The 72,089-nt window shown below is 30.0% G+C and overlaps 2 protein-coding genes and 5 pseudogenes across 10 annotated transcripts; 2 read left to right on the forward strand and 5 right to left on the reverse strand.

The window, feature by feature from the left end:
* The first annotated feature begins 10,672 nt into the window (after window positions 1-10,672).
* On the forward strand, window positions 10,673-15,635 carry LOC111281234 (uncharacterized; annotated as a pseudogene). The gene is made up of 6 exons (XR_016329176.1): window positions 10,673-11,143; window positions 11,701-11,823; window positions 11,939-12,033; window positions 12,230-12,351; window positions 13,625-13,803; window positions 14,138-15,635. The product of XR_016329176.1 is annotated as an uncharacterized LOC111281234 (transcript).
* A 270-nt stretch (window positions 15,636-15,905) lies between these two features.
* LOC111281223 (uncharacterized) lies at window positions 15,906-19,697 on the reverse strand. 3 transcript variants are annotated; one of them, XR_002689100.2, is made up of 8 exons: window positions 19,547-19,697; window positions 18,599-18,786; window positions 18,303-18,443; window positions 17,828-17,936; window positions 17,630-17,691; window positions 17,107-17,210; window positions 16,769-16,940; window positions 15,906-16,303 (listed from the first exon to the last, which is right to left on the reverse strand). XR_002689100.2 is itself a non-coding variant. In XM_022868895.2 (7 exons), the coding sequence occupies exons 2-7, from the start codon at window positions 18,689-18,691 to the stop codon at window positions 16,838-16,840; spliced, it is 612 nt and encodes a 203-aa protein (XP_022724630.2). In that variant the 5' UTR covers window positions 18,692-18,786; window positions 19,547-19,697; the 3' UTR covers window positions 16,569-16,837. The 3 variants fall into 3 exon arrangements, 2 of the variants coding, with proteins under 2 accessions (XP_022724630.2, XP_089602531.1); XM_022868895.2 differs by lacking the exon at window positions 15,906-16,303 and having other exon boundaries at window positions 16,569-16,940; XM_089746405.1 differs by lacking the exons at window positions 15,906-16,303; window positions 19,547-19,697 and adding an exon at window positions 19,368-19,484 and having other exon boundaries at window positions 16,569-16,940.
* Window positions 19,698-21,567: 1,870 nt separating this feature from the next.
* Window positions 21,568-25,274, forward strand: LOC111281278 (protein phosphatase inhibitor 2-like). 5 transcript variants are annotated; one of them, XM_022868998.2, is made up of 5 exons: window positions 21,602-21,716; window positions 22,789-22,834; window positions 23,668-23,780; window positions 23,968-24,144; window positions 24,816-25,274. In XM_022868998.2, the coding sequence occupies exons 2-5, from the start codon at window positions 22,830-22,832 to the stop codon at window positions 25,037-25,039; spliced, it is 519 nt and encodes a 172-aa protein (XP_022724733.2). In that variant the 5' UTR covers window positions 21,602-21,716; window positions 22,789-22,829; the 3' UTR covers window positions 25,040-25,274. The 5 variants fall into 5 exon arrangements, with proteins under 5 accessions (XP_022724755.2, XP_022724733.2, XP_022724747.2 ...); XM_022869012.2 differs by having other exon boundaries at window positions 21,610-21,716; window positions 23,671-23,780; XM_022869004.2 differs by having other exon boundaries at window positions 21,653-21,716; window positions 22,781-22,834.
* A 2,228-nt stretch (window positions 25,275-27,502) lies between these two features.
* Window positions 27,503-29,609, reverse strand: LOC111281272 (tetrahydroberberine oxidase pseudogene; annotated as a pseudogene).
* A 7,367-nt stretch (window positions 29,610-36,976) lies between these two features.
* On the reverse strand, window positions 36,977-43,767 carry LOC111274380 (serine/threonine-protein kinase RUNKEL pseudogene; annotated as a pseudogene).
* A 6,458-nt stretch (window positions 43,768-50,225) lies between these two features.
* On the reverse strand, window positions 50,226-52,117 carry LOC111288178 (tetrahydroberberine oxidase pseudogene; annotated as a pseudogene).
* A 4,222-nt stretch (window positions 52,118-56,339) lies between these two features.
* On the reverse strand, window positions 56,340-58,231 carry LOC149514005 (tetrahydroberberine oxidase pseudogene; annotated as a pseudogene). The gene has a single exon (XR_016328962.1). The product of XR_016328962.1 is annotated as a tetrahydroberberine oxidase pseudogene (transcript).
* Window positions 58,232-72,089: the final 13,858 nt, after the last annotated feature.

Genomic DNA, 72,089 nt, shown 5'->3' on the forward strand with positions numbered 1-72,089 from the left:
AAAGAAAGTAAATCAGTAGATTTTTGGGATTTTGAGCGGGAATCAAACGAAAAAAAAAACGTTTCTAAAGGATTTGATGCACAAACGAGAAATTGAAATCGCACAATCATTTACTACAATCAACCGTGATAAAATCCTAGGATTTAAGCCTAAAATAAATCTATTTAAACACTAAAATAATTACTAAAACAGGCTATAAATTGAACGTGAAATCACATAAAAAAGGGAAGCATAGAGGGTTTTGGGTTTTCTTTTTTTTTTTTTTACGAATTTGGGTTTTTTTATTGGCCTTTTGAATTATGTTTTTGGAGTATGATTAATTAATCTTTTAGAGGTTTTTGAAAACTTTCAAGTATTTTTTGAAAACACTAAATATGTTTTCAAGTATCGTATTTAAAACTTTCAAGTATTTTTTGAAAACCTCCAGATATTATCTTTAAAAACCTTCAAGTATCATTTTTAAAACTTTCTAGTATCTTTTTGAAAACCTCCAGGTATCATCTTTAAAAACCTTTGGGTATCATTTTTAAAACCTTTGAGTATTATCTTTTAAACTTTCGAGTATTTTTTTCAAAAACCTTTGGGTATTATCTTTCATAACTTTCAAATATCTTTTTTTGAAAACCTTTAGGTATATTTTAAAAATCTTTGAGTATCTTTTTTTCAAAACTTTTGGATATTTCTTTCAAAACCTCAAAATACATGTTCAAAGCTTTTGAGTATCTCTTTTCAAAACCTTAAAGCATTATTTCCAACACCTTATGGTACATTTTCAAAACCACTAGATATTCCTTACAAATCATCCTCAACTCATTTTTCAAATCCTCTAGGTAACAAATTTTAACGTTTTTTCAATTAAGATTATCAAAGTTTCAAAGCCTTTGTTAAAAAGGAGCTTTTTGAAAATTAGAACAATCCTTAATACCTTTAGGCATGATTAATAAGACCTTTAGGTATAATCTTTTAAAACTTCCTTACGAAATCATCCTCAAATTGTTTTTCAAATCCTCTAGGTAATGAATTTTAAAGTTTTTTCAATTAAGATTATCAAAGTTTCAAAGCCTCTATTAAAAAAAAGCTTTTTGAAAATTAGAACAATCCTTATGACCTTTAGGTATAATTAGTAAACCTTTGGGTATAATCTTTTAAAACTTTCGAGTATCATCTTTAAAACCTTTAGGTATCTCTTTTCAAAAACCTCCAGGTGTCTCATCTTTAAAATCTCCAAGTACATTTTTAGGTGTATTGTCAAAACCTTAAGCTGTAATTTGTGAAAGATCTCCAAATTGATTTTCAAAGCTTTTTCGATTAAGATTTTCAAAGTTTCAAAACCTCTATTAAAGAGGAACATTTTAGATTTTTCTTAACCCAAATAAAGTGGATTTTTTTGTCTTTATACAACTTTTCTTTCATAAAAAATTGTAAAAAAAGATAATTGTAGATACCCAAATTTGTCTAAGATCCTTTGGATATTATTAGGTCTCGAATTACATTTTGATATTAGGTTTTAAAAGTCATTTTTTAAGCCTAATTTTAATAGGCCCCAAAGTGTTCTTTTATTTTTATTTATGATAAAAAAAAACATAAATTTTGATTTTTTTTTAAAGATTATGATTTTATTTAGATTTAAAATTTAAAGGTTGATTTTGATTTTGGTAATTCTTAGGAGTCAAGTTTCTATAGTAAAAGAAAATAAATTTTGACAGAATCTTAATAGATTTAATTAAAATTAAATTTTTTTAAATTGAGAAAGGATTCAATCCCTATATAAATAGCTCAATTCCAAGCTTAGGAAAAAAAAACAAAAACAAAAAGTAGCACAATCTATAATCATCAATCAATACAAAGTTTTGAGTTTTAAAGAAGAAGTTCTTAGTCAGAGGGAGAGGGAAAAGTCAATAAGCAACTAGAGGTTGAGATCACAAGAACAATTGGCAATTTAGCAAGGCAACAAGTAATTGAGTAATCAACAACAATTAAAAAGAATCATAAAGAAAAAAAGCCATACACATAATATTAAAACAAACAGAGTTAAGCAAAATTTTTCTTAACAGAAGACTTTAGTTCCGATTGGTCTATGAGCATTGGTTATTTACATTTTTTTTTTATTTATTATGATGTTATATTTATTTATTGTCTAATGTGGCTTGGATAAAATTTGTGATAATAATTGTTTTATGAAATTATTTTATTTTGCTATTTTTTTACTTATTCATTTATTTCTATATTTATTTATTTATTATTTGTTTTTTATTTTGATTTTATTTTTTAACTTATTGATTAATTTATTTAATTGATGAAAATAAAATTTTAATTGAATTTTTAGAAAAGTGTAAATATATTATTTTATGATTAAAAGTTGTAAATATATTTATACCTTTATTTGTAATTAATATTTGTAAATAAATAAAAGTGAATAATTTGGTTTCTTTGTCATAAGATATATAATAAATTCAACAATAGAGACTCTTCAAGTAAACAACGAGTTTATCTTGAATACTCTTAAGTGAAGATAATTTCTTTTTTGGCAAAAGTCTAAAAATTATTTTCAATATTTAAATATCAAAATTAATAAAAATAAGTAATAAAAACCATATTTGATTATGGCTTAGATAAGATAACATACGATTAATTTGGCTTCAATTTTGGGCATTGTGAAGGTGTTAAAACCCTTCTTACATGTAACCGATTTTTTAGCTTAGTTCAATTGATGTAAACCAAAATCTATTCTTTTTAGGGACCCTTAGTTAAACTTAGAATAACCTTAAAAATGATAAATTTATATAGGTGACCAATCACATCTAAATAAAAAATATTGGTAAAAGCTCTATATTTTGTATTTAATGGATTAGTTCTTAGACTTAAATGTTATGATATTTACTACTAGTGTATTTTACAAAATGGTTCAAATAGAAACCAAAAAATGGGAAAGCTAAATAAAACTACGATACACAACAAGACAATTTTTTAAGCATAAAAATGTCAATGAAATGAATAAAAGACAACCTAAACTCGAAACATTTAGAGATGTCAATTTTACCCATACTTAATGGAGAATCTTACTTTTTATTCAAATGAGATCGGGATGGGTATTACATTATGGACATAGAAATGGGTATAATTTTAAACTTTTATTAAATATGGGAATGGAGACGGGTAATATCGTATCCATTCTGTATCTGTATCCTACATATATATCATATATATTTAGTAAATATATTTTTATTAAATAATATAAATTATTATTTTCATTAATTAAAACTAATATATATTTTTTGAATTATGTATATTAATATATACTTATAAAAATATTTAAATATATAAAATAAAAATAAAAAACTAAAAAAATAAAGTTTTACATTTTTAAAACATTATAGGTATGGAGATTAATTATACTCATTAAATATCTGCAGAGATAAAGATAAATTTAAAATACCCATTAAATATGGATATGATAATGAATATAATATAAAAATCTAAAATGAAAATAAAAATATGCTCTACTTTCTTTATACCCTATCCAATGATATTCCTAAAATCACTCAAGCATAGATATGACTTTGATCGTATTTGATAATTACATGCTTAAAGTAAAAGTAGAGGCTGGCAAAAGTTAATTTGAAATTGTTTAACACACTCAAAGCGAGAAGGAATCAAACCAAAATTTATTTTTTAACAATAGTTGTTAATTTCATTTTGGTATTAGCCGTACCAATTGATACCCTCCAGTTATACCAAAATACAATATATCTAAAAATAATTTTTTGTACTAAATTTGATATCGGGTAATCCCGGTTGTTTTCGTTAATTTCAGTTAATTTTGGTGAATATCAGTGGATTAGCATATTTCAACTAATACGTGAATGTAAAGTATATTTTGTAATTTTTAACTTGTCTTTTGTTGTTTAACTATTTTTAACCTAATTAAAATAAAATTAATTGACAAAATAACTCTTGAAAGTTGTGTTTTTTAATTTTTTATTGTAATTTGTTTTCTTTTATACTTAATTTTTCAAACCAAAATTTATGAGTATTTCAATCACTTTTAAAAAAGCAATTATACTCTCTTTATAAAGTTTAACAATCATAAACATTGATTAATTTTTTGTCTTTTTGTTTTTATTTTAATATTTACATAAAAAAATACTTATTTAAATATCATATGATCATATTATGTGTTTAAAAATATTATTCAAAATTTATGATATTATTTCTTATATTTTTAAACTTATTTATTTGATTTTTGAAAGATATTGTATATTTATTTTGTAGATTATTAATAGTATTATAACATACAAATTCATGCATGTTTATAAATATATTTATATTAAATCAAAAAATTTGAAATAATATATATAAATAACTGATATCGGTATATAACATATTTTATAGAAAATCAAAATATTATCTAATATAACATTAACTATCTTGATCGTATCTATTGTTATTTATCTTATTATGGTTAATATTATTAACAGTTGTTTATTAGTGGATCTATTATAAAGTTTTAGTATAAATATGGAGTATTATTTTGTTTAAAGTTTGGAAGAGGATAAGAGATTGAGACTGAGAAAAGTACTGAGTGTGGCTTTATATAAGGTTTTGAGTGTAGTTAAAAAAAGCTTGTTAAATTCAATTGAGATAAATAAAAAATTATGTTTGTGTGGCTATATGTGTCAGAATATGAAATTTGTTGGTGTTGACTTTTTTTCATGAGTGAATTAATTCTTTGATAGCTCAGAGCACGTGAAAAATGCGTTTGGAAAATAAAAAAATGGACCAATTGCATATGTGAAAATTAAGATCCAGTTTGTTCAAAAACAAAATCCTCGTTGTAGATATTTATCTATGTCCGGGACCAATCAAGGTCAGTTTTCTTTGTTATTATTGTTACTATAGTATAGTATGTTATTATATATTATTATTATAGTATAATGTGTTATAGTATAATATTATAGTATAGCATTATTATTAGTATTATTATAGTACAATATATAGTATAGTACATTATATTGTATATTATTATTTTTTATTTTTTTATTTTGCTTTCTTTTCCTATTCAATCTATGACGATGATTTTGAAAATCGAAATCGATTCAATTGATCAGAGGATATGCATGGTCAAAAGGTTTTAATGACATAAATCACGGAGCCTTTAATTTGATTCTGGATGTTAGCAAGAATTAAGCCTTAAACCATGCTCGGACAAAATTCAATTCCATGATTCAAGTTTGGATTGATTCTGTCTTTTTTTAAATATTCTACTAAAGACTCTCTATAAATTGAACTTAAAATCAGAAGGATAGGACATAGTTGAATGGTAAAAAATTGTTGGTGATAACAGTTTTGAAAAATTTCTGGTAGTGGGGTTCTGGATTTCAATTTTAAAATGATTTTGGAATCTTGGGTTGATATTTAGGTTTCTAGAATTTAGAGTGAAGTTCTAGGAAAATTTTAGAGTTTTCTACAAAATTTGAGATTTTCTGAGAATTTTTGAAAATCTGGGTTTTTTAAAGAACATTTGAATTTTTTGATGAATTTTCTAGTGGAAATTTGAATTTTTTGGTAAAATTTCAGTGATTTTTCTAGAAAACTGACAAGAATTTGCAATTTCTGATAAGTGTTCTTGGTGGATTCTAGAGAGAAGGGAGAGAATTTCAGTGTTAAAGAGAGGGCAAAGAAATTCTGTGAAAAAACTGAGGGAGTGCCATTTATACAATGCTAGAATGATGTCATTTTGGAAGTCCCCAACATGCACATCTAGCAGGCAATCTGCGTATTGACTTGCGCGCTGACTCGACCCAATTGCATGTTTTTCTTTTTTCATTTTATTTTTATTTTTTGATTTGATTTTATTATTTTAAGTTTTTATTTCTATTTTATTTCCAATTTTGTTTTTTTATTATTTTATTGATCTTTATTATTCATTTATTTTGCAGAATGACTTATTTATTTTGCAAAAATTCTCACTTTTTTCCAAAAATAAAAAAATAAAAAATCCTTTCAAAATAAATTTATAAATTCTACTAAGCCACTGGAAAGTTTCGTGGTTTGATTTTTTTTTTTAAATGGAATCCATTAAACTATTGAAAATTTTCATAAATTATTTTTTCAAAAAAATAAAAATAAAAGCAAAAATAAAAATCATTTTTATTCTCCAAACGATTGGATGATTGATTTTTAAATTAAGCCTTACTAAATTATTGGGAGACTTAATAAAATTTTTGAAAATTTTTGTGAAACTTTTTGCAATAAAATCTCATCAAACTATTGGAAGATCTGCTATAAAGTAAGTCTTATCAAACTATTGGGAGATTTTACTAATTTTTTTTAATAAAAAAATTAATAAATTTGATGATTAAGTCTTTTTAAGGTGGGACACTAATCTTCATAAATACTCTTGAGGTAAGAGAATTATCTTAAATTGCTATCAAATTATTTGGATAATTTTAAGAATAATTTTTAATATTTAATATTTTGGTAAAAACATAAACATTTTTTAAGGCTTGAATAATTTGAAATCAAACTAGTACCATCTTTGGATGGGTGCTATTAGGGTATTATAACTTTTTTCACGAGTAATCATACTCCCGAACCTAAATATGATTTTGTGGATAAGATTTAATTACGTGATCAATCACACATAAATAAAAAAGATCAATGGTGATTCTTCTGATTCATGTCTAACGGTAAGTTCGTGAATTTATACGTTATGACACTTGTGATTCAATTATTGTGACAACAATTGCTATGAAGATTCATGCTATTCGGTATTGGTTCAAGATTTTTTTTGAAGAACTTGATTTAAGAGAGGCAATGTTAGAATTAAAACGAATTTTATATTTTATTATTGTTATTTACCTTAGTTATTATGCTTAATACCTTATTAACAGTAATCTTATTGGTGGGTTTTTGAGGTTTTCAAGTTTTAGTATAAATATTATAAAAAATTATTAAATATATTAAAAATAAAATTTTTAAATTTCATAAATGATTTAATACAATGATACATATTTTTTAAGATATATTTAAAAAATAAAAAATTAATTAAAAATAAAAAAATATAAATTTTTTAATCTCAGTTATCAAATTAAAAATTTATACAAATTGTATATGAAATATTAACTAAAATATTATTCATGTAGAGTATGTAAAAAATTGTGAGGCTCAAAGCTATTAAGATTATGCTTGGTATAGCTGAAAAGTGAAAGATACAACTGGGTAGATGAAAAAGTGAAAGAAAAATAACTTTTAGATGTGCATGATAAGAAAAAAAAAATTGAAAGAAGAGAACATAGAAAAATTTATCATTTTTCATATTCAAGAATAAAAACAAATCACTTTAAATTAAAAAAAAAAAAGGGAAAAGGTGTGGGCATATATTATATATTTACAAAATCATCCATCATATTTTATTTTTTTTATCGTAATTTACAAAATATTATAGTAATAAAATTATTTAATCTTTACATTCTTTCTTTTAATTTTTCAGCTCTACTAAGCAATAGATAGACATTTTCTTTCAATTTTTTAATCTTTACAATCAAGCACATTAACTAAAATATCTTTTTCAATTTTTTACATTTTTCTCTTCTAATTTTTTATTTTTTCAATTTTCATTTCATCCTATTTAGCAAAATCCAAACGTGACCTTCCGCAAGTTTTTTTAGAGATGTTTGTTGAACTCACTTTGTTCCAAAGGTTACTACTCCAACGAATCACACAGTAATATAAATGCTGCGGTTGTTCAGACTGCATTGTAACCACGCCTCGCTCCTTTGTTTTTATTTTTCTTTTACCTTTTTTTTATTATTAAATTAATTATATTCTTTCAAGTGAGGTCCATCACTTTTTTGGAACCCGTTTTTTTGTTTTGTTTTTTGCTTTACTTACTTTTTATATTTTATATTTTATATTTTTTTAATATATAATATTATAAAATTATTTTTTTGGGTTTCTATCTTTTTGAATGATAAAACTTATTTTTTTCCTTGATAAGTACTTTTGACTATTTTATATTTTATATTTTTATATATTTAATATTTTTAAAAAAATTTGGTGAGACATATTACTTTGGTTTTTCATAAGGTTCTTTTTTTTATTTTTTATTTATTTTATTTTTTTTTGTTTCGATAGTGACTATGATTTTTTATATACTCATTTTTTATTTCAGATTCTTTTTTTATGACCTTTTTGGGCCTTTATATGAGTTTTTTTTTTATTATTTATATATATATATATATTTTATGTTTTATTGTAATGGAGTCAACGATATTTTATAGACCCATTTTTAATATTTATTTCAATTTTTTTTATAATTTATATTTTTTAAATGTATACCTATTTTTTATTATATTTTTTGAACTCATTTTTATCTTTGTTTTTTTTTTTTTTGAAAATTTTTTATTTGATGTTTTGTGTTTTTTTTTTGACCTTTTTTAATATTTAATAATTTTTATTTTTTTGTTTAAGTCCAATTGATACCATTTTAATAAATTTTTTTATTTAAAAAACTTAATCTTTTATTTTTTTTTGTTAAACTTACTTGATGCTAAAAGTATGTTACATATTAAACTAATTAACTTCTTAATAAACTTGATTAACTTTTAAGACAAACTCTACACAAAAAAAAAATTATTTAAAAAAATTATTAATAAAAAAGAAAAGTAAATTAAAGAAAAAGTAAATAAAAATAAAAATAAAAGATATAAATCCATGATATAAATTTTGTAAAGAAAATTCATCATCGCTAATGTTGTGTAGTAACTCGATTTTCTTTTTTTATTTTTACTTCTTGTAAATTTTTTTGCTTCCTTTCATTTATTTTTGCTTTTTGATTAGATAATTTTTTGAAAAAAAAAATCAATGAATGTGTAAAAGTAAAACTTTTTTCAAAAGATTGAAGTCGAGTCAAAAGTAAGTTTATATTATTATGTGTTGTCTTGATGGTATATGTTAAATTTTATATTATATTATATTATATTATATTATTTTTATATATGTATTATATTAATAAAGATATTATTTAATATTATAATTTAAAAAATGATATATTTATATGTAATTAAAAAGTAATTTTTTTATTTCAACTTTTTGTTTTAAATTTTTTTATTTAAATTAATTTTGTAAACATGATTTACGCTTTCATGTAACATCCTAATTTGCTTTTATCCCTTTCGGCTTCTTTAATTTATTACTTAAATGAATTTTTTAACAAAAAACTTATGAAAAGGAATGTCAAAATTATTCATATTATGGTTCCTACTCAAAAGAGATATTCACATAGTACCCAATAAACTTTTTTTTTTTTTATGTTTTTTACTTTATTTTTTTTATTCTTTCCATTCTTATATTAAAATTCTTTTGTAAAAAATTGAATAAAAGTATCCACTTGGCAACCATTTCTTTTTTTCATTTCATTTTTTTATTAATTAAATAAATTTTCCAATAAAAGGTGTCAATTGATAGATATATTAAAATAATCTATATTTGATTGATTTTAATCCATCTTAATCTAATAAGAGTCAACAAAATAACTCGTATTTAATTGATTTTGATTCATCTAAATTCGATGTGTACATTTTTTTTTTATTTGAGATCGAATTGAGACTTTTTTTCAAAAATTAAAGTCAAGTCAAGGGTAAGTTTATATTCCTCCATCTTGTTTTGGCTATGTAGGTTAAATTATATTTTATGTTATATTAATTTATATTATTTTTATATATGTATTACATTAATAAAGATATTATTTAATATCTTAATTTAAGAAAAATGATATATTTATATATAATTAAAATGGAATTTTTTTATTCCAATTTTTTGTTTAAATTTTTTATTTAGATTAATTTTGTGAAAATGATGTACATTTTCATGTAACATCTTAATTTGCTTTTGTCCCTTTCAGCTTTTTTAATTTTTAACTTAAATAAATTTTATAACAAAAAATCTATAAATAGGAATGTTGAAATAATTTGCATCCTATGGGTTTTTATGCGAATGAGATATTCAAATAGTACCCAATGAACTTTTTTTTTCTTTTTTTTTAATTGTTTTTTGTTCTTTCTCTTTTTATATTAAAATTCTTTTGTAAAAAAAATGAATAAAAGTGTCGACGTGATAGCTATTTGCCTTTTTCCATTTCATTTTCTTATTAATTAAATAAATTTTGTAATAAAAGACGTCAATTGATATATTAAAATAATTCTCACTTGATTGATTTTAATTCATTTTGATATGATAAGAGTTAATTTTTAAAAATCAAGATTAAGTTGAGATAAGTTAAATTTTTTTAAAAGAAACGATATTAGGTTGAAAACATGTTTACAATATTTTATTTCGATAAATTTTGAAGTATATATTGCATAATTAATTTAATTTTAGACATATATAATATATTAATAAAATTATTTTAATTTTAATTTAAAAATTTTGATATTTAAAACTTAATATAAAGTCACAATGTAACACCCTTTATAACCTTTTTCTTTGGGTTTTTCATTTTCTTTTTTTTTTTAAATTTTAAATTTTTTAATTAGATAAATTTTATGAGAAAAAAATAAATTAAAGTATTTAAGTTTCATTCTCATTTGACTTTTTTAAAAAAAATTTATTAATTAACTAAATTTTTTTAAATAAATATGATAAATACAGATGACAAAATAAAAAATTTTGATCCAAGCAACGTGCCGGTATATTTCTAGTGTTTCGTAATTTTTACACATTACCTATTAACATTTTACTGAATATTTAAAGGTAAAAAATAAAAAAACTAAAGCAGAGAACTGAGAAATATGGTGCTACTTAACTGAGACCAAATCACAGTGTCGAAGGGGACACGATTTTAAGCGGATTTCCACTTGAAAACACGGTAAGTTTGGGAACACGTGGTTTCTAAGGAAACCCTTTTGTCTGAATGAACACTTCTTTTTACTCTACTTCGCAGACACAAACATAATGAGAGAAACACGCATTTTTGTTTTTATTTTTTTCCTTCTTCCTCTTTCACCTGTCGCCGGAAGTTGCTATGAGACTTGTAAAAGAAAAAATGGAGGACAAGACAACTGATAATTGGCTACCACCTGGCTGGAAAGTGGAGGTTAGACAAAGAAGGAATGGTAAAAAAAGATAAGGTAAGTGTAAATTGGTTATTCAGTTAATAAAGAAAACCCAGTTTCAAGCTTCTGTTTTTTGCAGCTATTTTGCTTCATATCAAGGTTTTGGCTTTAGAAATCAAGAAATGTAAGATCCTTGGTCTTTATTTGGTAACGGCCCTTTATGCCATTTGTATTTGCCTTTATTTGGAGCAGATGCAAAGCTGCAAATAAAGAGGATGCTTTTCTGTCTTCTACCTTACTCTTTCTTCTTGGAAGATAAAAGGAGATCAAATGATATTATTTTCAAGTGAGGGGGAAACGCTTGTAGTTGTTATGCCTTTGTTTCCCTAATCTTTAGTTATTAGTAGTTTCTTTAGTATGACACATTGGATCTGCTAAATACATCAATGTTCTTCCCCGCATTCAAATGTCTTATACATGTTTATTTGTTTTGGCATAGCAGTACTTCTGAATTTCTCTTCTTGATTCCTGAATACTAGTTGAGAGTTATGGTGGATGCATTAAACAAATAAAACGTCCTGTTACCAACAACTGTGAATGCAAGATGATTCATTCAAAGCTTAAGTGACATTTGGGCTTATTGCAGTGTTACCATGCTCCCTGTGGCGAACTTAGATTCATATCCAGGGCAGAGGTGTCTAGCTATCTTGACAAGTGTGGTTCTAAAACAGAAGAGAAAGAAAAAGGCTCTGGCAGGATCTTCAAAAATGTCTGCTGATGAAATCTACTCTTTGCCTTTTGTTTATAACTTTATATGTGTATGTTGATTTTTGCCAAAATTTGTTGACTAAAGAAGAAATTTTTTTATTGTTCAAGCCATCTAGGTTATAGTTGAGAAGGGTGCAGAAGAAGGGTTACCTCCCGGATGGATTAAGGAAGTAAGGATAACAAAGAGGGCAAATAGAATCGGAAAAGATCCGGTACTAAGACTTTTTTCTTACGGTTGTCTATATGCTTTCTAAATAAATTTTAGCAGTATTTTATTGTGAGCATCCTTCTCCTTTCATATTCATGGAAGTTGATTGTCCTGGTCTGGATCTTTCAGTTATTTTTCTTTAAAGTTGATTAGTTGTACTGCTGGCCACTGATACGTTAATTGATATTTAATGTCTGCATCTTTACACAGATCCTGCGAGTGGATTTGTATTTAGTTCCATGAAGGATGCACTTCTTTATGTTGGTCAAGCCTAAGGACAAAGGCAGCATTGATGAGGACTTGGAAGAAGATAATATCTGTGTATGTATAATCATGTTTGGATTATCCAAGTTTCTATATTTGCATTTCTCCGTTAATTCTATATGAAACTTTGGTTATCATTAGCTTCTCTATCTTTTTTAATTTCCCCAGTTACATTTATCAGTCAATTGGATTTGTTTATCAGCTGTACTCTCTTGCCTTTGGTCATTTCAACTATACTCTTGCCCAAGTCTTAGGATGATGAGCATTGATAATGAAATGCCCACTTTGGCTTTAGAAAAATTAGGATACACTTAATTGAAGTTTCTCCTTGAACAATTAATGATTCACGATTTATTGGTCCCACCCTGCCTGCAGTAGATAGTTGCAGTAAGAAATCCATGAGACAAAGTATGTGCATTTCACTCATAAAGTCGAAGATCAAGTTAATGTCTTATTACAGGTTTTCCTAAAATTTAAATTGTCTTGTTTGGGGACCATTGCTTTGTCTTTCTCCTGATGATCGGATTATGATTTGTGTGTGTGTGTGCCCCTGGATGTATACATATATGTGTATGTGTGTAATTTATATTCATTTTTTATTGTACATCTTGGATGCATACATTTTGGATGAATATAATTGTACATATTTAGAGTATAAATTATGCGATTCTAAGAAATTATGGTTCAGCAAGATTTCTAATGAAAGCTCCTAGGTTCCAAGTTGGTCTGCAACTACGCCAGAAGTGATTCCACATTTCAAGCTTTCTTGATTGAAGTATTTTTTTTCTTGGACTGCCCTATTTGAGTTTTCTTCACCATCTTGTCAGTCATTTGTGTTGAAGTCCTTAATAGGATCATACAGTTACCAAGAGACCAGCTTGTGCTACTTGATTTTACCTCTTGTCTCCGTGAAATGATAATAGTTGTAGGAATCCAGTTGCAGACTTGCAGAAATACATCAAGAAAATCTAAACAGACAACACGTTAAAATGAGATGGACTAAAGTTGTTTATCAGATCCTTTTCATCTGGTTAATCTTTATTTTTAGGGTTCTGCAGAAATTCATGTATTCAAAATCTTGATACCATCCTACAATGCCTATTGAAGGTGATCAACCTCCGGAGTTGGCATCTAATTTATATATGTATAACCCTTCACATTCAAGACCGAAATAACCAATCAATTCAAAGATTTGCCTTCGTCCCTAAATTTGTGCATGAGGCAGCATTTATATCTTGTCCCTCCTCGAGACGATCTCAGTTGGCTTATCTGGATATAGATCATGCAAAACTTTGACTTGGTCTTCATTTTTAATTCCTCTGTCCATTAGGATTCTACCATTGTCAAGAGACAGAATGTAGCTGTGGATGAAACAGCTGATGAAATGGAGAGACTGTACAGAACAGGTTTCAAATTTGAGTGGGATAACAAAGGAAGAAGAGATGCTTACTTCTGCCATTACAGGAGAACAGACATCCCTCTCTAAACACGCTACTGATCAGCATAAAGGTTTAAATTTGCGATCCCCTGAAACCTGATTAATGTTATTATTTTTTCCTATTAATCAATCTTGTCTCTTCATTCTTCATTTTGCTTTACCTTTTATATTCTCATTTTTTTGGAGGGGGATTCAGAGTTCTATGGTATTACTCTAATGAGATATGATCCAAACAAATCAATATAGAGTGTTTGGTGAAGATCTAATCAAACAAGATATATCATTTAATCTTTGGCAATGGACTATTTGGTGCTGAAATTTGGGGGTTTTGGGTTCCACTGATATGCTTGTTGATGACATTGGATAGGGTAATGCATCTAATCCAACTTCTCTTGCATGCATCAGCTGGAGTAGGTGCTGAATTGAGCAGCTTGATCTTGTCTGAAGCTAAGGGCTCAGAACAATAGGAGGAAAAGATTCTAAAAAAGGTGTACCTGCTTCAGGCAATGTAGTTGGAATCCTCTTTGATAAACAGTCTAGAGAAAATGGGATGACAAAGGGTGAAACTGAACAAATGTAACAGCAAAAGGGCAAGACCAAGCTTAAAAAAGCTCTTAATATTCCTTGACGAGCTTCAAAGCGACTTGCTGGAGTTGCCCTTAATCCAACACCAGAACTAGAAACCACTAGAGCTTGCCGATCTTCAACTAAGCAGTTAAGTGAAGTACCTGATGCAGCTGAGAATTCTTCTCCTGATGGCTATATTTGTGAGGCCTCCAAACAGCCTGAACATCTTGAGTCTGCTCTGGAAACAAGCTATGCCCTTGATGTTTCTAGGACTAAATTAACTGATACTGGCACCAAACAACATACTTCTTCTGGGGACATGCTGACAGTGAACGGTCATGTTGGGAATTTAGAAACGAAAACTAAGGGTGATGAAAATAAATGTGTTTTGCCTCTGGTGAATGCTGCTATTCCAGGAGTACATTCTGGAAAGTCGAAAGTGATGATAAAGCTAGTGAGGTGCCAGGATCCTTGTTGATATGCCTATTAGATTTGTGGATAGATTCTTGCATTGAATTCGCCATTCAAATTCTCACTGGAATACCCTCCAAAATTCTGAGTTGAGCAGTAGTAAAGGTCCAGGGATTCTGGCTACTCCAGAAGTTCCTGCTGAGACGGAAGAAAATGGAAACAGTAGAGTTGAAAGACTGGATGTGATATCGATCTGCCTCTAGACAGACCCAGCTATTTGGAAAGAACATACTGGAAAGGTTGAAAAATGCCACAAGACTGATGAGATGCCTGGTTCATCCCCTTGATATGATTTTGGCAGATATCTGGTCAGACCCTAGCATCGAATTTGCAATAAAACCTCTCAATGGGGCAATTCCAGTTGAGTCTGATCTAGAGAATCAGGATTATTTTTAGCAGCGACGAAGCTTTTGGCTGATCCAATCCAGTAATAACTTGACCCTGCCAGATGTCCGTATAGATAACTTCTCGCAAACTGATTTCATATGCCAGCAATATGATGTCACAGATAAATCTATGTGTAAAGAACATGCTATTAGGAATCTTTTATTAAATTGTATTCGCTGTGGCAGTGAAGAGGCGCCATGAACGCTGAAGGCTATCAACTTCTTTGTATATTTCAGGAAACTTGCTAGAATTTAGAGAAGACTACTAACCTTGTAACTTTTCCCTCAATGTTTCATTGTTTCACATTGCGGTATGATTATTGTTTACCACTCGGGTACACAATTTTAGAATGACGTTTGCACCATTAAGCCCACTAGTTAGCTTGGCAGTGTTACACTGGAATTTGTAATCAGATACTACTAAGTGTGGTGCTGGCATTTTTTCCAACGTTCCTATGACTGCTATGCTTTCTTGATTATCCATTTTTCCTTCTTTTTGGTAAATTGGTGTTCTGTTCTTCAGTTCTATTGTTTTAGGAGGCTAACTTGCCGAATTTAATGTGCCCAAATGGCAAATCTGAAAGAGAATGTAGCAAAAGACAAGCTTTCACTATGTGGTATTTTGATTCTAGGCAAAAAAATTGATTTGGTTTGATTTGGACTACCTTCTTACAAAATCGTAGGAGAGGTCAAAGCATATTCCTAATATATGCACCTTGAGGACCTTGACATTTGTGTCTGTAAATCGGTGACAGATAAAACAGGTTCCTAATTTTTGTCAAAGCATCCATCAACACACCAACTTAAAACCCGCGACAATCCAGGTTGCTACTTGCCCCGCCAATTCCCCAAATATCAAATTGAAATTCCTCCAAGTAAAATGTTCCCCATTTTGAATTCTTCAGAGAAGAATTCAAAGAACGAATCCAGAGAGAGTAAAAAAATAAAAAAATAAAAAAAAAAGAATGCAGAACCAGGTAAAGTGTAGCTGTGGAGCAGAGAATTGCCCTGAATTGCGCCTTCCTTCCAAGATTCTCTACAAATCGGACAGCTTAGCTGCATCTTACACAGAAAAGTCTCAACATAAAATCTCCTCTCCATTTGATTTGAACAGGACCATAGTCCATTTTTAAGGAAAAGGCTAATGCTGCACGAAAGCAATCCATATGAAAATCATAGACGGTACTTTGGACAATTACAGCAGTTTAGAGTTGTAAAAAATATCTTATTGTCAGGTTTGTCAAATGTATCTTAAGTCTAGTTAAATTATGTCCATGTTCTGAATAGCTGTCTTTTGCCCCTTGATCTTGTTTGGATGTAAGCCTTAATTCTTTATTCACTTCATACTGCATGCAAAACCACTTAAAGCATGAATACCAAGTAGGAATGTTGATGGCCAGTACAAGAACTCCTTTCAAATTGTATTCTTTTCTCATATAAAATAGCATCTTTTACAATTAGCATGAATGATAATTGAGAAGCCATTTCAATGGCAACATTGCATGACATTAGTATTATCTGAATTTCACACATCATCAAAACAATAAAAAAGCATAACGTGGAAGAGGGAGGAAAAAATTAACTTTTAATCAATATAAAATAGAATGTGAACCTGATTTATGTACAGAAGCTACAAAAGCAGCTCAAAGCAACTGCAACTTGGTATCTTCTCTTCTAAGCTCTAAATAGGACTGGTTACACCTGCACGAATTCTCAACGTTTCAGTTCTCTTGCTTCTCTCCATTACCTCCACCAGCCACTCCACACCTTCTTTAATCCCCATCCTGCAGCAAAAAAACTTTAATGATTATTTTTGTAAATTTAAGGGAACTAGATGGTTGTAATGACTGTACAATGCTCTACATAAAACAGGGTCAATGGTACATATTGAATATAAGAGATTCTTACAGCTCAAACTTGAGGAGACACAATTTTCATGAATAAACTTACCCATCAAAAGCAGAAACAGCCTCTAACATGTAAACCCTTTCATCCAACTTTTTAAGATCTAGATATCTGGCAAGTTTTTCGGCTGATACAGCTTCAGAGAGATCCTGCATTGAAGCACACAAGTGTTAAAAAAGAGTGACTGCAATTGACTCAAATTCAAAAGAGATGGAAGAAAATCTTGATCACACTGTTTCTCATAAAGAATAAAGGAAAGCAGATATAACAGTTACTAAGTTCAAGAATTTTCCATTTTGCGGAACACTTTTTCCTTAATTCCTTTCTAAGTTCCAAATAAAGTTCACTCAAGCTGACATGAAACCAGATGTTTCCAAGTCCAAAAACCATAAAAATGCTATAGCAGGGCACTAAAATAAACAAGAATGATACAAGGAGAGATATGTGATATGCAACAAGGTTTCTCATTTCTCATAGAAGCTTTAAAGAAAAAGGGAACAATTTTCAATGTCAACTTTTAATATAAACAACAAGGATTTGGGGGATTTGAGATTAGGACTAAGAGTACCTGCTTGTTTGCTAATATCAGGAGAGGGGCTCCCTGCAGATCCTCATGCCTAAGAACTTTCTCTGGATACAAAATAGAAGGTATTAATAAGTCATTGCATTGCCATCACAAAACCTCACAAGTTATAAAACTGTAGTCAATAGCCTGGCACTATAATAGCATAAGCCCCATGCCCTTAAACAAGTAGATATTGCATACCAAGTGCCAATTTTGAATCTTCAAAACGTGAAGGGCAAGCAGCATCAATTACGAATATTACAGCATGTGCCTCTTCATAGTATTTCTCCCAAATTGAGCGAAGACCAGGCTGGAAGAGATAGGAAAATAATTAAGTTTGCATCACACATTGAGCTTGCTTTGAACATATGTTCTATCCATAACATAAAAGATAAAACTATAAAATAAAATGGCAAGATTTTAGCATCAAACATTGCAACTGCATATTGTCAGTTTATCTCCCTTAAATACATTTTTCAATAATAGTGGACCAAGGTGCTTTGAGAAGTTCTATTAAAAAATACAGCCAAATTAATGAATGAACTGAAAGCTTTCAATTGGACAAAACTCAGAAGTAGCATTCAAAAAGCATGAGTTATATGTGCATTAAAATCATCATAGTAAATAATTAATGAAATATCTATCGTGTGTTTATATCTATAAGCATTTAACTTACCTGGCCCCCCAGGTCCCAGAACACAAGTTTTGTGTTCGATGCTTCAACCCGACCAATATTCAGCCCCACGGTTGGAACAATTCGATCAGGTGGTAGGCCTTCCAAGTTTGAGTATATTGACTTCAACTTCTCCAACAAAGTCTAATTCAAAAATAACAAAAAAAAAAAAAGAAGTCAGTGCTAAAACTTTTAGCAAACATTTCAGTACAGATGAAGCATACAACAGTCATTAGTTATCTGCCAGGGATGAGTAGAAGATTAATTTAAAACCCAAGGAATAAGTTTAGAGACATTACTGTTTTCCCAGCCTTGTCGATTCCAAGAATGAGTACATGAAATTCTGTCTTACTAAATAGGCACTTCCAAAGTCCATAAAAGAGAGAGAACATGTCTGTCTTGTTTACTCTTATCAATTATTTGTTCTTTCCAACCTTGAACACTAAAAATGACCGTCTCCGATTGTCATAATTTACAGTCCTGACTCCTGAAAATAGAAGTGAGTTATGTTACAAGGCAAACAAGAAGAATTAACTGAAGGATTGAAGAGAGCCGAGTCAAATACAAATAACTCAGCCAGTCAAGTGACCTAAAGATTGTTCAAAGTCCTAGTTTTCATTCCTTTAAGTTATTTCAGTAACAACTCTTATAATCTATTCAAGTTAAAAATAAGCCTGCAAAACCATTTCAGAAGCGTGATATTCAGAAAAATGCCTGCAATAAAACAACTTTTGCTTCTTTTTCAGCTTTTCTTATTATTCAATCTAAATTCTCAAGATGCAACTAACATTCAACATTCACTGTTTCCTTCCAAAAAAATTAATGTCCAAAATCTAATCTAATTAACAATTAAATGCACCATAAGCCACGAATGAATCTCTTCAAAAATTTAAATTTTCAATATGTAAGGATATCAAAATAAAAAATGACAATAACGATGAATGAACTAGATCCAATTGAGCAGTTAAAAGAAAAGGCTGAGATCTCATCTCAAAGAACAAAACTAAAAATAAAATTTAACTACGAATCCAGTATAGAAGAAGCATAAAAAAATAGAAGAGAACTAACAGCATTGCAAGATTACGAAAACAAAATAAAAATCCATGACAAGAACTGCCAGATCAAGAGAGAAAATAGTTGTCACATATTTAGGTATAGGAAAAAAAGAAAGAACGAAATGCGTAGATCCAAAGACAGAAACAGCAAAAGAAATAAAATTTGCAAGAAATTTGAGAAATAATCCTTACTTTCGATGGAATTTAATTGCAGGAATTATGGCTATTCTTGCCGTCAAGCCCTTTAAAATTAAAAAAAAAAAAGTTGCTGCTTTAAATTTCCGACAAAATATTCTTTCTGTTTTCTTGCCAAATTTTTTCAGGGAGATTTTAGCACCCTATTTCTTACTCTAAGGCCTTTTTTGTAAAAATAAAATTATTTAATTATTTTTTTCTTTTTTCTTTTGAGATCTCTTTCTCCTTTTATGTTTTGGGATTTATAAATTAAACAATTTTAAAAAGATTTTAGATTTACATATTCAAACAATTTAAATTTTTTAATGAAATAGTATTTGATATGGATGATTATTTAAAAAATTATAGTAATTAAATCATCATATTTAATAATCACCTAATAATTTTATGTAGAGGTGGTCTTAGATCACTAAAAATGATTAAAGTATTTCATTAGAGAGTTATCAAATTTTCATATAAAAATAAAAGAAACTTTTATTATCAGGATGCAATAATAGGAAACTTTTATTATTAAGATAAAATGATATGTAAAATTAATAAGTTAATATTATTTATTTAATATATGAATTAAAATTTTATTTTTTTAAAATTAATTTTAATTATTTTATATAATATTTTTTATTTTCAAAATAATATTTATTTTAACATGTTCAAAATTATTTTGTGTGATTTTTTTATTTTTAAATTTATTTAAATATATAATTTTTATTTTAATGTATTTATTTTAAATTTTAATTTAATTCATATTAAAAAATTAATTTATTATCAATAAATATATTTTAATTTAATAATTTTATTATTTTATTATGAAATCAATAAAATATTTTAATATTTTAAATATAATTTATTATTTTTAAATAATATTAAAATTATTAACTTATATAACTACTATAATATGCATGATTATTTTGATATTTTTAAATAAAATAATATTTGAATTTTAGTAATATTAAATATAATTATTTTTAGTTACTAAAAATTAATTATTATTAATCAAATAAAATGATTCAATATCACTAATGAATAAATTATTTTAATAATAAGATCATCTTAGTACTATATTACTATCTTGAAAATAATATCATATATTACCTAAGATAATTTTTTCAATTGATTTTATTTTAAACTTACATGTATTTTTTACAAAAATGTTTGCATTTTTTGTAAATTATATAACTTACTAAATATACATTTATGATAAATTATATAATTTATCAAAAATATATATCTAATAAATTATATAATTTATTGAATTGTATATCTGAAAATTTTAAAATTAAAATAAAAAAATTAATTAAATAATTTTACTTTAAAAAAACTTTTTAAAAAAGTTGAGATATGGAGGAAAAAAATATGAGTGTGTTTATAACCATCCAAAATTTTTTCCCTCGATGCTTCAACATTCATATTCCAGTTTTACCCTTGGGCCAGGTCAGTGGACCTCAAGTCACTTATGTGGCAAAATCTATGTGGATCGTTGGAATTCAGAAGTGTTAGTGGATAGAATATACGTTAAGGTAAGGTATTTTTTATCTTTATTTTTTAATTTTTATATTATATTTATTATTGTATTTATATTTATATTTAATAAATATTTTAAATTTATTTATATTTATATTTTTACAAATATTTAATGAATATAAGTAATTTTCATACTCATAACTTAAAAAAATTAAAAATTAAAAATTAAAAATTTTAACTTTTTTAGTTTTATTTAACATATTTAAATAATTTTTCATAAATATATATTTTTAATAAAAATAAATTAATATTAATTAATATAAAATAAAAGATTATATTGTTTAATAAAAAATTTAAATATTAAATAAATAAAAATTATTTATAAAATATAAATACAAAACAAATATCATATTATTCATTCCCATTTTTATATTTAATAAAAATTTAAAATTATACTCATATTCGTCCTCGACATAATACCTTAAAAAATCAGTTCCCCGTGACATCCCGATTGAAACTTAAGACTCTGACGTCAGCGTAAAATAAACCGTAGGTGGCGTTAACTCCATTGCATCGGGATCCAACTGTAATTACGGATAGGGCATAATTGGGAAAAAGAAATAATAAAAAGTCAAGAAATGAGAAATAAAAACCAAAAAAGCAAAAATTTTGCGGAGCTTTGTTAGTCAAGAGAAGCGATCGAAAGGTACAAATTTTTGTCACGAATTCCTTTTTAAATTTCCTTTTTCTTTTCTATGTATTTGAAATTCGTTGGTGAAAAGCGAAAGAAATGGAAATCTTTTTTTTTTTTTTTGGGATTGTTAATGATTGTTGGAGTTAATTTTGCCGTTTCAAACTTTTCTTTTATTTATTCCTGCATTTTCTCAACAGCCAAACTAAGCTTCATAGCCTGATCCTTGGATTGGATTAGTTATTTCTATATAGTACATTCAATGGATTATTATTTCCTTATTATTCTCCGATTTCGCTCTCCGCTTCATTGTCTTTCTGATTCTAGGTTTAATTACATGCATGTGGTTGTACTTATTACTTTTTTTTTTTTTTTGTAATTATGGATATTAGTTGTACAACCTATGCGTATACTTTCAGTTTCATTCTTTTTTGCCCTTGACTCATAGAATAGTTCACTGGCTTATGCACGGTCGATTTTGCATGTAGATGTGTTCTGTCTGTCCTGCTTTTAAAATTTTGGATTGTAAGAGCGATAAATCTTAAATAGTTGGATTTATTAAGGTTTACATTCAGGAATTGAGAATCTCTGTGACTCAACATTGCTAGTTAGAGTTGCGAATGAATGTAGTCCTAGGATAATGAGATTTTTTGCTTCCAGTAATTCTCATGATGATGCAGCTTTTGGGGATTTTCTTTATATTGTATCAGGATAATTTTGTGTAACTTCTTCCTCTCACGGCCACTGTTAGCATTTTCTGTTATTAGGTTTGACATTGTTTTTCTGCAGAGTTTGATTAGTTATGCTTTTTCAGAATTTGGTATTATAACCTCTGCACTTTGCTAGTACCTAATTTCTCAATTTGTATTGCCATCAAATGAAAACAATGTTTACCCTTCAACTCATTCATATTTGATTCTTTCAGTGCCACTCTTATACTTTACATAAATAACAGACAAGACAAGCCTGATTATCGTATGAATCAATCATATCACTTTGTGTTGGATATCTGCATATAACTTACATGCTTCATTTTCCGTATATTAAAGTTTCGATAAGTGATTATGATAATGTTTTAGTGGATCAGGTTAATTTGAAGCTTGCTGTTGGCACTTAGGAGTTTTCCAGATGAAGTAATTCCTAATTCTGCCATATTCTTTTCTTTCCTTTCGTTTTTTTTTTTTTTTTTTCTCTTTTGGAAGAAGATGAGATGAGATGTAGGGTTGATTGGTGGTTGTATGTATTTAATTTTTTTATCATTATTCTTGACAGCATGTAATAGGAAGTTATTGCTATATTTGAAGCATTTTCTTGCATTTCTGAACAACCATAATGTCTTCATCTGCAATTCTTAGTTTGTATTTGCCCTATTTAGGTTTCAGCTAAGTAGTTCTAGATGTGACTTTCTTTAGCATATTGGTCATGTAGATTGTTCATTTTAACAGAGAATGGATTGTTCAAATTCCTTAATATTCATAATGTATTTCTATATTTTAGAAAAGCTGTTAAACGTCTCAGTAAATATTTTGAAATAACTGTAGCTGAACTTATTGCCTCAGAAAAAATGGGGTAAACGTGCCCATTTTAGTGTTTTATAGTTATATGTATATTACATATATATATATATATATATATATGAGCTGTACCAAGTGATAATGCATTATGTAGATGTAACACTTTAATGAGGAAGAATATAACCAACTCATCTAGAGATCAGCCTCAATCACTGCCATGAATAGGCTATGGCTGGAGATAAAATCCAATTTTCTTGACTCAAGTAGTCATCTATTAGGTTTTTTTTTTGTAGTAGTAGTAGTAGTATATTCCCATTTTCATTATATTTGTTCGTTTTTCTGCTTCTTTTTTATTTTAATAGAGTTTGCTACTGAAGAAAGAATTATGGTTTTTATAGTTACATTTGCTTCACTTGTGCTTTGGATCTAATGATTCTTTGTTGGGGTAACAGTAGGCGTGTAAGATGGAATGAGGAAAATCTGGGGGAAATTGAAGCAAATAAACCTGTAAGGCTGAAAATAACTGAACCCAAGACGCCATACCACCCCATGATTGATGATGATGGTATGCTCATTAACATTGTGTTTCCTTTATGCAGAAGCCTATTATTTTATGTGCGGATATGTGTGTAAGCATATTAGAGAATAGTGTTGGTCTAGTTTGGTTTTCACTTTATTTCTGCTTTGGGTGAGAGCGTTATTCTGAAAATTGGTTTACATTTCTCACCTTATAGTTTGAATCTTGGTTGTAGGGTCGTTGTCTCCTGTAAGACGTAGTTTCAACGATTGTATCGGTGATGCTATGGATGCAGAGGAATTACGATTTGCTTTAAAGGATGTGGCTTCCTCGAGTAGAAAAACAACTGGGCCATCTGGTGGCTGGACATCTTCTGAGGATGAGGCTGAGCCTATGGATAACAAAGAAGAAGGTTTTTTAACTATTGCTTCTAAGTTGTCCTTTTCCCATAGCATGTTGAAACATGTTTTACTTTCCTTTAATTGGTTTGCTTTTCTATTGACTGCTCTATCTTTCATGAGATAAAAGTAAGAGCAAAAATCATTCAGTGTGAATGGTATAAGGTTTGCCTTAGTAAACAGTCTTTTGGTGGTTAATACCCTGTCTTGTTTTTCCTAGTGAAATTTATTATCTCAAGAATACTTTTTTTGATTTTTTGGGAGGGTGGGAGGTCGGTTGTTGAAACGGTCAAGATTTACCTGCTGTTGTGTCTGGTTGAAGATTCATGATGTTGAACATTATCATTACAAGGGTTATAGCTACTAAACTTCTGCTTTCACTTAGAGCTTGGAACTTTCCATTGTTTTCTTGTGCTAGTTTCTCTCAGTTCCCATAATCTGTATGATTCTCTTCGTATTCTCTAATGTTTTTTCAATTTTTGAGAAAGTAAACAAAAATAATTACATGTTTTAAAAATCATACGCTACCCAGTTCCAAAAACTGATACGGTTCAACACCTCTCATTACCGTCCACCATCCTGGTCTATCTTGCCTCTTTTACATCACTTGTTTACAATTTAATGTCTTGCGTTCAGTCTGTGGTTGATGATTTGTCTGTTGTACTTTTGTCACATTCTGAAACAGATCGGAGTGGTATGAGTTTTAGGAAGCAAAGAAAAGCTCACTATGATGAGTTTTTGAAGGTAAAGGAACTGCGTCGTAAGGCCTCTTTCCTTGAGGACGAAGATGATGATGTGGAGGGTGATTCATCTTCATCATTAAGCTCTGGTGTCAAAGACATAGGCACAGAAGAAGGAACTGCAACTTTGCCTCGAAAGTCTTCTGCATGTCCAGCTAATGGATTGTAGAAGTCATCCAACTAGTCTGAAACCTAAAGGTGACTCTTTTGACATCCTTTTGCGGTAGTTTGATGGCATTTTGGGGCAAAGAAAATAGGTCTTTTTTTTTTTTTCATTTTTTTTCCATATTTGAGTTCACTTGTACATAATTTTCCCTAATTTGGCATGGTTGTGTTGAGTCTTTCGCGCCTATCTTTTGGTCTTCAACACAAGTAAAATGCAAGGTTTTTGACATTGGTTTGCACACTGATTCATATGCTTCGTTGAGATATATATATCTTCGCCACTAAACACCTTTCCTGGGTTTTAAAAGCTGGTCGAGATGGTAAACTGTCATTATGCTGATGAAGGGCAATTTCTCTTTGATGGTTTTCCATGGCTTTTTTTTTTTTTTCCTTGCTGTCTTATCTGAACTTAAGATTCAATTAAGGCAGTGCCATATCAATGTCGGAAACTTACTTCTTGTCATCGTTTGCATTTGGATTTGAGAAGGAAAATTTCACGTTAGGGTAACAAAATTTGGCATGGTTAAAAGTCCTGGCTGTATCTCACGTCACGGCAACCGCACGCTTATTCTGAGCACACATCCTTTCTCCACTTGTACACTGTCTTTGTGAAGGCTAAAATAAACGGCTCAAGGTCAAGGTCTAGCAGCAGTGTACCATAGACTGTCTTCTAAACTCTATTAACTCAATTGCCCAGAAACTCTGCCACCATGAACATCGGTAACGCTTCAATGGCAAACACGGTACTCACGGCCCCGTATTAGACCTCAAGGCAGCCGAATTGACCTCCACAGCCTCGTAGGACGAGAAATTCTAATGCTAAAGGCCCTGTGAATGTGTCACATCAAGTGCAAAAGAAAATAGACATGTCAGATAAAAAAGAAAAGAATCTTGGACGTATAAACATTGAAGTTGTACACCTCGATAAGTAAGTTTTACAAAAAAAAAGAAAAGTAATAATTACGTGATAAGTAAGTTTTTTTAAAAAAAGAAAGTAATAATTACGTGATAAATGATAACAGAGTCGACTCTTAATTCAGTGGATTTCACGCCAAGTATCCCAGCAGAGGTAGGTAGAGTGGATTAGTTTGGCCACTTAATAAGGTGCTAGGATAAAGGCATAGTAGCACAGTCCTGACCATACCAAGTATTCCAAAAGAGAGCAGGCATTGTTGCAGTTGTGACGAAAGTGTCACGAGATTAATTGGAGAAGAATGTCAGGCTAAGTGCAAAGAAAGTATGCAGGGAGAGGATAATGACCATGTGACACATGCGCATAGCTCGTCCTGGCCTCTCTTCTCACTTTGTCTTCTACATGACCACTCCTATTACTTCCAAAGACCTTATAGCCTCAGCCGGCCCTGGAGGATTCTCCACCGTTGATGCCATATGCTTGGTGGCACCATCCCTCGTTGGTAGTGTTGCAGGTGACTGCTGAGCCTGAGACGGGATCCAGTGTGAAGCATGATAATGTGGTAGCGTATGTACCATCACAGACAAGGGCTGATGATAAGGAGGATGGTGGTGGGGAGCAATCAAGAACGTTGCTGCCTATGCTGAGTGTTTACGAGGGTACCATGTTTGTGTTGTTTGAGACGGTGCACAAGTTGGGTGAGGTTTTGGGAGAGAGTCCTAGGCATACCAATCTTAAAGTGACAAAAAAGTCTGGTACGTATGCACTAAATTTGTCTGTATCTCTAACCTTTTCTGCGCCTTTATGCTTATGTCTGAAAAAAGGAAAAATGGTTGTTGGCAATGGCTTGTAGCTTTAGAACTTGAGTCGCATGACGTTGTTGCTTTTGTGGTAGATGCCCCAGGTTTTTTTTTCGTTTTATTTTCTAAAAAAATAATAAATCAATTGAAGTTATCAGTAGCTTAAAATCAATCAATTAAAATAATTCCAACTTGCTTTCATGCATGGTTATGGGGTCCAACTTAGTAGCTACAAAATAACATAATTAAATTATCGCTATATCGGTGCAGTCAAACTTAGCAGTTATACCTTCCATGAAAAAAAAAAACCTTAAGCTGTCAATAACTATTCAACATTATCTCAACTTAATAATTTTTTTTTTAAATTTTGATAAGCTAATTTGTCTATTCTTTAGTTATGATGGGTATCTTCGGTAATGAAACTATGTATTTGGATGATATCTCGGCTTTCTGACCACCCACAGACATACCTAAGAAGTTTTTTCCCTCTCACCAAGTTCTGTTTCATGAGCAAATATTTTGGGAGTAGGTTTTGGTACCCAAGTCTATTGTCTTAATTTTGATTTTTAAAAAAAGTATATCTACTCTTTCTTTTTTTTTCTGATTAAGACGTTCATAGGTGTCTCATCCTAAGGAAAACCTGGGAAAATTTATGTTGGGCAATTAGGCAGGGATGTTAGGAGTGCTTGTGCTGAGCTTTGGGGATTATGAAGGTTTAAATTTAGGCTTATTAGAAAGAAATATTATCAATTGCCAATTCCACCGTGGAAATTGAACTCTGAGGTAGTGTTTATTCAATGATTAGTTGATTGGAAGGGGTGTGGAATATGGATAGATTTTATGCCTTAAGCACAATCATCATTTATTCCTGAGCTAGCTCCAAGCTAATCGATTAGAGGGAATTCAAAATATCAAAAGCACCAGAGCCTATAGCCTGAATATATTAAACTTAATTTGTTTGCCGATTATGCAGGGGTCTTGTACCCCCTGCCTTCCATGCAACCCACTTTAAGGCTGTTTGTTACAGTGATCAAAGTTTAAGTAAAAAATATGAACAAAAACTACATCAAAGTTATTGTAAAACAAAGATAAGGTTATTATCCATTAGACTTGGCACTAAATCCATCATGATCGAAACTTTTATTCATATGTTTAACAAATATATGAACTCCTCAGCTCTAGTGACCTTTCTTCTTCTGCGAAGGTGAAATAGGAGGGATACTTTGTTCATTCTTGAAGAAATTCTCAGGATCAACCATGGTCTTTACATGTACCAATCTGTTGAAGTTATTTTTAAAATATTTGCGACCCCAAATGCTGGCTTGTGCATAACTTGTGTAGCCATTGCTATTAGTTCCAATATCTATATCCCTGTAATTATAATATGCTTCCCGTGGTGATTTTGAGACATAAGTGGCCATGTAACTGTAAAGTCTACGGATCCAGCTAACGTATTTTTGAGATTCTGCATTTTCTTCTTTGGACCATCCCACAAGGTATGAGGCTTGGTACAAGTTGCCAGCTCTATGCGGGTATGGAAGTTCAGTTTCTGGAATTGCATCCATTTTCCCACCAAAACCTACCATCATCATATACGAAACTTCTGCCTCTTTCTCAAAAAACTTTGGCCAAATCCCCTCGAATCCGCTTTGAGGAATAGGTTCCTTCACGTAGTCAGATTTTGCTTTGAAAATTTGTTTTGGAAGAGCATTCCTATCAAGCAAAATATCCAAACTTTTTGTTGAAACTCCACCGAAGTAGAGAATAGACTCAACCCAACTCATTTCGATGCAGTTTTCTTTTACCAATCCGAGCTCAGGAAAACTGTCTTGTATCAACGGAATTAGCTTATCAACCCCACCAAGAAACAAGGCTCTGAAAGCAGCTTGAATTGTTTTCTTCCCTTCTTGACTGGAATTCACCTTTATTATTGTGACATCCGTAAAAAGATCATCAGGAAGCTTGTGTGCAATGTATTGCCAACGATAAACAATTTTGGTTGCATTTTGTTCCAAGTCCCTGTTGACTGTGAAAACAGTCACAACTGCTGGAATGGAGACTAACTTTACTTTCCAAGCAAGAACAATTCCAAAGGTATTTCCTCCACCTCCTCGAATGGCCCAAAATAAATCCTCACCCATGGATTTTCGGTCAATAATTCTTCCGTTGACATCAATTAAGTGAGCATCAATTACATGATCAGCAGCAAGACCATATTTCCTCATCAAAATGCCATAACCACCCCCACTAAAATGCCCTCCAACACCTACAGTGTGGCAAACACCAGCTGGGAAGGCAAGAGTTTTACTTTTTTCAGCAATTCTGTAATATAATTCACCTATAGTTGCACCAGATTCAACCCACGCAACTTTATTTTTTGTGTCAATCTCAACTGCTCGAAAATTAAGCAAATCAAGGATGACAAACGGAACTTCAGAAACATAAGAAAGACCCTCAAAGTCATGGCCACCACTTCGAATTCTAATTTGGAGCCCACACTTTTTTGAACAATAAATTGTTGCTTGGATATGGGATGTTTGAAGTGGTGTTACAATGACAGAGGGTTTAGGTGTAGCTGGTGTGGAGAACCTATAATTTTGAATAGAAGCATCCAAAATAGATGAATATGAGGAATTATTTTGCATGTAAATAACCTTTGAAATGGAATCAAATTTTGCTGAATGAAGAGAAAGGCAATGAAGGAAATCCTCATGAGAATGAGCTAGAGTTGTCCCAGACAATGAAAATAGAACAACTAAAAGAAATGGAAGCAAGGAAAAGTGAGGTGACTTCATTTCTTGAGTTGGTTGAGAACATAGCAATGTGTTACAGTTATCTTATAGCATCTATGTCTTTGGTGGCTGGGGCTCAAAAAATGTGAAACCCGAGGTCTAAACTCTAAAGTCAGCAATTTGCTTACCTTATCTTCTCTGATAATGCTGTTTTATTCGTTTTTAATTGCATAATATTATCCTTTGTAGATTTATCCTCCATCAAATTGTTGATTAATATATGTTATAAATGAAGATAAAAATATTTAAATCTTCTGTACGTGCCTCCACCAAATCGTTGATTAATATATGTTTTAAATGAAGATAAAAATATTTAAGTCTTCAGCGCCTGCCAACTGAGTTGATCGGTTGGCTTGTCTTATGAAATGACTTATATAGTTTGTCTTCTATCCCTTCGTTTGTACTCAAGAAATTTTTTTTTTTAAGTTAAAATTTTTTTATGAAATAGATTATATTTTAAAAGAGAAAAAATCTCAACAAATAGTTCTTCCTTTTATAAACTTTTATATAGCTTTCTCAACTTCTTTCACTTCTCTTATCATATCTATAAAAATCTTTTTACAACCAAAATATTAAACTCCAAAAAAGTATGTTCAAATCATAAACTTTGATCAATTCAAGCCACAAACTTTAATCAATGTATTTTTCAAGGAGAAACTCGAGAACACTTTATTACTCTTCAGATCCCGAAAAAAAATTTTTCAACAATGGTTAGAACAAGGATACACTTATATTTACTTTGGTGCTATCGGAGTAACTTTAACCTTTCATGGTAGAAATGGCATTTTTGGGTGTACCAAGATGGTCTTGTTGGATATAAGATTCAAAGAACACAAGCATGTAGTGCTTGGCATAGTTGAGATGACGTTCAATGTAGGAATTATCTTTTTCACAGTCTTCCCAGATTATAATATGTCTCTTTATGATCTGACATTGTTAGATGCTTTGAAAATTCAAGTGTAGATTGTAGGTACTAAAATGAAAGAATTCCAAGAAACTATCCACTACCAAATGGCATATAGAATTCAAGATCATGCCATTAACTTGCCTCTTCTTCACTCTAGTGATACTAAATTTGTAAAAATGGAAGCAACAGACAAGAATCCCAGACATGTTCACATTTTAAAACAGATTTCTAATGAAGAACTTGCCACTCTGCTCTCAAAGTCATGGACAACAAGTTACCAAAAGATTTAAAAGAAAAGATGAACCCATTCAACACTTTGATCCAACCTACAAAACAAATTAGGGTGGCACTATGACAATTAAGTTTGATCACAGCAAAGAAAAAGACGTTCCTCCTCCAACAATCTTTCCGACACAATTCATGTTGCAAAGATGTCAAGCTGAGCCAAATGTTCCAGTTACACACTTCAAGTCTGATGAAAAACTTGTATATGCATATAAATCTTCACAAAGACATTGTTATTAGGACATTGATTGCAGATGCAAAGGATATCAAAAAGACACATACAGAAGCTTCTTTAATGATGATAATGATACTTTAAAGAAGCAAAAGAAAAAACCCTCCTAACAAAAGGTCAAAGAAAAATATGAGATGGAGACCGTGAAATTGATCTCCTTGGTGAACCTTTAAGAAAGTTTGACTACTATGTCATCTATCTTAAGAAAGAAAAACAATCACTTCCCAAACCTTGCAAAATCCAAGCTTCACATAAACCAAATTCAAACCAACCCTTACCCTAGATATGCATGATGAAACCAGGCTACCCAGGATAGTTTTGTAATTCAGATTTTCCTCTTTTCCAAGAATTTCACAAAGACCAATATAAACATATTCCAAAAATCCCTAACCCCACTAACAGAGATGAATGTGAAAATAAAAAAAGTGTTTCTTGTGCTGAAGCAATTTTAAACTGGCAAACTAAAAATTATTTCCAACAAAATATATACTTACACATAATTGAAAACAAGTTGGACCAAGCCAGTCATCATTTTGATCAAAGTCTTGTTATTCTCCAGAATATTATTCTTGAAATCCAATCAAAGATAATAACTTTAGATCAAGAACTTAGATACATGGCTGAAACCAACATTGAAAGAAAGAAAGAGATGAAAAGCTTAAAGATTCAACTTGCAAATCGTCAGAATCAGTTCCATTAAAAGTAACAACAATAACAGATAACCTCTAGTTATAGTATCTTCACTCTTATTAACTCTAAAATGAATGACACCTCTTATCAAGCTTACACCCTTCCCCTTTACCAACCATATAATCCTTCAACCTCACCCTCAAAACCTTTCTTTACACCATTTCAATATAAACCACCTCCCACATCCACACTAACATCCTCACATCCAAGACAATATTTCACTCCCATATCAGACCAATTAGAAAAACCTTCATTTAGTACAATTGAAAAATAGATTCACATATTCAAAAAAAAAAATCAGTTGATCCAAAACCCAAAAGAGTTATAGAACAACCACTTCTTCAACCTTCAAAACCAAAACTAAGCAGGTTCTACAGCTTTAGACCTTACACCTTAACCAAATCAAAAACCTATACAACTCATGATTTTTTCTACACAAACCCTTCTAAAAATGATTCATCAGATGGCGTAAGAAAACCTCCTTCAATTTTTCATTAAAGATATCTTTCTTTCTACCTTTAAGATAGAACTTATATGGAAACTATCGAGTCAGATGATTTCATTAATTCAGATAAGTTAAAACTTCTTCAGATCTTCCTAATAGAACCAATAGTTAAAGTTCCAGAAGATAACTTAGAAGGACACAATCCTAATATAATGAACACTGAACAACAACCTCTTTAGACACAAACACATGTTCCTCCTTCTACATCAAAGTTTTGAGTCTTTACAATTGATGATATTCCTCCTTCAAAATGGCCCTCAAGGTTCTAAGAATTCTTTGCATGGGGATTAATTGAATTGAACTCTAATCCCAATGTTACAATGAATACAATTCTGATCAAATTTATTTTTAGATTAGTTGGAACTTTCAAAAACTTTTGGAAAAATATTAATGAATACAGACAACTACAGTTTCTTCAATGCCAAACAATCACAAAGCTATATCTCAATTTTCGTCTGTGGAGAATACATTCTCATAAGTGATTTTGAAGAAGGTTTTTTATTTTTTCCAAAAGGTCTTGGCTAACATGATAGGATTGGCTATGGTTTGGGCTACACCAGTGTTAAAAAATGAGATAATTGTTATGAGAAGTGAGTGTTTATGAGTGAAGTTATGAATTAGAGCTAAAGGCAATTTTGGAGGTTGAAAAGTTTGGATTTTTTAAAGTTCTTGAACTGACATGTACTCATAGCATTGATCATCTGAATAATCATATAAGTCTAAATCTAAATCTGAACTATCATCATCAAATTGTTTGATCGTAAACAATGACCTTTCATTCTACTCATCATCAAAGGAGAAGATTGATTTAAAATCATCATCTGAAAGATTAATACTAGAGATATTAACAATATCTTGTATCATTTTTATTGATCTTTTGTCTGTCTTTGGGCACTTATTTGTAAAATGTCCTATTTTTCATAAAGAAAACATTTTCGAATTTCATCCATTAAAAAATTTCTTTTGAGAAAATACTACTATACTATTTAAGTATGAATTTTTTTTATACAAAAAGCTATAGCTTAAAGATGAAAGAATGCATTGTAAGTGTTAAAATTTAAATTCTAAATTTATTAAATATTATCTTTTAAAAATAATAATATGAATCAATTAAATTAACTCATGTCAAAAAAGATTATCTTGTAATAATAACAATTGCTAGTTATATATTTATATATATATATATTTATCAATATCAAATGATCTTAAGTGATCCCTTGCTTGACTTGGCTTCTTTCCCAGTTAAAGATATAAAATCAAAGATTCAATCAACCTCTTCTACTTAATTAATACTAATGCTTTTGTTATTTCTTTTCACTTGGTTGAAACTTTGAAAGAAAGAAAAAATTAAAAAAATAAGAATGACAACTTTTTAATAACATATAAATATTGGTCTTAATTCATACTAAACTTTAATTAGTAGTACTTTCTTTTCATTTGATTGATCCTTTTGCCATTATGTTTAGGACAATGTTCTAAAATTGGTCAGAAAACAAATTGTTGGAAGTTCAATTAAGATTTTTGTAAATTATTTTGATTTTAAAAAATATTTTGTTAGAGATTTCAAGTTAATGAGGCTGATTCCGATTTTAAATTGAATAGGGGATTTGACTTTTTAGGATAGTATACAATCAAATAAAATTTTAAAACCAGGTCGGTTGAATTTAGCTAGGTTCCCATTGGATGGGTCTTTAGGGGTATACAGTGTTTACATCGAGTTTATATAGGCTTAAATTTTTATTAATTTAATAATTTTTTATTTTTATTAATTTTTGTTAGATTTGAATTGTTAATGCTAAACTCAATTTGAAGGATTGATAAAAATTTAAAATTAAGATTAAAGATCAATCAAGGACAAAAGTTGAAAACTGTTTTGATATTTATGTTATAACACTTGAGTCCTTACTCGAAAGAAAGGAAAAGAAAGAAATTTAGAGAGAGAGTTAAAAATTTTTCTTTTATACTTGAGATGAGAGAGGTATTTATGTTTTAAGGGAGGTGTCCAAACTTTGGTGATCCGAACTCTAGAAGTCGAGTTTAGGACTAATGGGATAGACTTCACCTGACCTGATATGGTAGGAAAACATTCAATAAAAGAATAACAAGTTAGCATATTTACATGTTTTTTAGTGGAATATAAGTTTAGTCGAATATAAGTTTAGTTGAATTAATGCAAACTCCAAAAAATAAGGTCGATTTGACACGTTAACTCAAACCTAACAACCAAAATACCTCTAAATTGATGGTTAGTTATTTTCTTATTGAAAAAGAAAAACCTATTATTCATTTTTACTATAAAATGCCTTTAACACGAACTGAAACATAACATGTGCCAACTAACTATTCATGTTAAATTAGACATTTTTCTTTATATTGCACCACTTGTATATTAGTTTGTTCATGTTATAAACATCTTTAAAGGTATGTATCGTTAGAAAAAAAAAAAAAAGAAAAAAAATAACAAAAAAGAATTTTGGCTTTGAGACGTGAAAAACATTTTCTTAAAGGTAATTATGCCTTTATGATACAATAAAGCCTCAAACTCTTTAATCAAAAGTAGTAAAAATAGTTATACTGAAAGATTTATTTATAATCAATGAACAAACATAAACTTCTATTCAGATGATTATGACCTTTTGTATAATCATGACCTTTATCAATAATAATCTATTTATATTTAAATAGTTATTACCATTTGTTATATGATAATTATTTGTGTTCAAACATAATTATTTAAAATATGAATAAAATTAATACAAAAATTAATTTTATTAATGAATAATTAGATCTATTTATTCAATGTAAGATGCACCACATTCTAAACTATCAACAATCCTTCACTAGTTTTGAATGTTGGTGCTTAATTTTTACCTTTCACACAAAAAAATATTATGAATACAAGAAGGTATCTCTCGATTTAAACTTTCAATTAGCATATATATCTTAAAATTCTAATGAAGTTGATGGTGTTCATAGATTAAACTCCAACTCCTAGTGTTAGAATTGAAGATATAAAAAATATAATACTTATTTATTTTTCTGTCAGAGTTTTATAACCGCTTTTAACATTGTTATGACCATGTGTTTATCCTATTCATAAATATTTACAAGATAGACCAAATTCTTTTTGTTGAAATGGCATCACTTTTATGTTTATATAGGTAAAGTTTCCATTATGTCTCCATTGCTTTAGACATTTAAAACTTCATTAAGAGTATAAAAACTCATCCTCTCCATGCAATGGATCATATTAGTTGTCATAACGTCTAGATCCGTGAATCTATCACTAGACATTGACTTGAAGGAGTCGCCACCAATATTTTTTATCTAGGTGCGATTGGCCACCTAAAGAATCTATCCTTTCAGGGAACACCTAAGTTTAAGGGTCCTTAAAAGAATAGGTTTGGGCTACTAACCGAACAAGGTTCGGGAGTTCGATTACGTGTGAGAAAGGTTATAGCACCTTCACAACGCCCATTGAAAGATGGTACCAGCTTAATTTTGTGTTATCCAATAAGCCTTAAAAATTTATCAAGTAATTAATTATTAAAAATTATTCTCAATTGACTCTAATACTTTTAGCAAAAAATTGAGAAAATTCTCTCACCTTAAGAGTATGCAAGAAAATTACTGTCTCACTTGCAGAGGTTCTATCATCGGATTATTTAACATTAACAAAAATTAAAGAAAATAAAAAGAAAAAAAATGATTACTTTTGTATAGAAAAATTGATACTTTCAACTTTTTCCTAAAATATTTTTTAGAAATTTTAATTTCGAGAAAAATTGATACTTTCAACTTTTTCTCAAAAATACTTTTTTGGAAAGCTTATCTTCAAGAAAAATTGATACTTTCAACTTTTTCTTAAAAATATTTTTTAGAAAGCTTATTTTTAAGGAAAATTGATACTTTTAACTTTTTCTCATTCTTCGAGCTCAAAGAATTAAGATATGTGCGAGGAACAACTACTTCAACTGGCAAATCACCTCAAGGTATCTGATAGCATTTTGTTTCTCACCAATACCAGCATTTCCACCAAATGTTGATATTATCCTATTGTTAAGCGCATCCAATTGTTCTTTTGATATCTTTACGAAATCAGATGGTTGTAATGCCTCAAATGGTAGTGAAAAAATTTCGTCTGCCATTTTATCAGCTTTTCTGCTTGGCATTACAAGTCTTACAGAAAGATCAGAAGGATGCCAGAGAACTTGAGAGATATTATTGGATGATTTTGAATAATTAAACTCAAGGGCAGAACTTGGTCTTTCCTTAATTCTCTGGTTTCTGTGTTGGGAACTGACAGCGGGTGGGGTAGCAGCCACTTCAACATGATCTGATGATAATTTTTGATCATATGCTTTTGATTCGTCTGAGGTAGCCAAATTACTCACAGCTGGGTTGTCTGATTGGTCAATGTCACTATCCCTTTCTTGCACTTTGAGCTGTTGCTGATTCTCACTTGAAAACTTATCTTCAGTCATACAATTCGAGACATGAGACCCATCTTGTTCCTTATGCACTTCCTCTTCAGTGTTTTCATCAAAATTAAGTTTCATATCAGTGTTCTCAATTTTAACTTCAGATTCATTCTCAGAGCTATTTGGAAAGGGCCTTCGGTAATTTTCCTTTTCATTCCCCTTCTATAAGTTTGTTTTGGCTATTCTAGACAACCTCAAAAGGTTCACATGCTTAATAGCACCTGAATAATCTTTATGCTTCTACTCTACTCCTCTGCCAGCAGTCTTTATTTACGTTTTACATCCAATTGGTGTTCCCTTAACTGGTGCCTCATGGCCTCTTAAGGCTATTTTTAGCTACGAAAGTAACTTAGAATCCATCTCTGGAGCATAAGCCAAAGCCAGACACAGTTTGACATTGTTTACATTTGCATTTGTCAGATTGCTAAGCAAAAATTTAAAACATTTTGAGATTATTTTCAGATATAAAATATTAGGGATTTTAATATACTCAAACTCAATTAGCATTAGTAGAAGCTTCTGCGCATGCATGGGAATGGGATCTTCATCTTCAATCAAGGTGGGGTAGAGAGGAAAAAATGAGAGTTATATATGAATTTCAGATTCTGACCTTTGATTGTTTAATGAAGGTTCATTCAAGAAATAGACCATCACATCAAACATAATTTTTAGGCACAAAAATCTCGCATTACCATTTTTATTGTCCTTGTAAAGAACAGCAAGACTAGGGAAATTTTCATCGATAAAAATATTAGGACTGCCAAGAATTACTGGAGACTCTTCAAATATAGATTCCATAACCCGTAACAATGTTATTTGGAAGTCATCCTGTCCTTAAAATGATGTCTCCGTAACTTGGATAAGATTTGCCAACTGCTACAAGACCTGATGAGTCTCCACTCTGCTTTTAAATGATGAGCTCCCAAGAAGATAAAGAATGACAGGGAACAAAAGAATATTGTTCTTTAGAGCAGCACGATTGGTAAGGGCAACAATCTGCCCATGTCTCTTTTCTCCCATCATTTGTTGAATATCTCCAGTTATACCTGTTAGAAAAATGGGGTCCAGTCCCATGTAAGTGATTTTGGACCAAGTAAAGGCCATGGGCCTTGATCTTTTATTTTACACAGAGCCATAGCTACTTAATAAAAAAGAGGTGGGGTTGTTTTATGTGTGTGTCGACAACCAAGCAGAGAAAGAAGAAAAGCCAGGAAAAACAGAGAGAGAAAAAGGAGAAAGGAGAGTTGGTTAAACGAAAGTCGATCCGTGGTCCGATTGAGTTGGAACCTTGTCAGGAGGTTTATGATTCAGAGTTATACATTCTGAACGGTGAAGATCGGGTTTGAAGCTCTCTAGGAACAAATCCAGGGTGTATTTGTTGAGTCACTTATTTGGTGAAATTTCTTCAATTGTTTCTCTAGTTGTTGATTAGCTCTAGTTTTAACTAGAGAAGAACTTTATATAACTATTATTTGATAGTGAAGATTTTTCTGGTGGCCCGTGGTTTTTCCCTCTACACTGGAGGGTTTTCCACGTAAATCTTGGTGTGCTTTATTTTTCCTGCGCATTTGATTATTGATTGTTGTCTATTGCTTCTGTATTATTGTGATTATTGCTTCAGGCGCAACAAGTGGTATCAGAGCGAGGGTTATTTTGAAACATCGATACAGAAGCATCCCAGGATAGAAGTAAATTCTGTTTGAGACCATGGAGGGTGATACAGGTTCCATGATAAAATTGACAGCATCGAATTATTCAATTTGGAAGCCTATGATGGAGGATCATCTATACTGTAAAGATTTGTATGAGCCAGTATTGGGTGATTCGGCTAAACCAGCAGATATGAAAGATGAAAGCTGGAAGAAGCTAGGTAGAAAAACGCTGCCTACAATAAAAAAATGGGTTGATATCAGCGTGTTTCATCATGTAGCGCAGGAGTCAGATGCTCACATTGTTTGAAAAAAATTGGCAGCATTGTATGAGAGAAACACAGGTATGAATAAAGTTATGCTTGTTAAAAAGATTGCAACTTTACAGTACAGGGATGGACGATCTGTTACAAAGCACTTGAGTGATTTTCAAGATATATTTAATCGGATGACTACTATGGAGCTTAAAATGGATGATGAAATGAAGGCATTATTTCTTTTGGGTTCATTGCCAGACAGCTGGAATACTCTAGTTGTGACTGTTCTTAATTCAGCTTCTGATTATTAGGTGACATTGGAGATGGTAAAGGACAGTATGCTTAATGAAGAAGCGAGGCGAAAAGATGTAGACCCTGGGAATCAAGCTCTGGTCACAGAGAACAGAGGTAGAAACATCGACAGAGGTCAGGACTCAAAAGGCCGTGGTAAGTCTAAACATAGATCCAAATCTAGAGGTAAAGTGAAGTGTTTCCATTGTGGTAAGGCGGGTCATATAAAACGAAATTGTAGAATCTTGAAGCAAGAGCGAAAAGATGAGAAAGACAAGAGTTCAGATGATAGCAATGTTGCAGCAGTGAATTCAGATAGTGATTTAGTTACTTTGATTTGTACACATGGTGATTGTAATCATGTTAGTGATCCCGACATTGAGTGGATAGTTGACACAGGAGCGGCATATCATTGTGTTCCTAAGAGAGAGTTGTTTATAACTTACAAAGCAGTAGACTTTGGTTGTACCAAGATGGGAAACAAGAGTGTGTCGTAGATTGTTGGGATTGGTGATATTGTTGTACAAAATAGTACAGGCTGCATGTTGACTTTGAGGGATGTCAGACACATTTCAGATATGAGAATGAACTTGCTTGCTATTAATGTCCTTGATAAGGAGGGATATGAAAGCCGACAAAAGAATGGACAGTGGAAGCTTCTCAAAGGATCTATGGTAGTTGCAAGGGGAAAACTATGCTGCACAATGTATAAGACATGGATGCAATTGAACGGTAACCAGGTAAATACCGTTGAAAATGATGCTTCAGTAAACTTGTGGCACAGGAGGCTGGCACACATGAGTGAAAAAGGGTTACAGGTTTTGGCAAGGCACTTTCTCATTCCCTTGACCAAAGGTATGTCTCTCGATTCATGTGATTATTGTTTGTTTGGTAAGCATCATAGAGTTTCTTTTCGTAAAAGTTCTCAGAGAAAAGAAAATAGATTGGAATTAATTTATTCTGACGTATGTGGTCCCATTGAGGTTGAGTCATTAGGTGGTAACAGATATTTTGTTACTTTTATTGATGATGCTTCACGTAAGACTTGGGTGTTTATGTTGAAATATAAAAGTCAGGTACTGCAGTATTTTCAAAAATTTCATGCCATGGTTGAAAGGATGACAGGGTTACCCTTGAAGTGTATTCGAACTGATAATGGTGGGGAATACACATCTAAAGGCTTTGAAGAGTATTGCTCAAAGCATGGGATCAGGCATGAAAGGACAGAACCTGGAACACCGCAGCATAATGGTATAGCTGAAAGAATGAATCGCACCATTGTGGAAAAAATCAGATGTATGTTGAGGATGGCAAAATTACCAAAGCCATTCTAGGGTGAAGCAGTCAACACAGCTTGTTATTTACTTAACAGGTCACCATCAGTTCCTTTGGGCTTTGACATTCCAGAAAGAGTGTGGACAGGAAAAGATGCTTCATACTCTCACTTGAAAATTTTTTGGTGTAAAGCATTCATGCATGTGCCGAAAGAGCAGAGATCAAAGCTTGACAGTAAAGCTACACAGTGTGTGTTTGTAGGATATGGTGATGAGGAATTTGGCTACAGGGTATGGGATCCAGTAAAGAGAAAGACAGTCAGAAGCAGAGATGTGGTCTTTCATGAAAAAGAAACCATAGCAGACCTTGAGAAAAATGAGAAGACTACACGAGTTACTGTTGAGTGTGATGTTTCAACACCGACAGAGATTTCACAAGAAAGAGCCATAGATGATGAAAATGAGCTAGAAACAGAACTTGGGGATATGGATGAGCCAGCTACAGTTGGTGATGAGCCAGATGCTATTAGTTTTGAGCAAGGGGAGCAATCCTCTCTACCTGAGAGTGTTGAGCAGGGGGAGCTACCTTCGGCATCAAGTGATGTAGAGTCTCAGCCTAGGAGATCTACTAGAGAGCGCAGGCCATCTACCAGGTATCCAAGTTCAAATTTTATTTTAGTTACCAGTGAAGGAGAGCCAGAAAGCTTTCAAGATGTGCAGGCTACTCCGGATAGAGAGCACTGGTTAAAAGCAATGAAAGAAGAGATGGAGTCATTGCGAAAGAATGGTACTTATGATCTTGTTAAACTTCCAACAGGGAAGAGGCCATTAAAGAATAAATGGGTGTTCAAGTTGAAAAAGGATGGTGACAAACTAGTGAGGTACAAAGCTCGATTGGTAGTAAAAGGTTTTTCTCAGAAACCAGGTATCGATTTTGATGAGATTTTTGCTCCAGTTGTAAAAATGAGTTCTATTCGAGTGGTATTGGGATTGGCAGCTAGTTTGAATCTTGAGCTTGAGCAACTTGATGTTAAAACTGCATTTTTGCATGGTGATTTGCAGGAGGATATTTATATGAATCAGCCTGAGGGTTTTGAAGTGAAAGGGAAAGAGCACTTAGTTTGTAAATTGAAGAAAAGCTTGTATGGCTTGAAACAAGCTCCGCGACAGTGGTACAAAAAGTTTGATTCTTTTATGGTGAGTCATAACTATAAAAGAACAGCAGCGGATTCTTGTGTGTATATTAAACAATTCCCTAATGGTAATTTCATTATCCTATTATTATATGTTGATTGTAGGACAAGATGCTAGTATGGTTTGCAGGTTGAAAGAACAATTGTCTAAGTCTTTTGATATGAAAGATTTAGGTCCAGCAAAGCAGATTCTTGGTATGGACATTATCCGGGATAGGAGAGCTGGAAAGCTGTGGTTGTCACAGGAAAAGTATGTTGAACGAGTGCTTGGTAGATTCAACATGCAACATGCTAAATCAGTTAGTAGTTCACTTGCCAACCATTTTCACCTAAGTAAAAAATCTTGTCCAGTGTCTAAGGAAGAGTAACTAGCTATGTCTAGTATTCCTTATTCTTCTGCAGTCGGTTCTTTAATGTATCTTATGGTTTGTACAAGGCCTGACATTGCTCATGTAGTTGGTGTAGTGAGCAGATTTCTTTCTAATCCAGGAAAGGTTCACTGGGAAGCAGTGAAATGAATTTTTAGATATTTGAGGGGTACCTCAAAAATGTGCTTGACTTATGGAGTTTCACAACCAGTTCTAGAAGGGTTTACTGATGCTGACATGGTAGGCGATCTTGATGGTAGGAAATCTACTTCAGGGTATTTGTTCACTTTTGCAGGAAGAGCTATATCTTGGCAGTCTAAGTTGCAGAAGTGTGTTGCTTTGTCAACTACAGAAGCTGAGTATATTGCAGCAACTGAAGCATGTAAAAAAATGCTTTGGATGAAACGTTTTCTTTTTGAATTGGGGTTGAATCAGAAAGAGTATGTGGTATTTTGTGATAGCCAGAGTGCTTTAGATTTGAGTAAGAATACCATGTACCATGCTAGAACAAAGCACATTGATGTTAGATATCATTGGTTACGTTCAGTGATTGAAGAACAGCAGATGCTATTGAAGAAAGTCCATACTGATAAAAATGTGGTAGATATGTTGACTAAGATACTTCCCAGGGAAAAGCTTGAGCTTTGCAGTAACTTGGCCGGAATGAGTTCCCTGGCCAAGGTAAGTTCCAAATGAAATTGCTATGGTGATGAATCTCCTTCTAATGGGACTGGAGGGGGAGATTGTTAGGAAAATGGGGTCCAGTCCCATGTAAGTGGTTTTGGACCAAGTAAAGGCCATGGGCCTTGATCTTTTATTTTACACAGAGCCCTAGCTACTTAATAAAAAAGAGGTGGGGTTGTTTTATGTGTGTGTCGACAACCAAGCAGAGAAAGAAGAAAAGCCAGGAAAAGCAGAGAGAGAAAAAGGAGAAGGGAGAGTTGGTTAAACGGAAGTCGATCCGTGGTCCGATTGAGTTGGAACCTTGTCAGGAGGTTTATGATTCAGAGTTATACATTCTGAACGGTGAAGATCGGGTTTGAAGCTCTCTAGGAACAAATCCAGGGTGTATTTGTTGAGTCACTTATTTGGTGAGATTTCTCCAATTGTTTCTCTAGTTGTTGATTAGCTCTAGTTTTAACTAGAGAAGAACTTTGTATAACTATTATTTGATAGTGAAGATTTTTCTGGTGGCCCGTGGTTTTTCCCTCTACACTGGAGGGTTTTCCACGTAAATCTTGGTGTGCTTTATTTTTCCTGCGCATTTGATTATTGATTGTTGTCTATTGCTTCTGTATTGTTGTGATTATTGCTTCAGGCGCAACAATACCATCCAGTAATCTGGGCACTGTGGATGCCACAACATGAAGAAATGAATCTAGACACTGCAGTAGATAAATATCCTTCTCTTTTGCCAATCTGTAGACTGTGAGGAGTAACCTAGCATTGTAAAAGAATTATGGTAACCACCCTTACTGTTCTTACTAAGAAAAGCCACAACAACAAGTGCTCTGCCACGTAAAACTTCACTTTGTTCAATAAGAGAAACAAGACTAGGCACCAGATTCTTCTCCTCTATCAATGGTAGAAGGTACCATCCATTTGAAAACATATAGCTTCCAAGCATAGCTATATTGAAAAGATTTAAGCTGAATTGCTGCTCACGCAGACTACCCTTGATAAGAACATATGCGATATCCTTAAGCAAAAGTTTATCTATAACTGATTGAATGCTATGGGGATTAAAACGAACAAGACGAACTAAACAAGATCTTGCAGTAAGCTTCATGCTCTCCTGCTTCCATGCAGCCCTATAAATGTAACACATGTTACTAATCACATCTTGGTTGGTGAAACGAGCTACCTATTATCCTCATTGACTGTAAATGTTTTCAATTATCCTAAATACGTAAAGTTGAGTCATATCATCCTCTCCTTTACGTAAAACTGATGACACCAATGAAATCGATGAATTTAGAATCTGCCAGCCAGATGCATGCCTATTATCTTTTGATAGAGATTCAGGTGGATTATTATCTCCTGCATGTTCGTTTTGAGTGGAAATATAGAACAGTAATTCACCTAAAGTAGCCATAGAAAATCTTTTCACTTCTTTCTGCCTGTCTCTAAGACCATCAGTAACTGCACCAGATTGCACCCCGCGTCAGTGACTCGACCTTGTACCATAACTTGCACACCAATGAGGCAGCATTTCGGTCCCACCTTGACGTAACAAAGTGGAGCGCATTTTTCAATATGTCTTCTAGAACCTGGTCCAAATAAGACGACTAGAACTTCGGGTGACTTACCATCCAGGCTGCTGCTAGCTGGAGCTCTTCTTGAAGTAACTTGCCCATTTTTGGAAGCACCAAAAGCGAGGAAATCCCAATATCAAACATTTTAGATCTCCAAGAAGGTCTCCTTCCCCTCAAACCTAGAGCAATTCCAACAAATTGGACAAAATTTGGTCTTTAAGCACTTCTCGGGTCATGGATGGGGAGGTCACCAGGATACCAATCCTACTCTCAAGTTGGAGTTTCACAACTGGCCCATAGGTATGAGCTAGTACAACAAAGTAAGAGTGAAGATCAAGGTCAATGAAGGGAAGGTTTCCCACCAAAAGGAAACCTCGAGGGCTTGGAAACGATGGGGGCTTCCCTTTTTGTTTTGCTTCTATTTTCTTCCCCCTTTTCTTTTTTTTCTTTCCTTTGCAATGCTTCTGTCATGCTATCTCTAATAGGTTTCATCCTGTCGAAGCGACAACCTTCCAGTACTGTTATCGTTGAAGCTGCTCTATCTGCAATCAAGTTGCCTGAATGCAGTGCCAAAGCACTCAAAGCATCAGCAGCTGCATTCCGCGTCACCCAATCTGTGCTCCCAAGTTAGAGTTTCATAATTGGCTCATAGGTACGAGCTAATACAGCCCAATAGGAGTGAAGGTCAAGGTCAAGGAAATGAAGGTTTTCCACCAAAGAGAGGTCTTGAGGGCCTAATGGCGATGAGGGCTTCCCCCTTTGTTTTTCTTCTGTTTTTCCCCCTCTCCTCTTCTATTACTGTGAATTGTAATGATATATAAAATCAAGTGATTGTGTTTCAGTTCAATTCTGATTATCATCCAAAGCTAAAGATTAGCATATCTAATATTTTTTTATAACAATCATCACCAAGCCTAATCTCATTATTTCAGCTTTTTTTAAAAAAAAAATTAATTTGATAATGGAGAAAGAAAAAGAAAATAAACAATAGATAAACCATAAAATAAAAATAAAAAATGATAAATATGAAATAAAAATGAATAAAAATCCCTACAGCCGAGCTTAAATTAGTCTCGATTGACAAAGAATTTCGGACAAAATAGGGTGTCTACATTAGTTTCTAAAATTTGAATGGATTTTACTAGTGTTTAACAGACACATAACAATAACTTGTTTTTACTCATTAAACTTTATAATTAGAGGTTACTAATTCCAAGTTGGGTTTCCATTATTGGTGTCTAATAGTAAGGGTTTAAATCTATTCTATTTGTAGTACTACTAACCAAATATTTTGGAATTCAATTTTAATTCCAAGTTAGGTTCCCATTATTGGTGTCTAATAGTAACGGCTTAAATCCATTCTATTTGTAATACTAGTAACCAAATATTTTGAAATTCAATTTTCTTTTATGGTAATTATCTTCACTTGAGATTAAATCTCTAATATAATCACTTCAGGCTAATATGTCCAAACTTTTTATTTTGCATATTATTTATATGCTTTAGACATTGTTGCCTAATTCTTATCATTTTAAAAAATAGTTAGTTTTGGTTATGGCCACAACTCTATATTTCTTAATTTCAACTATTTTATTTTTATACTTTAATACATTTTTAATACAATTATACTTCTAGTACAATTGGATAAACTCAATGAATAAATCAAATGATTTTAGTCTTTTTAAGATTTTTAAGGACCTTTTTATGACTTTAATAAGTGTTTAAACTTATTAGCTTGTATAATTTGCTCAAAAAATTATACTAAAATCTTACAACATTATGGTGGTAATTTTTATTTCTTTTGATTTTTATCACCCCCACCATGTACAAGGATGCCTTCTTTTATTAAAAAATATCTCATTCAATTATCAAGATATCATATATACTTAATCAAGCTGTCATTTCATTTATCTTTTCACTATTAAGTGATTTTTTTTTTAAGTAGAAAGCTTCTAAATCCATCATTAGTGAAAGATAACTAGTTGATATCTTTAATATTTCAATAAAAGTTTCAAAACTTTTATATTTTAACTCAATATAAGAGTTTATATCAATAAGCATTTTTCAAATATAATTATGCTTTTATAGTCTTTTTTTAAGACGTTTATGTCAATTCATAAATATTTATATGAATCTATTTCATTATTGACACTATTAATAATTTTTATTACCATGAACAAGACCATTTTCATCACCTCAATGGATCAAATAGCATTTTTTTTGCTATTACGAAAATTTTCAAATTCACAAGAGCTTTGAATCACTCATGGCTTTCAAATTAAATATACTATGAAATTTTCACTAAATAAAATCATAGATGATAAATCATTTGTACAATCCATATATATAACAAAAAATTACCATAATGTGATTAAGATTGTGCCATCAATTTTGGTTTATGGCTATTCTAAGCCAACCATAATAATCTACTTCATACCTACAAATCATGTAAATTTGGCTATTAAAATTATCTTCATTTATAATGATGGCTTTTAGTGAAAACCAACTATCTCAAATGTTATCATGAGTTTTCAATACATACAGTAATTGCCCAATGACCAATTCCAAGTTCATGTTATTGAAACCTCTAAACTTGATTTCAAAATTTTATGAGAACTTTATTTCTCCACCATTGTATAGCCTATATATCTCTGTTATTTACCACTTTTAATTGGTCATAACATTTTTGGATATATAATAAATTCAAACTTTACTTATTGGACCAATATGCCTATATACAATAAGATTTCATAGTATATTTAGCTCCAATTTCAAATACTTTCACAATCATTTTGTGATCAATATGTTTATATCTAGATCACTATATCAACAAAGTCATTAAAAATGAATCCAAAGAATCATTTTCGTAAAATAGTATAAACAATAATTATAATATAAGTTCAACTCATATTTCATGCAAAAACTCATGATAAATTTGTATTAGTTAAATCATTGATTAGCTAACTCTAATGCTTAGGGCTTTCACAAACCAATATTGTTATCTAAGCCTATATGTTAATTTGATGTATAACCAGCCACATCTTTGCCATTGTCATGAAACTATTGAAAACTTCAAAAACTTGTTCACTTTTCATTTTAATAGCATGCAAAAAGTCATTTTTTCGGGTACAAGAAGAAAAAATATCTTCATTGTCTTTAACCAATAATATATTAATTTGATGATGGCATTCTATATCCATAGTCCATATCTTTCTTAACATAAAAGAAAGAAAATTTAATCCTATTCATTTCATTTTCATAATATATGACAAATTGTGTTCCCCATGCCATCACAAAAGAATTAAACACATGTATGTATTGGTGCCTTTGGAAAATTGAATTTGCATGTTCTTTTCTAATTTATAAACATGCCTAACTAAACATTGATGAGCATCTTTCAAAATGCTAGTAACCAACAAATGCTTCAATATTTTTTAATGGCAAGCCTTTTCGTTTAACCAATATCCCATATGTGAAAAGCAATAATGCTTTTTTGTAACCATTGATTAACTATTTTATGGCATTTTATGATTTTCACTTTGTGATTGTTGACAATAAAATTTTATTTTGTAAAATTACTTTTAGTGTAATACACCCAGCAGGCAAAATATATGTCACACTGCCCTTTTTTCTAATAATAACCATTTGGTTTATTATCCACCTATTAATCCATAAAACACCATATCTTAATAATAATTATTCACATATATCAATTTACTTTTAATTGATTTTCATCAAAATTAAACGCTAGTCAAAATTTGAACGAATAATAAATTTTTAAAAAATATATATATCAATATTTGATTTATAAACGACTAACAAATATAGAATCATACAAATAGCTTGAATCAATTTATTATCTTAATTTTGGTACCATGATTTAGTAATAAAACTAATCTTATAGTCAAATCTTATTTTCTGCATATATTCTCATGGTAAATTATTTTACCCATTTCTAATTGTTTTCATAAAAATTATGAGACAATTTGTCTGTTCTATATATAACTAAGATATGACAATTAAACAATCGACCATTCTACTAAAACCTAATTTAATTCATTACTTAATAACAAGTAATAATTTTTTTGATTGTAAATCAATTCATGTCTTTTTTTGTGTTTTTAGACTATTTTTCATCATAGTCTTTATAAACATTGATTTTGCAAATAAATATAATACAATTCATTAAACCCAATTATGAAGTCAATTTCAGTATATGCATAAACTTATACAATGTAATTAATATTTTGCATATTATGTTTTGACTTTACACACTAATTAAATAAATTGTTAATATGTTTATCCCATTCAGTCAATCTTTTTACAAGCAATTATGCAAAAAATAAAACACATACCTCTAATGAAGATCTTTATGAAAATTAACATTTTGGTCCATAGAAACATTAATCCTTTGACACCTTGAGCCTCATCTAATATTGATATCCAAATCATGCCAATTTCTTTTTCTTGTATCTTCCTTGTGCAAAATATAAAATTTTCATAATTGCCTTTAAATTGTTAGAAAAAATAAATAAGAGAAAAGAGATAATAGAAAAGAATTTTGGCTTTGAAACATGAAAAACACTTTTTTAAAAGTAATTATGCCTTTAGGATACAACAAAACCTTAAATTATTCAATCAAAAGCAGTGAAAATAGTTATACTAAAAATTTTATTTATAATGAATAAACAGACATAAACTTCTATTCAGATGACTATGACATTTTGTATAATCATGAGCTTTATCAATAATAATCTATTTATATTTAAATAGTTATGATCATTTGTCATATAATAATTATTTGTGTTCAAACATAATTATTTAAAATATGAATAAAATTAATACAAAATTTAATTTTATTTATCAATAATTAAATTTTTCTATCCAATATGAGATGCATCATATTCTAAACTACCAACATTATACTACAAACTTACAACATATATAGGAGCAATTCGGCGATCAAGATTTTTTTTAATGAAAACAACTTTTGTTTGCCAAATTAAAGATACATAGGAAAAGGATTTAATTATCTTTTTTAAATATTGTATAAGGCAATTAATTAGAACTTGTGTGGCATAGGTGAAGAATGAGTTCATGAGATCAAAACTCTAAATTTAAAATCCTAGTCTATTGTTATCTTTAGGCGGAGAATAATTCATTCAAGGATAATCAATGAAAATGTATTAACTAAAAATATTTAAATTAGAATGATTTTTATGGTTAAGAGTTAAATTTATTTTTTTAAAGTCAATTAATTTGTCTGGATCTCTAAACTTTTCTGGGCCTTTATGCTTATGTCTGAAAAAAGGAAAAATGGTTGTTGGCAATGGCTTTGGAACTTAAGTCGCATGACGTTGTTGTTGTTTTTTTGGCAGATGTCCCAGGTTATTTTTTCCGTTTTATTTTCTAAAAAAATAATAAATCAATTGAAGTTATCAGTAGCTTAAAATCAATCAATTAAGATAATTCCAACTTGATTTCATGCATAGTCGTGGAGTCCAACTTTTTAGTTACAAAATGACACAATTAATAAAATTATCGCTATATCGGTGCAGTCCAACTTAGCAGTTATACCGTCTATGAAAAAAAATTAAGCTGTCAATAAATATTAAACATCATCTCAACTTAATAATTTTTTTTTTGTTAAAAATTTTTAATAAGCTAATTTGTCTATTCCTTAGTTATGATGGGTATCCGTGGTAATGGAACTATGTACTTGGAACTTTCTGACCACCCACAGACATACCTAAGAAGTCTTTTCCCTCTCACCAATTTCTGTTTCATGAGCACATGTTTTGGGAGTAGGTTTTGGTACTCAAGTCTATTGTTTTAATCTTGATTTTTTTAAAAAAAGTATATCTACTCTTTTCCTTTTTTTTTCTGATTAAGACATTCATAGGTGTCTCATCCTCAGGAAAACCTGGGAAAAGTTCTGTTGGACAATTAGGCAGGGATGATAGGAGTGCTTATGCTGAGCTTTGGGGATTATGAAGGTTTAAATTTAGGCTTATTAGAAAGAAATATTATCAATTGCCAATTCCACCGTGGAAATTGAACTCCGAGGTAGTGATTATTCAAAGATTAGTTGATTGGACGGGGTGTGAAATATGGATAGATTTTATGCCTTAAGCACGATCATCATTTATTCCTGAGCTAGCTCCAAGCTATTCGATAGAGGGAATTCAAAATATCAAGAGCATCAGAGCCCAGAGCCTGAATATATTAAACTTCATTTGTTTGCCGATTATGCAGGGGTCTTCTACCCCCTGCCTTCGTGCAACCCACTTTAAGGCTGTTTGTTATAGTGATCAAAGTTAAGTAAAAAATATGATGAACAAAAACTACATCAAAGTTATTGTAAAACAAAGGTAAGGTTATTATTTATTAGCATTGGCACTAAATCCATCATGATCGAAACTTTTATTCATATGTTTAACAAAAATATGAACTCCTCAACTCTAGTGACGTTTCTTCTTCAGCGGAGGTGAAATAGGAGGGATACTTTGTTCATTCTTGAAGAAATTCTCAGGATCAACCACGGTCTTTACATGTACCAATCTGTTGAAGTTATTTTTAAAATATTTCCGACCCCAAATGCTGGCTTGTGCATAACTTGTGTAGCCATTGTTATTAGTTCCAATATCTAGATCCCTGTAATTATAATATGCTTCTCGTGGTGATTTTGAGACATAAGTGGCCATGTAACTGTAAAGTCTACGGATCCAGCTAATGTATTTTTGAGATTCTGCATTTTCTTCTTTGGACCATCCCACAAGGTATGAGGCTTGGTACAAGTTGCCAGCTCTATGCGGGTATGGAAGTTCAGTTTCTGGAATTGCATCCATTTTCCCACCAAAAGCTACCATCATCATAAACGAAAATTCTGCCTCTTTCTCAGAAAACGTTCGCCAAATCCCCTCAAATCCGCTTTCAGGAATAGGTTCCTTCAAGTAGTCAGATTTTAATTTGAAAAATTGTTTTGGAAGAGCGTCCCTATCAAGCAAAACATCCGAACTTTTTGTTGAAACTCCACCAAAATAGAGAATAGACTCAACCCAACTCATTTCGATGCAGTTTTCTTTTACCAATCCGAGCTCAGGAAACCTGTCTTGTATCAACGGAATTAGCTTATCAACCCCACCAAGAAACAAGGCTTTGAAAGCAGCTTGAATTGTTTTCTTCCCTTCTTGACTGGAATTCACCTTTGTTATTGTGACATCCGTAAAAATATCATCAGGAAGCTTGTGTGCAATGTATTGCCAACGATGAACAATTTTGGTTGCATTTTGTTCCAAGTCCCTGTTGACTGTGAAAACAGTCACAACTGCTGGAATGGAGACTAACTTGACTTTCCAAGCAAGAACAATTCCGAAGGTATTTCCTCCACCTCCTCGAATGGCCCAAAATAAATCCTCACCCATGGATTTTCGGTCAATAATTCTTCCATTGACATCAATTAAGTGTGCATCAATTACATGATCAGCAGCAAGACCATATTTCCTCATCAACATGCCATAACCAGCCCCACTAAAATGCCCACCAACACCTACAGTGTGGCAAACACCAGCTGGGAAGGCAAGAGTTTTACTTTTTTCAGCAATTCTGTAATATAATTCACCTATAGTTGCACCAGATTCAACCCACGCAACTTTGTTTTTTGTGTCAACCTCAACTGCTCGAAAATTAAGCAAATCAAGGATGACAAACGGAACTTCAGAAACATAAGAAAGACCCTCAACGTCATGGCCACCACTTCGAATTCTAATTTGGAGCCCATACTTTTTTGAACAATAAATTGTTGCTTGGATATGGGATGTTTGCCGTGGTGTTACAATGACAGAGGGTTTAGGTGTAGCTGGTGTGGCGAACCTATAATTTTGAATAGAAGCATCCAAAATAGAAGAATATGAGGAATTATTTTGCGTGTAAATAACCCTTGAAATGGAATCAGATTTTGCTGAACGAAGAGAAAGGCAATGAAGGAAATCCTCATGAGAATGAGCTAGAGTTGTCCCAGACAACGAAAAGAGAACAACTAAAAGAAATGGAAGCAAGGAAAAGTGAGGTGACTTCATTTCTTGGGTTGGTTGTGAACATAGTAATGTGTTACGGTTACCTTACTTATGGCATCTATGTCTTTGGTGGCTGGGCTCAAAAAATGTGAAATAATTAAATTAAATCGTATCAAAAGAGATTATCTTGTGATAATAGCAATTGCTAGTGTTATATATATATATATATATATATTTGTTAATAGCAAACAATCTTAAGTGATCCCTTGTTTGACAGCAACTTGTGATGTTTCTTTTCATTTGGCTTCTTTCCCGATTAAAGATATTAAATCAAAGATTCAATCAATCTCTTCTACTTAATTAACACTAATGTTTTTGTTGTTTCTTTCCACTTGGTTGAAACTTTGAAAGAAAGAAAGAATTAAAAAATAAGAATGACAGCCTTTTAATAACATATAAATATTGGTCTTAGTTCAGGCTGAACTTTAGTCAGTAATACATTCTTTTCATTTGGTTGATCCTTTTGCCATTATGTTTAGGACAATGTTCTGAAATTGGTCAGAAAACAAATTATTTGAAGTTGAATTGAGATTTTTGCAAATTATTCGAATTTTTAAAAAGATTTTACTTGAGATTTCAAGTTAATGAAGCTGATTCAGATTTAAAAACCAGCTCAGGTCGACTTTAGCTAGGTTTTCACTGGATGGGTCTGCGGGGGTATACTGCGTTTACATCGAGTTTATGTAATGTGTTACAGTTACCTTATAGCATCTATGTCTTTGGTGGCTGGCGTTCAAAAAACGTGAAACCTGAGGTCTAAACTCTAAAATCAGTAATTTGCTTACATTATCTTCTCCAACTATGCTGTTTTATTCGTTTTTAATTGCATAATATCATCCTTTGTAGATTTATCCCACATCAAATCGTTGATTAATATATGTTAGAAATGAAGATAAAAATATTTAAATCTTCTGCACGTGCCTCCACCAAATCGTTGATTAAAATATTTTTTAAATGAAAATAAAAATATTTAAATCTTCAGTGCCTGCCAACTGAGTTGATTGGCTGGCTTGTCGATTGAAATGTCTTAATGGCCGCTAGAAGTATTCAACTCAATTTTAATAGCATTATCAAATAAAATATAGAGCAAATTAAAGTTTAAACTTTTGAGAGATTTTTGAGATCAAAGCTGATGTAATTTCCGAATTTCATCCATTAAAAAAATTTCTTTTGAGAAAATACCACTATACTATTTAAGTATGAATTTTTTTATACAAAAAGTTATAACTTAAAAAAAATTATAAATATTAAGTTTTAAAATTATTAAATATTATTTTTTAAAAATAATTATATAAATCAATTAAATTAAAACATATCAAAAGAAATTATCTTGTAATAATAGCAATTGCTAGTTATATATATATGTATATATTTGTCAATATCAAACAATATATATATATATATTTGTCAATATCAAACAATCTTAAGTGATCCCTTGTTTGACAGCATCTTGTGATGTTTCTTTTCATTTGGCTTATTTCCCGATTAAAGATGTTGAATCAAAGATTCAATCAATCTCTTCTACTTAATGTTTTTGTTATTTCTTTCCACTTGGTTGAAATTTTGAAAGAAAGAAAGAATTACAAAATAAGAATGACAACCTTTTAATATCATATAAATATTGGGCTTAGTTCAAACTAAACTTTAATTAGTAATACTTTCTTTTCATTTGATTGATCCTTTTGCCATTATGTTTACGACAATGTTCTGAAATTGGCTAGCAAACAAATTATTGGAAGTTGAATTGAGATTTGTGCAAACTATTCTGATTTTTAAAAAGATTTTACTTGAGATTTCAAGTTAACGAGGCTGATTCAGATTTTAAATGTAATAGGGCATTTGACTTTTTGGGATAGTATACAATCAAATAAAATTTTAAAACCAGGTCAGGTCGATTTTAGACAGGTTTTCACTGGATGGGTCCTCGGGGGTATACTGCATTTACATCGGGTTTATATAGGCTTAAATTTTTGTTAATTTAATAAATTTTATTTTTATTATCAATTAAATTATTATTTTTGTTAGATTTGAATTGTTAGTGCTGAGCTCAACCTGGATGATCGATAAAAATTTAAAATCATAACAGATTAAAGATCAATCAAGGACAAAAGTTGAAAATGTTTTTGACATTTACGTTCTAACACTTGAATCACTGCTTGAAAAAAAAAAATTAGAGAGAGAGTTAGGAATTCTTCCTTTGTACTTGAGATGAGAGAGGTATTTTTTATTTTTTTATTAAGAAAAGAAAAAGAGTAAAAGGGAAAAAAATAAAGAGAAAAAATGGGGAAAAATAAAAAAATAAAATAGAGAAAAAGGAAAAAAGGAAAAAAAAGGGGGAAAATGGAAAAAATGTTTAAGTTAACCAATTAAATAATGATGATTATTAGTTTATTAAATGTTTAAGTCAAATATTAAATATAAGTTTTAAAAGTAAAGTAGATAGCTTGTCAGCATTTCTTATATATTCAATTAGAAATAATTGTGTTTTTTTAAGAAGATTAAATTATTTTATACTAAGAGAATAATAATTAATATTTTTTTTTGTAATCTAATCCTCTCACTTATATGTACATCAAATATAAAATAAAATGATAAATATCTTATTATCAAATAAGCTTTTAAAGAATTTTATTAATTTTGTCAGAAAAATAAGTTTGGGAATAACCACTTCCAAGATAAATTCCTTGTCAGACTACATAAATATATTTATATATATAATTCTACATATGCCACTTCCAAGATAAATTCCTTATCGGATATTTATATATATATATATATAATTTTACATATACTTTTTGTTAAAATAATAAAAAGTTTTTGAGTTGTATCATTTTTTTTAGATAAATTTTTATATTTTTATTGTATCAAAATAAATTTTTAATTTTTACTTTGCATCTAAATAAACTTTTAAACTTTAATTTATATTCAAATAAACACTTATCTTGTAATTGTATCTAAATAAACTCTCAACATAAATTAACATTTAATTTGAAATAAAAGTATATTTGGACACGAATAAAAAATAAAATTTTATTTGCATATAATAAAAATATTATGATTACTCTCATATTATAATTATGAAAATACCTCTTATTTTATAATTAGTTAAAATTACTATACTATCTTTTCTATTATAATTATAAAAATGTCCCTACTACCATAATTAATAAAAATTACTATAATATCCTTCTATCATAATTATGAAAATGTTTTTTTTATCAAAATTTGTTAAAATAACTATAATATTCCATACTATAATTACAATAATGTTCTTATGATTGCTTTATAAGAAGTTGGCATATATTATTTTATTTAAAAATTACTATAATATCCCATTTAATTTACACATTAAATTTTAACATAATAATATAAAGTTAAACATATATTAAATTAATAAAATATCTTTATAATTATTTCATAAAAATTTTAAGTGTAGAATTTTATTTGAAAATTGTTATAATACTCTTATTAAATTACATATATTAAATTTTAACATAATATAAAATTAGCTACGTATTAAATTACTAATCTTATTGAAATTATTAAAATGCTCATATGATTCTTTGATTAAAAATTGACATGTGTCCTGAATGATTATAATATTCTTTCATTATAATTACAAAAATGTCTCTCTTATCATAAATTAGTTAAAATTATGATAATACCCCTATTAGCATAATTTGGTGAGATTATTATGATGGCTTTACTACCATAATTATGAAGATACCTCTCTTACTATAATTTTTCAAAATTACTATAATACTCTTCCTATCATAATTACAAAAATACTTCTAATACCATAATCAATCAAAATTATCATAATACCTTTTCATCATAATTATGAGAAAAATCTCTAAAAACTCTTTACTCAAAATTTAACCTAAAACTTAATTACACAATTTCAATAACCTATTCACCTAACTATTCTATTAGTGTCTAATTATCTTAGACTACCAAACTAAAACCAAAGCATCATATTAATAAAGATAAAATCTCTTATACCTTTATTAAACTCTCGATGTGGCATATAAGATAAACTTAAAACTTTTATAATTTTCAATGTGAAATTATGAGATTCAAGACAAATCCCAACAAGAGGAAATTCAAAATATCAAAAGCATCAAAGCCTGTAGCCTGAATATATAAAACTTCATTTGTTTGCCGATTATGCAGGGGTCTTGTACCCCCTGCTTTCCATGCAACCCACTTTAAGGCTGTTTGTTACAGTGATCAAAGTTTAAGTCAAAATTATGATGAACAAAAACTACATCAAAGTTATTGTAAAACAAATGTAAGGTTATTATAAAATATCAAAAGCATCAAAGCCTGTAGCCTGAATATATAAAACTTCATTTGTTTGCCGATTATGCAGGGGTCTTGTACCCCCTGCTTTCCATGCAACCCACTTTAAGGCTGTTTGTTACAGTGATCAAAGTTTAAGTCAAAATTATGATGAACAAAAACTACATCAAAGTTATTGTAAAACAAATGTAAGGTTATTATCTATTAGAACTGACACTAAATCCATCATGATCGAAACTTTTATTCATATGTTTAACAAATGAACTCCTCAACTCTAGTGACCTTTCTTCTTCTGCGAAGGTGAAATAGGAGGGATACTTTGTTCATTCTTGAAGAAATTCTCAGGATCAACCATGGTCTTTACATGTACCAATCTGCTGAAGTTATTTTTAAAATATTTACGACCCCAAATGCTGGCTTGTGCATAACTTGTGTAGCCATTGTTATTAGTTCCAATATCTAGATCCCTGTAATTATAATATGCTTCTCGCGGTGATTTTGAGACGTAAGTGGCCATGTAACTGTAAAGTCTACGGATCCAGCTAACGTATTTTTGAGATTCTGCATTTTCTTCTTTGGACCATCCCACAAGGTATGAGGCTTGGTACAAGTTGCCAGCTCTATGCGGGTATGGAAGTTCAGTTTCTGGAATTGCATCCATTTTACCACCAAAAGCTACCATCATCATAAGCGAAACTTCCGCCTCTTTCTCAAAAAACTTTGGCCAAATCCCCTCAAATCCGCTTTCAGGAATAGGTTCCTTCAAGTAGTCAGATTTTGCTTTGAAAATTTGTTTTGGAAGAGCATTCCTATCAAGCAAAATATCCAAACTTTTTGTTGAAACTCCACCAAAGTAGAGAATAGACTCAACCCAACTCATTTCGATGCAGTTTTCTTTTACCAATCCGAGCTCAGGAAACCTGTCTTGTATCAACGGAATTAGCTTATCAACCCCACCAAGAAACAAGGCTTTGAAAGCAGCTTGAATTGTTTTCTTCCCTTCTTGACTGGAATTCACCTTTGTTATTGTGACATCGGTAAAAATATCATCAGGAAGCTTGTGTCCAATGTATTGCCAACGATGAACAATTTTGGTTGCATTTTGTTCCAAGTCCCTGTTGACTGTGAAAACAGTCACAACTGCTGGAATGGAGACTAACTTTACTTTCCAAGCAAGAACAATTCCGAAGGTATTTCCTCCGCCTCCTCGAATGGCCCAAAATAAATCCTCACCCATGGATTTCCGGTCAATAATTCTTCCCTTGACATCAATTAAGTGGGCATCAATTACATGATCAGCGGCAAGACCATATTTCCTCACCAATATGCCATAACCACCCCCACTAAAATGCCCTCCAACACCTACAGTGTGGCAAACACCAGCTGGGAAGGCAAGAGTTTTACTTTTTTCAGCAATTCTGTAATATAATTCACCTATAGTTGCGCCAGATTCAACCCACGCAACTTTATTTTTTGTGTCAACCTCAACTGCTCGAAAATTAAGCAAATCAAGGATGACAAACGGAACTTCAGAAACATAAGAAAGACCCTCAAAGTCATGGCCACCACTTCGAATTCTAATTTGGAGCCCATTCTTTTTTGAACAATAAATTGTTGCTTGGATATGGGATATTTGCAGTGGTGTTACAATGACAGAGGGTTTAGGTGTAGCTGGTGTGGAGAACCTATGATTTTGAATGGAAGCTTCCAAAATAGATGAATATGAGGAATTATTTTGCGTGTAAATGACCCTTGAAATGGAATCAGATTTTGCTGAACGAAGAGAAAGGCAATGAAGGAAATACTCGTGGGAATGGGCTAGAGTTGTTGCAGACAATGAAAAGAGAACAACTAAAAGAAATGGGAGCAAGGAAAAGTGAGGGGACTTCATTTCTTGAGTTGTTTGTGAACATGGTAATGTGTTACGGTTACCTTACTTATAGCATCTATGTCTTTGGTGGCTGGGCTAAAAAAATGTGAAATAATTAAATTAAATCGTATCAAAAGAGATTATCTTGTAATAATAGCAATTGCTAGTGTTATATATATATATATATATATATATTTGTTAATATCAAACAATCTTAAGTGATCCCTTGTTTGACAGCAACTTGTGATGTTTCTTTTCATTTGGTTTCTTTCCCGATTAAAGATATTAAATCAAAGATTCAATCAATGTCTTCTACTTAATTAATACTAATGTTTTTGTTATTTCTTTCCACTTGGTTGAAACTTTGAAAGAAAGAAAGAATTAAAAAATAAGAATGACAGCCTTTTAATAACATATAAATATTGGTCTTAGTTCAGGCTGAACTTTAGTCAGTAAAACATTCTTTTCGTTTGATTGATCCTTTTGCCATTATGTTTAGGACAATGTTCTGAAATTGGTCAGAAAACAAATTATTTGAAGTTGAATTGAGATTTTTGCAAATTATTCGAATTTTTAAAAAGATTTTACTTGAGATTTCAAGTTAATGAAGCTGATTCAGATTTTAAAACCAGCTCAGGTCGACTTTAGCAACGTTTTCACTGGATGGGTCCGCGGGGGTATATTGCGTTTACATCGAGTTTATGTAGGCTTAAATTTTTGTTAATTTAATAATTTTTATTTTTATTATCAATTAAATTATTATTTTTGTTAGATTTGAATTGTTAGTACTGAGCTCAACCTGGATGATCGATAAAAATTTAAAATCATAACAGATTAGAGATCAATCAAAGACAAAAGTTGAAAACGTTTTCGACATTTACGTTTTAACACTTGCATCACTGCTTGAAAAAAAAAAATTAGAGAGAGAGTTAGGAATTCTTCCTTTGTACTTGAGATGAGAGAGGTATTTTTTATTTTTTTTATTAAGAAAAGAAAAAGAGTAAAAGGGAAAAAAATAACGAGAAAAAATGGGGAAAAATAAAATAGAGAAAAAGGAAAAAAGGAAAAAAAGGGGGAAAATGGAAAAAATGTTTAAGTTAACCAATTAAATAATGATAATTATTAGTTTATTAAATGTTTAAGTCGAATATTAAATATAAGTTTTAAAAATAAAGTAAATAACTTATCAGCATTTATTATATATTCAATTAGAAATAATTGTGTTTTTTTAAGAAGATTAAATTATCTTATGTTAAAAAAATAATGATTAATATTTTTTTAATTTAATTCTCTCACTTATGTGTATATCAAATATAAATAAAATGATAAATATATTATTTTATTAATAATTTTACATATATAACACGCTTTTAAAAAAATTTATTAATTTTGTCAGAAAAAAAAGTTTGGGTATAACCACTTCCAAGATAAATTCCTTGTCAGACTACATAAATATATATATATATATATATATATAATTCTACATATGCCACTTCCAAGATAAATTCCTTATCGGATATATATATATATATATATATATATATATATAATTCTACATATACTTTTTGTTAAAATAATAAAAAGTTTTTGAGTTGTATCATTTTATTTAGATAAATTTCTATATTTTTATTGTATCAAAATAAATTCTTAAATTATCATTTTATTTAGATAAATTTCTATATTTTTATTGTATCAAAATAAATTCTTAAATTTAACTTTGCATCTAAATAAACTTTTAAATTTTAATTTGTATTCAAATAAATACTATAATTGTATCTAAATAAAATCTTAACATAAATTAACATTTTATTTGAAATAAAAGTATATTTGGACATGAATGAAAAATAAAATTTTATTTGGATGTAATAAAAATATTATGATTACTCTTATATTATAATTATGAAAATACCTCTTATTTTATAATTGGTTAAAGTTATTATAATATCTTTTCTATTATAATTATAAAAATGTCCCTACCATCATGATAAAAATTACTATAATATCCTCTTATCGTAATTATGAAAATGTTCTTCTATCAAAAATTGTTAAAATAACATAATACTTCATACTATAATTACAATAATATTCTTATGATTGCGTTATAAGAAATTGACATATATTATTTTATTTAAAAATTATTATAATACCCTGTTTAATTTTCGTATTAAATTTTAATATAATAATATAAAGTTAAACATATATTAAATTACTAAAATACCTTTATCATTATTTCATAGAAATTTTAACTGTAGAATTTTATTTGAAAATTGTTATATTACTCTTATTAAATTATATATATTAAATTTTAACATAATACAAAATTAACTACGTATTAAATTACTAATCTTATTGAAATTATTAAAATGTTCATATGGTTTTGTAGACACTGATTTTGTCTGGGTCTACTGTTTTTATTTCACTATAATATTAATAATAATAATAATAATTTAATAAAAAATAAAATAAAATAATTATTAATAAACAAAAAATAAAAAAACAGAAAAATAGAAAGTAGGGTGGTTGGCGCTGCTGCCGCCCCCGACCAATCACCCTACAGCCCTCTGACCAGCCTCCTGTTTACCCACGTTCATCGGCCTACAACCACCTACAGCCACCCTATTGCCACCTTGGAGTTCTTTAAAATCCCCAGCCCCTCTCCCCTTCATCTCTCTCGGACCCCCTCTAAAAAAAAAAAAAAACTCTCAGACCCCCCTTTTTCTGAAAGCTCTCGGACATCCTATCTCGAAATCTTTCAGATAGTTCTTTACCTCCAAACACATTACCCACAACACCCTCTTGGACACCAGACACACCAAAAAAATCCTAACACCAATCAACCCCTCACCCATCAGAAACCTCTATCCCAACAGAAACACACAAACAAAAACAAAAAAAAAATAACACAGTCCTCGCCTATGGTGAGGAACCATCAGCGCCGAGCAAGCCCTGCAAAATAAATCAAAATAAAAAGTCAAATAAAAAAAAAAGAAAAGAAACTGCAAGCTTCAAGCCTCGATCTACGTCGATCGGGGTTGTTTCTGGTAAAACGAATATCGAATCTGAAAAGATCTCGTTGAAAGAAGCTTCTAGAAGTTTTTTTGTGTTTTCAACCGCCAACGACAATCGTCGGCGGCCACCAAGGAGGCGGCCAGTGCGGTGATCCGGTGATCGGACGACGAGCTCTCCCTCTTTCCCCCTCTTTTTTTTTTGAAAAACCAAAGAATGAACAAAAAAAAAAATTTCAGTTATATATAAAAAACATAAGGGCAAAACGACGTCGTTTTGAGTATAGGACCAAAATGACGTCGTTTCAAGCATAGAGGATCCGCGCGTTGACCCGAACCCGACCTGAGATCCGCGTAACCCGACCTACCGACCTATTTCAGCCAACTTTGAACCGATCCAAACGAATCGTCAGTGAACCGGTCTGAACCACTAGATTGCCCGAATCGCAGCTTGAACCACCGAACCGGTCCAACCGGTCTAGACCAGCGTTGATCAGACCGTTGATCGGTCCGATTCAGGTAAAAATAAAAAAAAAATTTTAATTTTTTTAATTTTTTATATTATTATTTTTGTTATTTTAAGTTTGTTTTATTTATTGATGCATGATAAATTCTTAAATTTGGTGGAATAAATGTTTAATTGTTTAAATAATAATAAAATTGAAAACAAATAATAATTAAAAATATATTTAAAATGTTCAAATAAAAATATTTATTATTTTTATTATTTTTCCTGCCTAGATGTTGGAGGGAATAAAAAATATTTTTCTAAAAAAATAATTTCGCCTAGATGTTGAGAAATTATTATTAATAAATTTTCATAAAAAATAAATATAAAAAATTTTTAAATTAATTTTCAAAAATCACTAAAATCGAACTTACTTCGAAAATCTACCTAGAGGTCGGAGATTTTTAGAGATATTCGTATTTTTTAAAAAACGAAACCTTAAACACTATTTTTTAATTTTCAAAATCCTAAGTTTCTAAAACCCCTAAAATCCAAAATCTCCTAAAATCCAAACTCCTAAAAATCCAAAATCCTTTAAATTCAAACCCTCTAAAATTTGAAACCCCCTAAAATTCAAAATCCCCAAAAATTCGAAATCCCAAATCTTAAACTCTTAAATCCAAACCCCAAAATCCAAAATCCCTAAAATTCAAACCCTTAAATCAAAACCCTAAACCTTAAAACCCAAACCCTAAAATCTCCAAACTCTAAAATCAAAACCCTAAACCTTTCGTATCCTAAAATTCAAGCTTTAAAACCCTCTAAACCTTAAAACAAAACCTTCAAAACCTCTACTCAAACCCTTTAAAATCCAAAATCCTAAAAATCCTAAGGACATGCGTGAAAATTCTATTTGAAGTAATTTGTTCCCGAATGCCGCCTAGATGATGGGGTATTTAGAAATTTTACTTCGTTAAGTCTTTTCACACGATTTCTTAATTCGCATTAATAATAAGATTAATAAATAAAAAATATAACAGTAAATTGAGATCTTAAATATAAACAATTGTACCTAAGCTTTGCCTAAAGGTTGGAGAGTCGGGGTGGCCTCATTATACTTAAGAATCCAACTTTTAAATTGCATCTCATCCTAGATAACATTCATTTGCATACATATGTTAGCATGTTATTATCGGTAATTATTTGCACTATTCTGTCTTTAATTTTTATTTACTACTTGGTGATAAAATATTTTATAATAAAAAAAATAATACTTTTAAAAAATTTTATGATATTATAAAATAAAATAAAAATAACATTCCGAAAGAAATAATTCTTGGTACTCTACCTAGATGTTGGAGAGTCACTAACAATTATTTTTTATAGAGATTATTATTTCATTTTAAGGATTATTGTGTTAAATCTTAAGCGGCAAGAGTTATTTTAAATTCTGCTTAGATGTTGAAGAATTTTAAGATAATTCTTTAACTTAAAGATTTTCTCAATATTTCTAAATAAAAATTTTAGCAAAATTTTATTTTTTCAAATGAAGGAAATTAGTGTTAAATTTCAAATTAAAATCATTTTTATCCAACATCGAAAATAGCGCGTAATTAAATGGTACCAATTTATGAACGTTGTGAGGGTGCTAATCTTTTCCCACGCGTAACTGACTCTCGGACCCAACCTGATTTTTCGTAGATAAAAATTTATTTTTTTGATAAACTTTAAACCTGTTTTTATAGTTTTATTAAAAACATAAATTTTTGGATGACCAATTACACTCTAATAAAAGATTGGTGACGACTCCTTTTATTTTTCTCGATTTTAAAAATCATTTTATGTCTGGCGTCCCAAAATCGTTACGATAGTTCTTTAATTAAAAATTGATATGTGTCCTAAAAGATTATAATATTCTTTCATCATAATTACAAAATTATCTCTCTTATCATAAATGAGTTAAAATTATAATAATAACCCTCTTAACATAATTTGGTGAAATTATTATGACACCCTTACTAACATAATTATGAAAATACATCTCCTGCCACAATTTTTCAAAATTATTATCATACCTTTCTATTATAAATATGAAAATACTTCTAATACCATATCAATCAATATTACTATAATACTCTTTTATCATAATTATGAAAATATTTTTTTAATTACTTCATAATTACAAATTAAATTTTAACATTTATACAATAATATGAAAATAATTCCCTTAAAAATGACCATAATACCTTTCTACTTATTTGACAATTGAACGATACGTATCCAAATTAACTGTAATACTCCTAAAATTGTTACATCTTTCTTATCATAATTATTGAAATATTCTCCTCACATAATTGGTCAAAGTTATTTTAATGTCCCTATAACTATAATTACAAAATATTCTTTAATTATTATTTACTAAAATTATTATAATGTTTTTTTTATCATAGTAAAATTATTGGTTTTTTTTTTAAATTCAATTAAATGGGTAATGATATTAGTGGTCTTAGATTTTATTAGTAAATATGTTTGAATTTAATAATTGATTAATATTGATAATAAGTAAATGTTGTATCGATAGATTGGATTCTTATGTATATATTATTGGGTTTAAATTTAATCTATACAAGTTTTTTAAATAATCCTTCTTATTTAAAATAAAAGTTAGTACTTGTACAATTGAATTTAAGTGACGCAATTAGTGTATCATTTTTTTATTTTTTTCAAGACATTATATTTTTCAAAAAACACGAAATAAAAAACTTACAAAATATTAAAAAATAATTTAATTATTTAATTTATTATTAAATTAAAAAAAATTAAAAAAAACTATATTTCATTAAAATAAACAAATTTTGCAACCGGAACTTAACCGGGTTATTTTTTAGTGAAATATTAATGGTCATCTACCAATGCAAAATCATTTTAAATTCATGATGAGACATTAAGCATTATTTGTTGGTCATCATTTTTAACAACGAAATCTCTTATGCTGCTTGTATTCTAAGCAAGATAATATCTCTGGTTTGGTGCAGACCACGAATCTCAAATTAGCGGCATAATTTATCAGTTTATCGTTATAATAATAAGTATTATCAATATTTGAGTTTGTATTTGATAAAAGACTCAATAAAAAAAATATGTATAATTTTTAATATAAAGTTATCAATATTTAAATTTTATTATTAAAATTAAAAATTCAACTCTTTATTAATGAATCATGTTATTGTTGATAATACATAACTTTTTTTTTTACATTTAATTAAATTTGTTAATTAATTAACTCCATAAATATAATGTTAAGTTCGTCGATTAAATATATCTAAAATGCGTAAACTCCAGCACAAATGAATAACAAATAAGATATACATAGAAAAAAAAAATTACTTGCTTATTAGAAAAAATAATGAATAAGATACCAAAAAATATTTAGCTCAATTGACAAGGGGTGAGTTTCCTTTATTTTTCTAAGAAAACATATTTTGAACCTTTTATTTATAAGAAAGTTTTCACCCTTTTTTTCCTAAGTATTTTTAACAAAAAAAATTATTTGTTTGGTCAAATAACAAAAAATTATGAGTTACTATAATTTAAGGAAAAAAAATGATGAAATATACATGGTTGGTCCATCACTTTCTATTTAAAAACTTGAATAAAAGACAATATAAAAGAAGAAAAATATGACTTTCAATTTAAAAATTGAATAAAAAACAATGTAAAAGAAGAAATGATAATTTTTTTATCATCTTATTTTTTTCCTAGATATTTTGAAAGCATAACCTTCATTATTGGATATAACTGTTCACTTTGTCTATAAAAAGCTAAAGCAAGCTGGAATGATACTGTCCCCCATTGTTGCAGAGTTTCATTGACCCCCAATTCCTTGATTAAAAAAATATGGCAATAATTTAGTGAAACCAAGAATTTATCAAATCGATGAACAGCTAAAAATGTAACGCATATCTGGCCATTTCAAGTTTCATCTACAAACTTATTTAGCCCTCTCTGAGTTCTGATTGGCTGTTTAATTTTTACTATATATTTTATCAAATACGTTATTAATTAACTTCATAATGTAATATTAATTCCATGATCGAATATTAAAATGTCATATCTAAAATTTTTAAATATTATCACATGTAAAATCATATAATTTATTAATAAATTATAAAAATTTTAATTATAATAGTTAAAATATAATTTTTATTAATTTCAAATATAGAAAAAAAAAGTAAGAGGACAAACCGATGGCAAAAATATTTGATACGTAAGAACATATATATATATATATATATATCAGAGCCTGTACGGTGTATAGTTAATGAATCTGAACACCACCGGGAGCAGACCCTTTCTGTCTCTGGAAGAAAGTAATTTGACGCTAACTTTTCCGCCAAATCTTAGACAAAAGCCAGAGAATCTTTTGGCACAAGAAGCCAGCAATTGTGCCCTGTGTTGCAATATCTTCATCATTTAAAAAACACATGTCCAGGAAAAGTTACGTAATTCTCAAAGATAATTAAAAAAATCCAACCCTGCCTGATGCAATTTTCAGCGTCTAATTTAATAAAGAAACTAGAAGATTGCCCGCACCACGCTGCGTTATTGCTTTCTTCATTGGGGTAACAGTAATACAAAGGTTAAAAAAATTAAAACAATGACCAGTTAAAAGATTATAGAGAATTAAAAGTTATTGTTTAGTTAAGATGATAAGAATAGGGTAGTATTTATCAATCATGAATGATGACTCTAATGAAAAAAATGAACATTCATAATTTCATGATTGAATGAAATTTTGAGTTTGATAAACATATCATTTTTTAAAGTCACAGAAAAATTAATATTAATTTTTTATATTGATTTATTCATCGGATAAGTGAGAACACATAAAAAAATAAAAAAAGTTATATTTATAAATTATGAATGATAAAATAGTTAATAAAAAATATAATCAATTATGCATAGAAATAGTATCAATCAGCATAAAAAGTAATGACATTAACATTGGATTTCAATAGGCTTAACACATATATAGCCATAATTAAAATTCACAAACTTTGTTATTTTTTCATCATATATGTCAAAAAAAGCCAAAAGAATCAAAAAATGGTAAAAGCAAATTGTGATGGCAAATTTAAATATTTTTTTGTATAACTTCTAAAATATGTTTAGTTTCTTTCACAATAGCAGTGGGGATAAAATGCAAATATTGTTTTTCTTTTGGTATGATCTGTGGTTTTTAAGCTTTAGAGATACCTTTGCCTTTGTCCTTGTTTGCAAAATCATTGCATTCTAAGAACAAGGTTGATCGCAAATAAAAAAAAAAGGTAAACATGTGTAAATAAATTATGGGTGGAGTAGTCTTACTCGATCTCTAGCTTTTGAAAATAAATCTGTTGGGACTTGGCTATTTGTAGGTGATGATAGTGGCTCCAATTCTGGATTCTTGGCTAGTGTTGAGGATGATGCAGTTGAAAATCTCATTGTCAGTATCATAAATATAAAGTTGAGAAAATTTCATACCATGACCTACAACAGGGAGCAATGATATTATTCTATGATGGTTTTGACCATTAATATTAAATATAGAACATTATTGTCCACTTTGGCTCCCATAAATAAAAACTTAAACATGAAATTGTATACCCTAATATTTTTCTTCAAGTGAGCAGACCTTTAACCTCTTCCAGAATATAAAAGTTAGTCTAAAAAGAAGGTGTAGACAAATGACAAATAATGCTTCCTTTAACCTCTTTTAAAGTATAATACTTCTAAAAAAAGAGGTGTAGGCAAATGACCTTTAACCTTCTAAGCTAAATGACATATAGTACTTCCTAATAAGCAAGAAAATAGAATTTACAAGTATGATTAAGGCTAAATGTAGCTGCATGACATTAAAATTATGTTGGAAACATTATTTACTTACTAACATGACCACCACTACTTGATTTATAAATTGTGTCACTTATATGTTGTTATTGATGAGACTCAACACATGTATCACCAACAACACCTTTATGGTTAATGAGATAGCAGAGTGACAATCAAATAAATAGTTTATGGCAAATTGGCAGACGTTATAAGAAAGATAAAAAGAAAAGGAATTTATTATAGGTTACCAATCTTTGCCATTACATTCTTTATGATTTGTTTTTGCCAAAATGAGCTATCCCAGTATTTTATTCAACAACAATATCTAGTAAGACAGACACATTATATAAATTTTGGGTTTTATTATGCAAGAAATTTTCACTAAGTTGTTATTGTAGAATATAATAAATCTCATTCAGTGGGTGAAACAAATATCGATCTCTATTTGACATCCTAAAAGCAGTAACTTTTTAAAAATAATACCAATTCCCATGTTCGCAACTATAAGTACATCAAACAAACTATGACAACCATTGCAACTGCTAGGTGAACCACCATGGACAAAATGGAAGCTAATTCCTTTTTGTTAACCTCCTACATAATAGTTACGTGTTCTAGAAGTAACATATTCAATGGACTTAGTATGTAATTCTCCATCTTTTCCTATAACAGAATGAGCTAGTATATTTATATTCAATGGAATCATTCACTAACCCAAACGCCCTACAAAATTGCTTTCAGACTTAATAATTACCTCACTGATACTGATACCATTATATGTACAATCAATACTAATGAAATGATGAGAAGAATCTTACATACAAAAAATGTTTATGCTTGTGCGACTTATACAAAGGACAAGTTGAGCAAAGCTGTTTTGAGTCTCAATTGAATGGATTGTCTAATTCAACAATACATAAAAGATTGGTATCTGTCACTTGATTTAAACACCTTATTAATCTATTTGCCATTAATCTCTCTACTTTTTTAAATCTATTTTGCCTTAAAACGTTCATTAGTATCCATAGAAGATGAAAGGCAAAATACAAAAAGCTTCAAACAATAAGAGTCAGTAAGTGCATGCAAACAATAATTGAACTTGTAGTGATTCAAACTAAGTGTGACAAAAATTTAAAAAAAAAACCCTCATTAAAAGAAAACCATGTAATAAAAACATATCTAAATTGATAACTCACAACTAAAATCATCAAAAAATAATAATAATAACACAGATAAAATAAACAAACAAAACTTTAAAAACCATGAATGAGGACAACTATATTCAAAAAGTAAAGCTATCACCTGTTTGAACATTGATGGTCAAATAGCCAATAGAGAATAGCTATAACAAGAAAAAAAAACATGAAAAGTAAGGTATCAAACAACAAAAGAACAAAATCTCTTCCATTTTTTTTCCAAAGCCATATGTAATGTAATATATGAGAAAGCAAATTTTTCCAAACAAATTGAAAATTTTTAATAAAAAAGAAATAAAAAAAAGAAAACTTTATTTATCCATTATTGAATTTTGAAAAACTGGATTGTATTGCTTAAAGGGTTTATGCTTCCTAGAATAGAAGAGAAAAGGTAACCTAGCTTCCCACTTTTATATATACTAATAATTCATTTAAGAATTTTTCAAAAAATGACTACAGCTATCAAAGGAATATCTAAGAAAAGATCTAAGTAATCACAGTTAATTTAGATATCGAAAAGCATCAAAAAAATAAAATAAAATAAAATAAAACATAATGAATATTTCCATCATTAAGCCCCATAAACCTTTTTCATTTCCTCATGCTCTCCAATTCTTTTTAGAAACAAAACCAGATATCTAATATGTAAATCAAAAGCATCAGTCATTATTATAACCTGAAAGATTTAGTCATTTTTCAAAACAGTAACGTCCTTCTTTGTAAAAAGAAAAAGAAAAAAAAAGAACACCTTGTCTTGATACCTAAACAATGGAGCATTGTTATTAGAAAAAATGATGGCAAAATAAAGCAAAGTGGTCCTATCATGAAAAGAAAGCAAAAGAAACAATCATCTTGATCACAAACTTTGCTAACAACCAAAATAAATACTAACAGTATAAATAAAATATGAAAACGTTGTAGACATTCATCTACAAAAGAAAAATAAAAATAGTGCCATACAACTTTCCTCTGCCGAAAAAAAGAAAAAAATGAAAAGTAACAAATTATTATTGGGATATAATTGTTAGAATCATTAAAAACTCTACAGATGCAAATAAAACCTGGTGTCTTGCATATTCCTGTTTGATTGTGACATATATTAAAATTAAAGAATGAAAGATCCACATCAAAATAGTTTAAAAGAAATGTATTATAAAACATATATTTGATAGTCCATGCTTATTTTCACTGCATAGATTTTGGAAGAGATCACTCAAAACAAAAACAAATAGCTACAATAAAAAACCAAAAATGTAAGTTCAATGTCACTTGGTTTTAAGAAACACCAGTCAACAAATATAAGAGAAGTAACATAATTAAAGTACAGTTACCATGGAAAAAGTTTGTTTTGCCAGATCCATTAGCACTAACTGTAGAAGCCATCATTTAAATAAATACAAAATGTTAGATATAAAATCACCTAATTTCAATAGTGGATTGTTAGAATTTATATCAGATTATAACTTACCTAAAATAACATCTACAACTAAAGTGAAAATCAACAACAAAAACTAATAAGAAATAACAAACCCACATAAGAACTAATACTAAAAAAGAGAAAAGTATTCAAACAGGTGGAGAAAACCAAACCAAAACCAAAATCATCTCAGTATAATGGCTAATACTTTTGCCATCGCCATTCTCGACACAAGCTCCACTTTCTTCCCTTTTTCTTGTAAAAAATGTTTCGAAAATGAAAAAAAATCAAATCCAATATAGTTGTGCATTTTAATCCTTACAAGTGTAGCCCTTTTCCAAGTTTCACATGAATAAACTCTTTAAAAAGCCAAAATTTCACATCAGAAAGATTAAGTACAAACAAATAACCAAACCAATTAACCACATTTCATACATTAATGAATATTACTACCATAGTATGTGTACCTCCAATAAGCTAACTCATCCAAAGCAATAAAAGTATAGCTATAACTCGGTACATACCTTACATAATGAAGCGTCTTAATAATTTATGAGATCTAAGGCGAACACTTCCAATGCCTTAAATCTGTACCTTTTCGTTGTTAAGAACCATAGTATCCCCATACTTTTCATTCTCATCTAACTCCGTAAAGCAATTCCTATCATTGCAAACATGAATTGTAGTAGCTGAATCTAAAATCCAACCTTTATCACTTTTCAAAGTCTGAGTCTCACCCACACAAGTCATCAAAACGACATCATCATCATCATACACAATAGCAGCAGCATCACTCTTTCTTTTATTCAATTTCTTCTCATCATTTTCTTTTTGAAAATAGTCAAATCCCTTTTCAGCTTCTTACAACGCATTTGGATATGTCCCTTTTCATCACAATAATAACATTCTATATCACTGTAATCTCTGTCTCTTAACTTGGATCTTTCTCTTGATCCATCAATCTTCTTTTGAGTCCTCTATCGATCAAAACTCTCTACAGCTAGTGTACTCCCCTCAGGTGATGAGTTTTATGCTCCCATAAACCTTTCGTTCTCATGTAACAAGACAGTCACATCATTCAACTTCAAAGTAAACCTACCCACCAATAAAATCTGAACTAAAAACCTATAAGACTTGGGCAAAGATGACAACAAAATTAGAGCATTCTCTTCATCTTTTAACTCATCAACAGAAATTGCTAACAATTGAGAAACCAATCTATTAAACTTATTCAAGTGATTATGAAGACTCGTACCTTTTTTTTATCTTTAGAGAATATAAATTTATTTTCAAACATAATCTGTTAGTCAACGACTTCAAGGCACAAATACCCTCAAGATTATCCTACAAACTCTTTAAAGTACTCCCAGTCAACACACTATACTTTACCTTTAGGGCTAGCATCAATCTAATAGTACTAACTACTTTTTTGTTTTAATTCTATTTCAATTATCATCAAACATTCTCTCAAGCTTACTACTCTTTAATACTTGATCCAACTCTTATTGTATTAACAGATCTTGAATTGTACTTTGCCACAACATAAAATTATTCTTTCCATCAAATAATGAAATTTCAAACTTAGGCATAGGCATACTAGACATACCTTCTTCAAACATCTTAAGACACTGCTTCATGATCTCTTGGACCCATAAACCTTAAATCTCGAACCTCACTCTGATATCACTTTTTAAGAGATCAACATCACATACAACACCCATACACAAAATAAGAAGCTAAAATCAAGAATAAAAACACACAAATATATTTATTTCGGTTCAATTTAAAATGACTTACTCCAAACCTAATCCACTAACAAATAAATCTTTACAACTGTAAGACTTTTAGAATAAAAAAAATCTCCAAAACCTCTTTACTCAAAACTTAACCCAAAACTCAATTACACCCTTTTAATTGTCTACTCACTTAGCTATTCCATTAGTGTCTAACTATCTGAGACTACAAAACTAAAACTAAA

Source organism: Durio zibethinus, chromosome 17, assembly GCF_047325235.1.
Source record: "Durio zibethinus cultivar Kanyao isolate XHJ-2024 chromosome 17, ASM4732523v1, whole genome shotgun sequence".
Taxonomy (NCBI): Eukaryota; Viridiplantae; Streptophyta; class Magnoliopsida; order Malvales; family Malvaceae; genus Durio; species Durio zibethinus.

Coding starts and splice junctions, on each gene's coding strand:
- LOC111281278 (XM_022868998.2), top strand. Junction 23,781..23,967: donor CCCCATGATTGATGATGATG/GTATGCTCATTA, acceptor TCTTGGTTGTAG/GGTCGTTGTCTCCTGTAAGA. Junction 24,145..24,815: donor TATGGATAACAAAGAAGAAG/GTTTTTTAACTA, acceptor ATTCTGAAACAG/ATCGGAGTGGTATGAGTTTT.
- LOC111281223 (XM_022868895.2), bottom strand. CDS start 18,691: ATGTTCTCTCTCTTTTATGGACTTTGGAAGTGCCTATTTAGTAAGACA. Junction 17,937..18,302: donor TCTGGGACCTGGGGGGCCAG/GTAAGTTAAATG, acceptor TATCTCTTCCAG/CCTGGTCTTCGCTCAATTTG. Junction 17,211..17,629: donor TGATATTAGCAAACAAGCAG/GTACTCTTAGTC, acceptor GCTTCAATGCAG/GATCTCTCTGAAGCTGTATC.